The sequence below is a fragment of the Jatropha curcas genome, chromosome 5, assembly GCF_041381405.1.
Source record: "Jatropha curcas cultivar XTBG-Jc1 chromosome 5, XTBG_Jcur_1.0, whole genome shotgun sequence".
NCBI lineage: Eukaryota > Viridiplantae > Streptophyta > Magnoliopsida > Malpighiales > Euphorbiaceae > Jatropha > Jatropha curcas.
Window position 1 is genome coordinate 25029040 of NC_143155.1, and position 53538 is coordinate 25082577.

A 53538-nucleotide genomic window follows, 5' to 3' on the forward strand; every position below is an offset into this window, starting at 1 on the left:
TTTTGAAAAGTATTTATATTAACCCTTGATTTGCTTTTTTTTTTTTTTTTTTTTTATTTTGACCTCTCAATGTACACTTAAAATTATAGTTTTGCTCTTTGCCAAAAAGAAGAAAAAATGTTAAAACATCGTACAAGCATGTCATTATGAATTTAAATGTAAAGTTGTATACATTTTTTTATTTTGATACACCAAAAATTTAGTTAGAATGATGAATTATTAATGCATGAATAAACATAATGAAATTGAAAGTAAGTCTGTAAGCAAGTACAAAAATACAAGAAAAGAGAAAAAAAAAAAAAGAAAGGAGATACTTGTAGAAAGGGCCCATTGCCGTGGGACCACGGCTTTCAACATAATAAACCGCGTGAAAGCGGGCCCAGCATTGGATTATTCTGACGTGAGAGTGCGCGGGAGTCGCGGACTAAATGGCGACCTAGTTTGAACTCAAATCTTAATTAAAATTTTCTTAATACAATTATAATCTCACCAACCATGATAACAATTTAATTTGTTTTTGACAAAAAAAGAAAATCGAGAAAGAAAATATTTTTTTTTTTGAGAGAAGAAAAAAAATATTTTTATCAATTTATCATTTACCATCTTTTAATTTGATGAATTTTAGTTAAAATAAAAAAGTAACCTTCTAAATTAGTGATATGAACTATCGTTTTGAATACTAATTATCATTTGAATAATTATATTTAACATTTGTCCTGTTTAGAATATTACGCTCTTTAAGAATATTATTAAATTTGTCCAAGTTACAATAAATTATTGAATAAATTGACTATATTACCTTTAATTTAATATTAATTTTATAATAAACCATTAAATTCAAATAATAATTATTGATCATATATAAAGGGTAAATATGAAAAAAATGAATTTATTACTTATTGAAACCATAAATGTGAGAAATATTTTGGAACAAACTATTTTCTCAAATGTGACAAATATTATGCAACGGAGGTAGTACAAGGTTAATGAAATTTATTACTACCAATAATGTTCCCACCATAAATCATACATTAAAAATTTAAAAGTATATAATTCATTTTTTTGGTAATAATAATGGGGAGAGAAAACGAGAAAATAAAATTGTCAATGGAAACGGGCTGGTCCAAGTCCAGGTGGCCTTCAGGAGCCTGCTGCAGTAATCGAACCATTTGTCGTAATAAATAAGCCATTTATGGGCCCATAAATAAGTGAAGCCTTGGGCTACTTAGAAACGTCCCTGAATTACCCTAACGACCATATTACCAGTTATAACTCAGCCACGAGCGTGTGAGTCGAGCGAGTCAAGCACTCAGTAACTAAGTAGTAACGTTAACAACACATCAGGCTGACAAACAAAGAAGCACAGAAAATCGCCATGGACAGGGAGGAGAGTATACAATTGCAAGTGCAGAGATTCGAAGAGCTTCCTTCTCCTGCAGTCTTCGCTTCTCAAATTGAATCCAAAAACATTCCCGCAGTAAGGCTCTTAACATTCACTTCCATCCAATTTTATGGTCTTTTGCCTCTTAACATTTACTGGTCTACCTTTTGTTCCTTTCTTTAAAAGGTGTTCCATGGATGCATTAAGGAATGGGAAGCCTTCACCAAGTGGAATCCGGCTAACGGCGGCCTTGACTATTTGCAGGTATTCTCTTATTCAAATACTACTCCTTCTAGTGATAAATTACTTTGAACGATTATCTGATTCGAGTATTTTCCGTTCATGAACTGAGCTATGGAAATTTAGGAACGGGCAGGATCATCTAAAGTTGAAGCTATGCTGTCCAGAACTGCACCTGTCTTTTATGGTGATCTTAGAAGCCATGAGAGGGTAATTCCGTGACGTTTTGTTGCGTCTAGAGCCAAGTGATATCTGTCTTATATTGTATTCTTTATTGTTTTAGGTTCCATTACCGTTCTCTACCTTCATCAATTTTTGTAAGCAGCGTTTGGTGAACACAGAAAGGCACCAGCCTGCTGTTTCTGAAGCAGAAGAACAGGATCCTTTGCTTTCTGGTGATGCTCCTGAACAAATTTATTTGGCCCAGGTTTGAACTTGGTGGCTGCTTGATGTTTGGTCTGTTTTCTTTGATTAATATGTGTTCGATTGAGTGCACGGTGTGATAGGTAATAGTGGGCATTGCTTGTATTTTAGGTGCCAATTATGAATATTGATGATCAAGAGAAAGTTCAACTGAGAACTCTTAGAGAAGACATTCAAATGGTTTGCACTTTTCTTTCTTCAACTTTGGTGTTCCTTAATCCATTGTCATGCTCTCCATTGAAGAACCACTTTTTTATGGTTGTTTACTTTGTGTAGCCTACTATTTTGGAGACAAAGGAACTAGCGTCTATTAATTTGTGGATGAATAATGCTTATGCTAGATCAAGTACTCACTATGATCCACATCATAACATTTTATGCATAGTTGCTGGCTACAAACAAGGTATGCTTGCTTTCTTTTTTCACTGTCCATTTTACTATTTTAGCAGATTTTTATATTAATATGCAACTTATTTCTATATGGTTCTGCTGGTATTCACTTTCTGCATTTTATTATTTTTGAAGAAACTTGAAAACTTTTCACCTCGTTGTTGCTAATGCTTCCATCATATATACTTACATCTTTTCTCTTGCCTTTACTTTAAGGATTGATGGTTGAAGGTACTTTGTGTCGAAGAGTTGCATTTTCGTTTTCTTTACTAATAGTTTTTATTCTCAGCTTTTGGAATCATTTTTTTCGCTATCTTATTTAGGAGTTAGAAAATGCTTTAATTGTCAAAAGAAAGACAAAAATGGAAGACAAAAAAGTTTAGTCTGGTATCTAACTTTGACTTTATTTGTTTTTTTATTATGATGTTATTGTTAAGCTCATAACCATGCAGAATAACTAGCTTGTTTCTCTTTCTTTTCATTCAATACCATTTTTTTTCTTGCAGTTGTCTTATGGCCTCCGTCTGCAACTCCTTTTTTATACCCAATGCCTATATATGGGGAAGCCTCAAACCACAGGTATGCCACTTTCATATTGTAATACTGAATCGGTTACTATCTTATCTTCACTCTGCAAGAGTAGAAAAGAAAAACTTAATTTTATTAGCTATTGGAACCGCATTGTTTTTGACAATAATCTTTATGCATGCTGTTTGTTGTTTAATTCCGCTTTTCCCTTTTAATTTTTCTTTTCTCTGTCAGTTCTGTTGCTTTAGAAAACCCTGATTTCTCATTCTATCCAAGAGCAGAATGCTCCATGAAGTACTCTCAGAAGGTTATTCTTCATGCAGGTGATGCACTTTTCATACCTGAAGGATGGTAAGGTTTAAATGATTGTGCTTTTGAAGAAATTGCCTTAGTTTCCTTTTTATGTCTTTTTTTTCTGATTTTTATCTACATCTATCTATATCTCTATGTATATATTTATTTATCTATTATTATTATTATGTTGGCCATCAAATACCCATTCCTTCACCCTTATTGCCTGGATTTCAACTGAGGATCCCATGTATCAGTTGCATTCTGCAAGGCGAGATGTTGCTATACAGTCAAGAGTCAACTTTGGGGGCTCTTTTTTGTTTGTATTTTAATTGTGCCTTCTTCAGGGATTCTAATAGCTACTTGTCCGCCAAAAGCTTGATATTATACTCATTTTTATTCAAGTTTGTCATGGAACTTTCTTCCTTTTTTAAAAAAATTAAAGAGAAATCCAATAGGTGATATGTGCCTTTTCTTTTCATGCTTTTGTTCTTTGTTTTATTAGGATAATTATAAAGTATCATCATTTACTTGTTGATTCAGAACAAGATATGAAGATAGTAGGCCTAGATAGAGACCAATATTTAGTGTCTTCAGGGTCTATATGTTTGTGGATGAGGAATTAGGTTCATGGTTGAACAGATAACTGAATATGAAGAAAAGAGAAGACAGAAGGATGAAACATCCCAGATAATCACACTTAGGACAAGAAGGTGAAAATTCTGGTGAAATATGATCTATTAGCCCTTGACATCAGTGATCTGATCTATCTTTCAGCTTGTCCTTCCAACAGACTAGTTAAATCTTCAAACTACTTGGGGACAAAAATGAATCCAAGTACAACATTTTCGAATTCATAAACAAAAGCAATCAATTCAATAGCAAATATGCTTGCTTCTTGTTTTAATTCCCATTTCATTGAAGCATAATGCCCCGGAATATGCTTTTGTTTAATTAATATATTAGCCAATAGACATTGCAAATATAAACTATATGAAATCACTTAAATATTTCAATTATTGCCAGAAAATTGTCTTACTGATTTTTTTCTCTACCTTCAGTGCTTAATATTTATTTCCAGTTCTGGCTATTTGACCTTTCACCAGTTGTTACTGGTCAGAAACTTAATAAATTGGCTGAATGATTCTATATGTTTAGTTGATTGCCTTATTTTCTTCTTGATTCAACTTACTTATAGCATATAGCACAAGGTTAGATGATTGTTATTTGTGTTGCTACAGGTTCCACCAAGTAGATAGTGGTGATTTGACAATTGCTGTTAACTTTTGGTGGCGTTCCAACATAATGGCTAGCATGCTAAACCACATGGATGCTTATTATTTACGGAGAATGTTAAGAAGGTTCTCTCTATTTTCATCATCTATTGGAATGTTTCCTTTTTGTTTTTTTTTACTTCTGGCTTCTCCCTTGCTTTTTCTTGTGAAACTGTTTAATAATCATTTTTAAGTTTAAGCTTTATAGCTGTCCAGCAAGCTAACTTGATTATATGATTTTGTTTCTTTGGCATGCTTTGCTACTTAATGCTGTGAAACCAAGATTGACAGATAAAGAAATGGTATGTCTGTAAACTTGATAATTCAATTACAGAAAATACTGTTACTAATTTTAGGTTGTAACTTTGTATTTCTGATCAATTCCTTTAATTTGAGTTCGCAGTCATACTTCTCCAGTCAATCTGAAAGAAAAGTTTTTCCAAAATGGTTACTGGCTGATATCTTAGCAAATATGGTCAATTCTAACCTAACAATTATAAATTTGTACTAAATGCTGTCTCAAGATTGAGGATAGACTGAAAAGAGTCTGGCAATTTCAGGATTAAGATCCTTGTGGACTCCTTAGATTTATGACCAATGAGCATTCGTTGGAAATTTTATAATTTTGTTTTATTCATGGACTTTGGGGACTCAATTATATTGCATTTCGTGTTTTGCTTATGACTCGTCTTTCCTATTAGAAGTTTATTTTCAAAACACCATAGCACATAAACTATACCTGAAATTAGGACAGGATGATGCACTCCAGAAGACTTCTTCTTCTCTTGGCATAGAGAAACAAAAGATACTCAAGTTCAACTTGCTCAGAAATGGAGAGGAAGGTCAGTTTTATCATAATGTCACTAGGTCCTATTTAGTTCTACAACCTTTTCCTTTATGCAAAGGAATTTCCAGCTTACGTTTTTTCTGAGCAGATTTCTAGTGACTGATCTTAGTCTTTTGTGACCAGATCATAATCACAGCGATTTGGTCCAGGCATGTGAAAAAAAGAATCTACAAGGGAAAGACCAACAGCAGAGAGTTAATCTGCATGTGTCAGAACCATTTGCTCGTCACGCTCTTCATGAACTTATTTCTTTGGTTCATGACCGTGTTAACATAACTGGCCAAAATCAATCTGTACAGTCAACTTCAGTAGATGATTCTGCAGTTAGCATGAAAGGTCAGCATCTTAAGATTGCTGATTTATTTATCCTGGAGGATGATCCAGTTGCCAAAATCTTTTGGACTCTTGATCCATACACTCTTCAGAATGTCCTCCTTGCTATGGTGGTGAGTTTGGACCCATGTCCCCTTCTACTTTCAAAATAAGCTCCATGTAAATTAGTCTGATAATTTAGCACTTGGTGTCAATACACCTTTTGTTTCTTGAACATTGTTCATGTTACATCACTCTTTTTTCCAGCATAATTTCCCAAGAACCTTGGAGGCTCTGATACTACACTTGCTTTCGCCAGTGGGAGCAGAAGTACTCACACGGAAATTTGATGAGATGGATCAACAAAACACTGAAGAAGAACGGTATTTGTCGACAAACCAACTATACAGTAATATTTAATTTGTGAAAAGAAAGAACTAGCCACTTCAAGTTTGCTCTAATCATTAATCATTTACAATTTCAGGAACCAATTCTACCAAGTTTTCTATGCCACATTTGATTATCAATTTGCTGCAATGGATGCCATTTTGAACAAGAAAGAATCATTTGCTCTTCAGGTAAATTTGGTTTAATTTTCAGAAGGTCTTTTGGAAGTTGATATATTATATAGTTTCTTGATACCTAATGAATTCTACATACATTTTTCTTTTCAAGATATGTGTATGTCAGTCTTTATTTGGCATGTAATTCATATTGCATTGCACTTGGTTGAAGAAATAAGAGTAGGTGCATATGTTTGAGAATTCAAACCAGAAGTTTAAGTTAGTCATTAGAGAGGCCTGTGCAATTCAAGACTTTCACAAGCTTATTATTTAATTGATATAGGATCATTAAGTGCTCTTTTCACTTGCAAATCCAACTTGAACCACATGAGAAAACACAATGCTTCCTAGATTCTGATTGAAAAATGAACAAACTCTTTTATTTTGAAATGTTGAGTCTTTGCCCATTTCTTCAAAGAATCTAGCTTTCCCCTTCTCTCTAGTATGCTTTTCAGTTAATATAAGTAAAATATACTAGCCTTGCCTCAGTCAAAGCAAAGCTATTTAATGATTTGTCTTTTTTCTGACAGTCGATGTCTAGAACATTCCTCCATGATACATTCAAAATGTATAAACCAATGGTTTGTTGACAGACCTAGAATCTGGATAAATAACATTGGAGTTATCCAAAAAAAAAAAAAAAAAAAGAAATAGTAGGTGAAAATACACATACAATATACAGATGCTATCTCTAGATAACAAGTACGTAATTGATATGGGATTACTCAACCCAAACCATTTGATTGTTTTGTCACATGATGTTCAATTTGGTCATGTTCATTGGCATTATGAAGACAAACTAGAAAAGTTTAATTATGCCTACATTATTTTTCTAACAAATTAAACACCTTTTTAGTTCTTTTAGAATTGCAAATTTCCCAAGGTTATTGGTATTTTTCTGATTTTCCAGTGTATCTCATATTGTGAAGTACCTTGCTATCTGAACTTTAGTTTCCTCCAACTGACAAAGGTGTTCCGTCATTGGAATTTGTTGAGGCAGACATAGTGCTAAAGATTTGCAAGTTTGAATGCACATGATTTCTTTTCCTGCTTGGCCAGGATAAAAGATTCTGGTTTTATACTTTAAAGGACTGGCAGCAAAGAAGCTCTGGAAACCATTTCTCATGTTCACTAGTATAAGTAATAAAGGAATTCATTATCTGAGCTCTATTAGACAAATAGTGGATTCTTCTCAGTAAAAGTTTTCATGGTAAGCTAGTGCTGTGTCATTGTTTATGTTGCTATGCAGAATCATAACGTTCATAGTCCCACTTACAAGATATTTTTGGATATAATTTTCTTTCCTTGAATTAAAAGTTATATTGTTTGAACCCTCTCAATTTTCCATCCTGCTCTCATTATAGTTTTCTGAGCCAGTTCAGCTTTGACCACATCGATTTTTCCCCAAATGAACAGTCTTTATAAAGTTGTTCATAGCCTTTGTTATTTTTGGTTCTTTGTATTTTTATATCTTCACAGCATCTTCATTTGAGGGAACTTGAGGTCCATTATTTAACCAGCATCTGCATCTTTATCTTTGAATTGATGCAGGCAGACAATAAGAATCTTCTAAGTGTGCCCATAGATAAATACTTTCTAGACATTGGAATCTAGCTGAAATGAAACTGATGATTATCAAAAGATGATGAGATTATAGACAGGACTTTCATTAGAGTGTCATCATTGGCATCTTAATTATTACATCATCATCACCATCATCATTATTTTGGTTTTCTTTTATCACTTGGTTCACCTGTATTATTATCTGTTTCTCTCTCTAATAGCTCCTTCCTTTATCAAAGAGGTAAGAAAGAAGGAACGAAAGAAAAGAGAAGAAAAAGAGGAAAAAGATGAATAATATCTTGCGCAACTTTGATGCATGAGATTTAAATACAACAGAAAAATAAGTTCGAATTTTTGATTTATTTAATTTTATTGCAGGCATTCAAGAATGTGCTGGACAAATACTTGGGAGTAAAGATTGATCTGCAAAAACCATAAGTTGGATAAGACGTTTAGCGATGCAACTTCATGAGAGAGTTGGTCCCACTGATGATATCAAAAGACTGGATCAGCGCATTGCCATGGAAGAAGCTTTCTGTCTTAATCGGTACTTTTATGCGTGAGTGATCCCAATTTTGTAGAAATATAAATCATTGCTAACTTTGAATGATGATGTACATCTCACCTGTCAACTTGCCATACAATCCAAGTTTTTTGACTTTAATGTTACTTGCTCAAATAATAGTTTAGAATTTTGTACAGTCTAAATTATGAAAGTCACGTTTATGTTCCCTAATTTGGCACATCCAAAATGGTCCATCGATATTGCATAAGTATGCTGCCACATTCATAGGATGGGTTCTTGTATCTTGTTTCATCAATAGCAATTTTCCCCCTAAAAGTTTCTTGCAAGTTCAAATTTGGGTAAAGCATAATTATCTTTGCTTACCATTTGAGTAGTCAAGCCAACAAGAATGCCTAGAAAACAGTGTCCCCACCAAGTTACCATAGCCACACACCCTAACCACAAGTAGGGCTGAAATTGTCCGCACATGATATTCTGAGCTTATCTTGACTAGTGCATTGCAATGGCTATTAACTGATATATTGACACTTGTGAAACCATTATAGTCATTTTGATTTCTTCACTTGTCCTTTCTTTGCTAGAAATCTTGCTACCATCTTTTTCTAATTTGCAAAGATGAGTAACAAAAATGTCAATGAAGATGTTATTTATTTTGTGTTTGTGTGTGTGTGTGTGTGTGTGTATTTCTTTATTCTAAATTGAATGGTGATACTCAAGAGGGTTGTGGAAAAGAGTGTGGTTACTTGCATGGGGATTTGCAGAAGGGGGGGAAAAAGAAAGAAAAGCATAGAAAAGAAGCTTTGGTAATAATTAGGACTGGAAGGAAGCAAAAGAGGGAAAAGGAAAGTTTGTTAGGATGAGATTCCCTTGTGGAAGATGACATATGCAAACGAACATGTTGAGAGGAGAAGGGGGGAAGAGAGAGAGAGAGAGTATTAATGGTAGAGAAACTTTTGGTTTGTCTGGTTGTGTAGCAGAAGGAAATAAAAAAAGATGCAGTCTTTTTTACTAGGCAAAATGGTATGTATTGTACCTTAACCCTGCAACTAACACACCAACTTTCTAAAAGCTTCGATATACCAAAACCCACATACCCAACCCTTCCTTTCATTGATCCCTAGGTCTCTTCTCTCTCTTCCTATGGTGAATATACAAAGTAGTATTGAGTATATAAAAGCTCTCTTTGCTTGCAAACTGTTATAAACGTCTTTAGCAATTAACAAAATAATGCATTCAATTGGCAAATTTGCTTCTAACACCATAATACTGCATCATGGTGGGCTCTAAGCTCCCAGCAAAGTACCCTTCCTAACCGGTATTTTCACATTTATGGGAATTGAGGTCGTTTACCACTTTAACCTACTGTATTCTTTCTTTTGTGGCAATATCATATTATATCATATCAAGAAGATAAAATTAAAAAAAAAAAAAAGAAAGAAAGAAATACTGGAATGATCAAACGTTTGGGATTAACATTATTGTAATACCAAATCAATCCTCATTGCTGATCACAAAAAAGGAAAAGAAAATGAAGGAAGACAAATTGGTGGGTCATGCAATGCAGAGCAAAGCAAGGAAGAAATGATTTGAATGTAAAATTGTAGGTTAAGCTGCCAAGCAAAGGCTGTGAGAAATGGGGACAAAGCACAGAAATTGATAAAGAGGTTATCAAGTAAAAGAAGGACTGAAAATTGTAATTCAAACTTTCAAAGTTGCATCCAGCATCTCTTTCATAACCGTTGACATTTTTCTCTTCTTTTCTTTTCTTTTTCTAATTTTGTTTTTTTCCTTTTGGTTTAGTACCACTATATATGAATCGGACCACCACCACACTTGCACAAATACACATAACAACATCAACTTAGTAACCTTTTTACTCACGCTTATTGCAGGTTTTACACCCATCTATACCTCTCTTTAGAAAAGGCTACATTTTCTTTGAAATTATCATTTTCTTTTTTTTTTTTTTTTTATTATCATAAAGTGACTGAAGAAAAGAAATTCTTGGAAACTGCTAATTATATACTTACTCATTCTTCAATACTGAAGAGAAGATAACAAAATAAAAAAAAAAAAAGGCTAATTGCTTAATTGTTAATTTCAGGAATATACTTTCTTGATAAACAAATAAGAAATGATAATGACAATTGGATTTAGAACAAAAATTTGAGTTGCCTCTTTTGTGGGTTATGATATTTTTAGGATCCTATATTGTTTGGTAAAAAGCATGAGTGATTCTCTTCTTTTATATAGATTTTTCAGTGTGAATGTGTTGACATTCTTCATTTTAGGAACTCTGAAAGCTTATTATTGATTGGTCAGTTGAGGAATGAGGATATTGAAGGAGGAAAAGGGCTCTTTGACTATAATTTTTTCCGTTAGTGACAAGCAAAAGATCAAAGGTGGGGGTAACCCCTAAGGTCTTTTAGCTGTTGAATTTGAACTTAAATTTTTATTAATTGTGTCTTTTCAGCTTAATCAAAATAGACTTTTTCAATCTAGACAGCTGCAAGTTTATGTTTATCATTTGGGTGTACTTGGAATCATAGGCCTAAGTAGGGAATAATTTTTTTTTGCTTCTCTTAATACATACTCTTAAGATGATAACTTAAATATTGTTAGCGAAGCTTTGCTCGGATGACTGAAGGTCACATATTTAATCCCATCCGCCCCCTATTAAAAATATAATTTTTGCCTTTTAATAAGTTTAAGTTTAATCTGTTTTTGTAATTTCCACTTTTCATACCTATTATACCATAATCGTGTGAAATAGATTGAGTTGGAGGGCACAATCGTCAATTCAAAGAGTACTAGGTATGGCCCCTCCACCGACATGTGTACCTCGTTTGGTACTTACTTATCTTTGCTTAGTGCAAGTATTTCAACTCAGAATATTATTATTTTCTTTATTACAATAATAATCTTCTTCTTTATGTTATAATAATTATAATTATAATAATCTCTTTGGTCATTTCTTTGTTTATGGAGGGTTTAATCGTAAATACGTTGCATGCATGTACATATTCCCTTTCTTGATACGACTAAACCTATCATACACGGCAAGTATCCGGCCATTTGCATTATCAAAATTTTCGTATTAGTACAATTCACATGCCAATGATGAGACCGAGGAATTAAAATTAAGTGTAGCTCATCAATAATTCTTGTGGGTATGTACATATCGCACGCAATTAAATAAATTTAAAATAAAAAATACATTTAATAAACTAAATCATTTATAAATAAAAATGAGAGATATAAATTATCTACGGTTTTCATATAAAAAACATAATAAAGAGGAGCTCCATTGCGATGATTTTTATAAAGTTGTGAATTCGACTTATGAAAAATGCACGCATAAAAAGCAATGACTATAAAACTGTAATGAGATTAATTTTTATTATCGAAAGAAAATATGAGATTCTCGTGGGAAAATTCCCAAATTTCATTAATTTTTTTTTTTTTTTTTACAAATAGAGTGATGGAAATGAAGAAAAAACAAGAAAATAACAATTGGAAAATTGTTAAACTTATAAAGAAATAGAGATTCAGCCAATAATGCATTGATGAAGGCTTTACTGGAGACAGTTATGAATATGTTGTGAAATTAATTAATATATGTATGGATTAAAGTTATGATGGGCATAAAGAGAATTGAACCCAAAAAAGATTTTTACTTTTGAAGATTAGAAGATGATAATAGTTTAGGATTAGGTCCATGAGGTCCATTACTAGCTGTCTTTTGAGTCACTTTGGCATTACTCATCGAACAAGACAAAAAAGTGATGACCAACGAAAAAGAAGAATAATTTCTCGGTTCAAAACTCCATATATATTAAATTTTTATTTGCATTTTGCAATTTGCAATATAGTCCTGTGAACCATAGCTGTCGAGATAAAGATGGGACATCACCGAAAGATAATTAAGTTTATCAAAATTACAATAAATTCAAATTGCTAGCAACGTACACATCTTTTATATATATATATATATCTATAAAATTTCTGCATGTGAAAATTAAAATTTATTTTCTTCCTCACCTAACAAGCTATATCTATCTAACATTCTTCAAAATTGGGGAAAAGAAAGAAGAATGTTCTAATTATAAACAGAACATTCTTTGTTTCTTTTTTTATCATTAAGGTCTCTCATAAATGTATATGGTGAAATACATAAATTAGTATGGTAAAAACTGCGATGATTTGCTGTATTATGTCAATGCCTCACGTGTACTTCTTTTATATATATATATAAAGATGCATGCAGAAGCATAGATTAAGTTCTAATTAACATAAAATTTCACGATACTGAAGATAATTCTAATATTATTGAGCTAAAACTCGTTAATTATTATTTAAATAAAAAATTAAAAGCAACAAAATCCATACTAAGAGAAACTAATAAAGCATTAATTTAGAGATTTAAGAGTCAAAATCTTTAAAAGAAGGGAAGGGAAAAAAAAAGAAGATGTTGTAATGAAGCATAAATAAAAAGACGAAAGGTGACATAACAAGAAGAAGGTCCTTAATTCTTTAACCCTACTACTACTACTCATTTTGGTTGTACAGAGCCAGAAGAGTAGATTTGGAGGGGTGAGGGTATTTGTGTCGTTTCAGACATGGGGAAGAACTGGATTACTGTTTTACCCTTTTTCCCTTAGCAGTCGCCCCACGTTTCAGAGGCAGGAGGCTGAGCGAATCCAAAACCGTGGGATTTCAACAGCGTGTGGTCTCTCTCTATAGCGTATTGCTGCAAACCTACTCCCCCTGTATACGTTAGCATTTCCCTCACATTCACGCTAACGTTAACAGCGGCACCACCACCACTCCCATTCGCTACATTGCCATTAGCATCACCAGTCAGACCCAGAAAGTCTCTTGTCAAACGATCATTCTTATGCCACGTGGCAAGATTTCCCAAGAAAGATGATCCATGCTGCTGAGCCACCGAGTCAGCCGACCCCAACTCAGTCATGTCAAGCTGGGTCATCTGACTATGACCCACCGTTGTCTGAGTTGCACCCACAGTAGCAGCCTTTTGAAGGAGTGCAGTGGCTGACAGGTGGTGCGATGCAGTCGCTACTGAGGTGGCAGGATTTGATAGGGTCTGGAAGGGAGATGGTTCTTGGAAGAGAAGTGACGATGGTAGCTGGAAATGGTGAGTCTCAGGCTTGATTTGAACAGTCGGGTTTTGAGGAGGGTTACTGCTAGGGTTTTGATGACGATGATGATGAAGTGGATCCCAAGGGTTGAGTGAAATCTGATGATGGAGAGGGAAGAGAGAAGGTTGTGGGTTTTGTAGAAGAAGACTACTTTGGTGCGTTGGATTGGCAGAAACTAATTGGTGGGCTGAAAGTCTTGCACTTTCTTCAGCTAATGCATCACAAAATGCTCGATGGGTTATGAAGCTATCCTTCCTGCATCAATTAATTAATGAACTCCATTAATACAAAGATAATAACAAGATAATTACTTTTCCTAGAATCAATGAAGTATAATGGCTATATTTCAAATACCTATTTGCTATCTAATAAAAAAGAAAAGAAACATCTATCAAAGGGCAGAGATGAATTATGAGTGTGAATTGACCACTAAGAAATAATGGTTAAGCAAAATGAATAAGATTAGACTGTAATTCCATTCCTTTTCTCTTGTTTAATTGATGTCATTGTAGCTAATGGAAAGGAAAAGTGAGGAACAATAGAGGGGTCATGCATGCGGAATGGATACACACACGATTGTCAAAAAAGCTAGAAAACACAAAAGTAGAACAACTATCTTTTTTGGTCAAAACTAAAGTGCAGAGAGAGAGAGAGAGAGAGATAGACAAATATGCAAGGCAATCGATTGATTTGCATACAACTGTGCATGGAGAAACTAGAAATTATGGAAATAGATAGTCACACATATGAATGCTGAGGTTCAAAATTTCAAGAAATAAGAAATGGCTTTTGAAACTTGTGCTCATGCATTTAACAAAGATATGCAATTAATACCCCCTATATATCTTGTTATGGATATCAAAGAAAATGAAAGCAAATCAGAATATCAGATATTTTTGCAGATTTTATCAGTTCTCATATAATCATGATCATGGTCAGATCCTTTCAGTCTTGTTCTGCAACTAAAATTATGGCATGCTTCATACAAAAAAAAAAAAAAAATTATCACGGGTTTTCTTTTTCCAGCCACTGAACTACCGAAAAGTAATTAATTAACAACTTTAGTTTTATTTTTTGCTTGCTCACTTTTTTCTTGGACAGGCAGAGATATTCATTATTGATTTTGAGACTGTAGTATCACTCCATTACAAAGTACAAAAAGGGGTAAAAGTAAGAACCATAAACAGTTCAAGAGAAAAACCAAAGACCTCCACTGCAATGAACCTTTTTTTTTTTTTTGTTTTTTTGAAAGGAAGATTTCATGCATTCAATGCAAAGGAGGACATGTGTATGGATTAAAGACAAAGAATGTATAAAAACAAAAGATTATGTAGTTGATTATTCTTTTCCTTTTAAATATTTTTTGGCTTTCTCTTCAAATTCTTTTCCTTTTAAATATTTTTTGGCTTTCTCTTCCAAATGTGAACTTATTGGCAGGTGCAGATTTTCAGAGATATAGGTTTCAGTTACTCTTATAAAAATGTCATCAGTAACAGACACTCGTATTAATAGTGTCAACTTGTGTAAATATGAAACCTGCCAATACACACATTAAGCTTCAGATATATTCCATGCACAGCTTTGTACAAAAACAAAACAAAACAGATTGAAAACAAAATACAAAGACTATTCTTTAAGACATGAAACTTCCCACTTTAAACAAAAGACCAATATTTGCAGTGTATTCCAATATAAGTCCAAATTGATGAATAACTGTGCAACATCACAACAGCTCTTAATTAAAGAAAGAGAACATTGGGAATTTCGGACAAAAAAACCAAAAAAACATTTAATTTTCTATATAGTATATTCTTTTTTTGAAGAAATAAAAGAATAAAAATAGTAAAAGAAAGATTGAATATACCTGGAGAAAAGGGTTCCACAGTCACATCTATACTCTCTAGTTCCACAAGTTTTAGAATGAGCTTTCCAATCAGATTGAACAGCGTAGATCTTTGAACATTTTTCACATTTCCATTTCTTTTCTCCATGTTTTCTACAGTAGTGTTTCTTGATACCTGTAAGGTCACCAAGAGCTCTAGAAGGATGATGATGAACACAAGATGGTTCAGGACAAACATATGCTCTCTTTTTTATTTCTTTGCTGTTTCTTTGCTTCAGTTTCCATGGAAGGTTATGTCCTCTTCTGTGAAGTTGAAGATTCTGATCTCTTTGAAAACCTTTGTTACAGATCTCACATACGAATCTATTTGTAGCTAATAAAGTCTTTGGAGATAATGCTATCACTTCTGCATCTGGGTCTGTTATTAATTAAAAACCATCATAAACCATATTAAAACTTTTAAAGAAACTTAAATCTAAACAGAAATTAATTAATCAGTAATCGACTGGCTTTGACTCAGTACTGATTCATCTTCAAGGTGCTGAATTCGGGAGTCGAAGCTAAATTAAACCAAAATGAATAAATAAAATATTACCTGGGTTTCCTGGAAGGCTTCTTTTCTTCTTGACCTTCTGTCCTTGTTGTTGCTGGTTAACCACTGGATTTATGCCACAAAAATCTTGAACTACTCTGTTACCAGAAGAGACACTAGCTTCTTCAGACAAAGAAGTTGAATTAGACATGGCTGCAGGGAACATGCTTAAGCTTATTCTCGTGAACAAGAAAACTCCAAGAAAATAAAAACAAAGGAACAGTTTCTTTCTTTCTTTTTTTGTTTGTTTGATATTATCTTTTTCTTTAAACCCTTCTCTCCAAATGCCCACTTTGCAACTTTGAAGAAACAACAAGAAAGAAAGAGTACTAATAAGTTTTTTTTTTTTTTGACGGTAACTAATAAGTTAAATAGAAAGAAATATATAGAGAATCCCAGCCTTGGACACAACCAGTAAACCAAACACAGCTTTGTATAAATGAACAGGTGGCAGTGAATTACAGACACAGAAAGGCATCATTCATTGGGTAGCAAAAGCAAAATCTCGTGAAGAGATGATGATGATGATGGGTTATTCTCCAAGTCGCTATCTTGCCATGGATTGCTTCTCTGCTCAATACTGCAACCCAATTTAGATATATCTCTTTCCTATCTCTATCTTTCTCACTTAGACCGTATCTAAGAGCTTACCATGCAATAATCAAGAAATAAAGAACATGTATAAAAAAAATAGACACAATTGCAATAAGATGGTTAGTATTTTTTCTTTTCTTTTTTCTCTCTCCTTTTTTCTTCTAAATCCTCTTCAATAACCCTTACCTTAGCTTCCTTTCTCTCTTTATATATCACTGTGTAGGTTTTTGAAAAGAAAATTACATATCCGTAGATGGGTCTTCGAGATATTAGTGTACAGGAAGTGATGATTATAGTGGCAGACCAAAGAAGAGGGGGTGGCAAATTAGTGAAATTAAAAAATAAATGAATATGGGAAGAAAAGAAAAGAAGATAGAGAAAAAGCTAGCAATTAAGCCCAAAAATGATAACAAATACAGAAAGAAAGAAAAAAGAGATAGAAATAATTTTTTTTAAAGAAAAAAATTTCAACTCTCTTTATTGTTTCTTTAATTCAATTTTTTATTTCTTTTGGTGTGTGACGTTGGTACTTTCTGTCTTTTCCTTTGTTCCTGTTATAAAACACCCAAACCCTAAAAGGACCTTGATTTGAGTAGAATCATAATATTAAAGAAGAACGCTTAGGAGAAGAATGAGAAGCTCAAAAAGCTCTGAGGATGCCAAAGCTAAAGAACTTGAGTCTCAACCTTTTCTCTATTACCCCACAACTAACATGATTGATCTACTGATTGTCTTTCTCAGCTTAATTATACATAAATCAAAACTTAATTATCTATTAAATGCACTTATATATACTATCATCTTCTTTTTTTTTCTATCATTTATCAGATTTGATTCATGAGTTAGATTATAAATGAGAAATTTTGTTACTTTACATCTTCTTTAAGTTTGATTATAAATAATTTATTTTTTTTAAATATGAGACTAATTTCGTTTTGAATTCATTACTGCGTGTCTTAATAAATGATTTATGGCGTGTAAAATTTTTTATTTTACCGAGTTTATTTGTAGGACTGAATTGTAGTTTAGCAATTGAGTCACTTTTAGGTAAATTATTCCTAAATATTATTCTATTATTATTGGTGTATGGAATCTAAATACAATTCTTGTTTTCCATTATTTTGCTGAGGATTTTTCTTTCCTTTGTGTCTCTCTTTCTTTTGTAATTATTCTCTCACATCCTAGTGTATGGTGAAAGTGCTGAACCAAACCCCACCAAGTAAGAGAATTTGGAAGGTCTCTTCTTTTTTTCTACCTCTCTTTTTTTTTTTTAACTTTTTAATTTATTCCAAACCCAAATCTAAAGCCATGAAGGGATATCCTGAAATGACCTTTTTATCCCTCAATTCCTTGAACAAATATAATAAAAATATTGTATACTTACAGTGGCTACAATCGTCATCTCGAGCAAAACATTACTCTTTCTTCATACAAGGGCATGCGTGGACTCATCACGGCGGCTTAAAGACACAAACCATGCAAAAAAAAACAAGGACCCATCTCCATATACATTAGAGCTTTAGAAGAATATATACATATATGTATAATATAGAGTTATGATTTGTGGTTGCAGATTCTTTGGAATCCAATGTGTTATCTTTTGATCCAATAACATAATCTTTTGAATCAGTTTAGCTTTCGGGGAGAGATTCATATTGCTTTTCTTTTGGGATAAGATGAGATTAAATTGTGCTTTCAGCGATTCATTCCTGCACCTTTAAACCAGAAAAGCTAGCTATCAGCTACAAGGTGATGATGCAAACAGAATTTTCTTACATCTTTTAGTTAATCATATATTCTAATGTTTAATTATCATCTAATTTTCAATTTATGAAAATCCTATTAATTTTTTTTTTTCAAATAAACCCATTAAATTCATGACGTCAGTAATTAAATTGAGCAAACCTTCTGCATATATCATTTTCTAGTTTTTCCTTAAAAACAAGGAATCAAGACCAACACCATTTAATAAATAAGAATATATATTAGAAAATTGCGGTCAATAATCTTATTGATGTGACATCTGTCTAACCCTCATGATAACAAATTTAATCACAGATTTTTGTGTTATTAATTAGAAATTTCTGTAATAGACAGTAGACCAACTAACTGCAATTAGCTCTCATAATTTAAGTAAAAGGTTAGGGTTTTTTTTTATCATTAAATTAAATCCCATTTATTACTAAAAATAAAAAGCATATATGAAATGAATGCATCCCAGAAAGTTATCTAATAATTAATATGCATATGAAATTAAAGATATATGTATATATATGGATATATACTTTCTTTTCAAATCTTTTTATTAATTTATTATTAAGAAAAGAAAAGGAAAAATATGATAATACTACATATATAGAAAATATAAATATATTTTTCTTATCTGCTGTGCATGCAGAGAGGCATATTGATGAGTGGGAAGGAAAGAATAGGGCTTTAGTGGGCCATATATTGTCTTCTTCACGGGTTCTTCTATTACCAGATTCTCTCATGCAGTTTTTGGCTCTCTTATTACCTCCGAAGGCCACAACAAAACACATAATTGCAGTGTTGCACCCATTTGTTACTTGTTATTATCCTTTGTCCCCTTGTTGTCGTCTACTTTGTGATTTCTGACTCTGTTTTATACATTACCATTAGATACCCATTTGAATTTTCTTCTATGGAATTGGAAACAAAAGGTGAAACTTCCTAATACCTATACCCATTTGTTTTCTTGTTCACATTTGCATAAACTCAACCAAACCAACTTTAATTTCAAGACTCATCTTCAAAGACACTAGATTTCAGAACCTTTCTTGATGTAGAGTAAAAAGAATTTGTATTATACTGAAATCCTAAGATTAATTTGCATATTCATATAATTTATCTAAGTAAGAAAATATAATTTTTGACATGGTAACTTCTAGTTTAAATTTCACCATACCTAGACCCTAAGAAGTCCTATACGTGACTCAAATAGGCATAATTAATTAAATTCTTGAAAAGCAGACCTTGCTTATTTAAGGTCATTCAACAACTGCCCTGCCCTATGAACTCATTGTATATATTGAAGGTCATCTTATTCCCATTCAAACCCATATTATTATATTTTTATAAACATCATGAACTCTACTGGCCTATCTCCTCTCCATTTATCATGGGACTCAACAAACGTTGAATCTTGTAGTTTCACCAAAAAGGTTCTTCTCTTCAAACTTTCATCATCAATGATTCCCATTATTAACCTAAATATAGAATTTTACTATACAGACCAAAATCTATTCCTTATTTCTTTTTTTTTTTTTCTTAATAGTCTTTATTGGGCCTGACCTCTCACCAAAACTTTTTGAGGGCAAGGTAGATCAATGATTCCCTATACATGCAATGCAACAGTTGAAGTCCTTGTCAGTACTTGTGGGCTTTATGAAGAAGAGGGGGGCTAATTACAGAGCTGAGAGATCTCCATAATCTAATTAACTGGTCTTTGTCAACTGTCAGTTGACTTACTCTGTAATCAATATTTTGAAAAAGAAAACAAATAAAATCAAAATCAGTATTTTAAAAAAGGAAAATAAATAAAATGGTTGGCTAGGTGTTTGGATTCTCGAGGCTTTTTGGTGATCAAATCAGAAGGCCCAGAAACCCATAGAGTAAGGCCCATGTTAAGAGGTTAAGTCAAGAGGATGATTGTGTGGCAGCTGCAAGAGGACCCCACCTTAAGGACTATATCATGACCTCACGAGAAAGGTAAGAAATCAAGTTGTCCTTTTTAATATTCTTTTCTTTTTCTTTTTTGTTTTTTTTTAGAAAGAGAGGGTATCCTCTCCTCTCCTGATGCGATCACGAGTGCTTACTTGGACCCAACCTCGACCTCGGTACACGTGTCAGACTCACGTGCTTCCAAGACAGACTTCGAAATAGTCCATTTAAAGCACTCCAGCCAGGACACCAGCCGTGCGTTTTTGAGCATTTCTGCCTTCTAATCTGTTTTTCATATCCCGCACGCCTATACCTTGCGCGTGTCGGACAACTCTCTCCGTTCGCATCTTTAGGGTTTTATTTAAAACTCTTTTGAACAGAAAGCTGTGCAAGTGACCCAATGTAAAGGAAATTGTTTGGATAGCATAGGTAAAAATACCTTAAAAAAAAATTGAATTATTATTTTATTTTTCAATTATCCTCAAATACACTACTCAACAATTATTTAATTTGTCTCCATTACATACTATTCAATTCTAAGACTATTCAAATATCAACCAAAGGACCCGACCCGATTGTAGCTAAATTCCAATTTCACCCAATATTTTTAGGCTCTTCAGAAATAGTTCTGATTTTCCTGTTGGCTTTGCCAATGAAATGGGTTCCTAGTCCTAGAGGACCATGCACAGGCTATGAACCTTGTGAGCAGGAGGACAGGATCATTATTTTTCTTTTTCCCGTTCCAAACATTTGGTCAATCCATTATTTTTAAATTTTTTTTTTTTTTTTTTTGTGAGAAAAGACACATTTTGACGTGTTCCGTTTTGTAGTCACGGATGAGAAGAGAAAAGGACCACGAATTCAGAGGACGTAATATTATTATCCATAATGATGATATGATTAACAAATTTTTGGCTCCTTTTGGGTCTACTATTTGGACCTCTCTTTCCTGGCTGCCCCTATATTACTGTTAAGTCCGCCACGACTCGATCAATATTCAAAGTTCCTGAAATTTCCAATTCGTGCAGCTTCATAGAAATTGTATTGGATCATTTTTTTATCTCACCAAGTTAAGAAAAATGTGAGACCCTTTGACTCTTCCAAGTTTATTTCACTCGGTCAATGTATAAGTATAAAATTTGAGAATCTGAAATTGGAAAAGTCATAGCTTGGACTAAGTAGATTGACTGAAAAATGTCAAATAAACACGCAGAAATAAGGGAAAGAAAGAGGTACGAAGTTAAACTTTTTTCCCATCAAACAGGAACACAAACAAGACTACCAGCTTTTCATCATTCCCTTAGCACGTGAAACTGCATTACACTCTGTACAGAGGCATATGCTTCCAACCTTTTAAGCCTAACAATTTGAATATACGGACGTTTTCATAATAACCAAATAAGGAACTTCAACTTCAATCGTTATGTTCTACAAAACATTGTGGAAATTATAAGTCTTTGAAGGGTAAAGAAAAGACAAACTTGAAATTGTTTTTGAGTACTAAAAGTCTCTCTACTGACAAACCAATTTTACCAGAATTTAGAAGATTGAAAGAGCTGGACTTTTTGCAGTAGTTTTATATTCCAGCAATTGCTAGAACCCAATTTTCCTAGCAGAAACAGAATTCTTGACAAAGGGAGAGAAGAAAAAAGAAAAAAAATCTGTTCTACCTTAACGAGTGTCTTCCTTTCAGGTATATGCTCAAATCAGGCCCAAAGAATAAAGCTAGAGCGTTGGCCATTTCCTTTCAGGCATATGCTCAAGTCAGGCCCAAAGTTGTCGCTCCAAAATTCTGGGTGTTCAACATACAAAGACAAAACCAATATCAGCCAATTCAGTCACATGGACTAATGAGAATTTTAAAATTATTTAACTATAAGCTTTAAGTTATGCACAGCCCACAAACAAGGCACTAGAAAATTGTCAGCATTTTCTATCATATCATGATGCTCAAGTAGGGATAAATAATAAGTTAACAACTGTAAATTTAGATTCTTTCCATTGCATATTTGGACATTTCTGCATTTTCTGTTAAACCCGTGAGGACAACAGTTACCACCATTTACTTCCGGCGAACAACCGCTTCCTAAGAGAGACCCTCTTAAAGTTCAGAATTGTGTTGACTAGATTCAGCAATTACTGCAGCAACCTAAGAGAAGATATGGCAACGATTAAAGAATTAGCTTTTCATTTCCTTTAAAACAACAAAAATGATATCATTCAACCACCACTATTTTGGCAAATGCATGCTTAAAATGGAAATTGTGGATCCATAAGTACAGATCATCATAAGCACCTAAACTGTAATGCTTTTAATTTCTTAACATATAAACAAGAAATATTTACGTGGTTGTTTGTTTTTGGTTCAGATGAAATTTAAAGTGGCATATCTAATTACTACCATTTTAGAGTATACTTTCATGAATTAGAATTTTGGCATGATGTCTCATAAGATATTAACTTGCCCTGAAGAATTCTGGGTTTGGGCATTCAGTTACATCCATCTTTCTGGCCTAGCAAACTCCATGAAAGATGTCAGAAAATGCTGCACGTTACTAACAACTTGAAAAGTGAAAAAAAAGTCTCTTTAAGTAGCCCAAGTTCTGATACAATCACACATAAAACTACTTGATCACAGTAACTTGAAAAATCATCTTAGCTTAGCAGAAGCTAAATGTTGATGATTAAACATTTCTCGATAGAGAGAGGAATACTTATTCGCGTTTGCACCATTCGCCTCCACCCTAAACTCCCAGTAACACCAATTCTGAAATTGATTCATTTAGAATCACACACATGTCGATCAAATACAATCATTGCACAAACTCCACCAAATAAAAAATGAAAGGTAATACACTAAATGAAACGGAGAAAACTAGTGAATAACACCGAACACAACCAATTCAACAGTAATCACTTAGCAAAAGCAGAATGAAAAATTCAAAACGCAATGATATATTATCGTCCACGACTTAACTATTTTTGTCATCAAATCAAATAGGATTTAATACATACAATAGATTACGATTTCATAATATAAAAAAAAGAAACGCCAGGACACTTTGAAACGAGTTTGATTGCATTTTTACTACCGGAATTAATTAAAGCTGACCATCGAAAAGAAAGTAGGAAATCGAAGTATTGATTAAGTTCAGATTAAATGAAGTAAGAATAATTAGCATTACCGACTACTCGTATCGCGAAAACTTTGCTGGTTAAATTCCGTCATTTTTGCTGCCCTGCGAGGCGGGACTGAACGGGGAATGTGATAGAATACTACGCCTAGGATTCTAGAAACAAAACCAGACGACGTTCGTTTTTTTTTTTTTTTTTTTTTTTTTTTTTTTGCGTGTAAACGACTGAAATTAAATATTAACAATCAGTAAATAAATAAAAAAAAGAAACCTATAAATTTAATCCTGAATTTGACAAATTTTTCTTGTAAATAAAATATAAAAGTGCAAACAAGATCATCGACTCCGGAACAGTTGTTTCATTTTGACAAATGTGAAAAAACATTATATCCTGGAAAATTCAGGTAGTGATAAGATTAATTGCTGAAAATTCATGATTAAATTCATACATTAAACTGTAAATAAAAATATAAGGTTGAACCTGTTTTTCATATTAGCATATTTTATACGCTATAAATAAAAATACAAGGTTCAACCTGCTTTTCATATTAGCATTTCATAATCATAGACTTATGATATCTGCAAATTGATAAAAAAAAAATAATAAATTGAAAAACTATACTATTTAATATTGAATAAATTTCATTTTTTCCCCTTGCATTATATGCTTTTTTTTTTCTCTCCATAATATATTTTTGAACTTAATTCAATATAATTTAATTTATTTTCTCACCTATAGGATGGAGAATAAATCTAAAATTTAAATTTTCTCAACCATAGAGATTTTCACAAATTCGGAGGTCCCAAGACAAAGCTAATTACCTTATATAATTGATAATATTAACCTTCCCAATGAATATATAAAAGAATATACATCCTTCTTTAAAAAAAATAATAAAATAATAAATAAGTACATATATATATATACATCCTCTAAAATTTACAAAATAATTTTATGTAGGTATAGTCATTAGATATCTTTCTCCTACATATTCCTTTTACCTGAAAGAAATGTTAAAATTTAAATTAGTCATATACCAACAAAGGGTATAAATCAGACCATCTCCTGTTATTCATGATTGCAAAGTTCTCATGTTATATTTCTAAATGAAACCATTTCATTTGTCCCATAATTGACAGAATACAGCACCCATAATGCAATTTTTGGGAGATTTCACATCATACTTGAATAGTAATGAAATCTGAATTTGAGGCTGACAGATCAATCTGAAAATGCCTAACGAACGTCACATAACCACAAATTCTTAATATTTCCTTTTTATACAGTTATATTATTACATCGTAATCATATAAAGGTTGAAGGACGAGAAGCACCTTTCAATATGGCTTTTTGGTACTGTAATAAGGACATCAACGAAGACGTAGTGCGCACACATTTGTTGGTTATGGTTACTGGGAAAATGACTGATAATAACTTGACCCGGAAAATATCTTTATGGTTGAAAGATGCAACATCAAGAAACCGTTCGTTCACCGACCAGAAAACTTTTTTTGCTGAGATGAAAAGTAAAAAATTGAAACCGACGTTGTGATAAATAACTACCAGATGTTTACTTGATTCTAATTGTGTGGTTCTTGAAACTTTTGCAGCAACCACTGATTGATACCTTGTCCATTTCTACAGAGCTTCAACACAATCTACAATATTCATTTGAGGCCAAAAATGAAGACAGTTAACCAATGAATTGAATGTAGAAAAGGTTGGCTGTAAAGATTTAAAGATAAACAACCTCTTATATGATAGAGGCAACCAGATTCTGTTCCAAGCACACCTTCAAACCTAATCAAGATTAGAGAAATATTAAATTTGTAGTAGACAAAAATGGACAAGAAGATTGAAACTACAAAGGGTTAGAAACACCGAAACAAAGATTCGTTTTTTTCTTTGCATGAGTACACTTCTCGGTTATTCCCCTATTTCTCCTGCCAATACCAAGAAATCAAGGTATAAAATTATGGCCTTATGGCATTTTTAATTAACTGAACTATAAGTATTGAGTACTTGTTTAAAAAAACGACTGTGGAGTGTAAGGTCTTATCATTTAGGCAATGATCGGTGATTGTGATGGTGGTGGTGAGGATGAGCAGCCAATCTGCATAAGGGCTTGATTTCTTTACTGATGACTTGAACCTAAATAACCTAATCTTTCTGCTAATACATCAACACCTTCTTCCTCTTCGCCTTCACCATTACCTTCACTGAGCAACTCATCCCAAAATCCGTCATCAAGTTCTCTGTCTCCGCTTTCTGGTGGCTCTGCTTCTTCTTCACCTTCTTCTTCTTCTCCTCTCCTTGCCCTACTATATCCTTGCATTTCCAATGCAAGTGCTTCCAGCTCCGAAACTCCAATTCCATAATCTGCAGACTCCTGAGGTTCAGTTTTAATTGTATTAATATTACATTGACTCCCATCACCATGGCTTGAATCACCATTACTTCTTTGACCTAGCTCAATAGGCCTTCTTCTCTTCTTTGTTATTGCTTCTTCAAGTTCCTTCCTTTTATCTTTCTGCTGTGTTAGTTGCTGCAAAAAAGCTGGATTCCGTACTGCTCTAGCCAAGAATTGCATCATTTGCTGCTGTTTTATTTCTGTTCCCTGTAGTCTTTGCTCCATGGCTTGAATATAAGCTCTAGTGTTCTGTTGTTGATGCCTTAGCCTCACTAATTCCATCATTAGATGTTGCCTGTCGCGCTTTAATTGATCAATTTCTCTGTCCAATCCAAATCTTCCAACTTCAACACAAGCGCCTAAAGCTTGCTGTTGAGTTAGAGGCGGAGCAGTTGTCTTTCTTCTTTTGATGGTTTTTAAGAGTTGCTTATGGCCCCTTAAAAACCCTTCATTGGCAAATTCCCATCTATCTGGATCTATCTTTTTAAATCCCTGTGGAATTCAATTCCACATTCTGAATCAATCATCAAGTTCTACAAAAACAGAATTAATTTACAAAGTTCCAAATTCTGAATCAATCATGAAGTTCTGCAAAAACACAATTAATTTACAAAATTACATCTGAAAGCAGAGCAAAACAGGAAAAATATCAGTTTAACACTAATTCTATCATGCTAAATACTTTTTTTCACAGTCAAAATCCAAATACATAAGGTCCCACATGCCCGCATATCCAGAAACTGGCCAACTGGGGAAAATAAAACAAAATTAAAGATTCAAACAAGATTATAAAAAATAATGCAAGAAATAGTTCAAATGAACATTCTAGGCAAGGAGAAAATGAGAATTCCTATCTATGTCTCACTTGGATGAACATTCCAGAACCTCTTAGTCTTAGAACCATCTCCTTGACGGTAGGACCGCTGTCCACTATCACTCTTGTTTAAGCATAAACAATATTTTAATTATACAGAACGGAACCCACCAATCATTTTTGACAAGCCAAATTTCAGGCTAATAAGAAAACATTGGAAAAAAAGGGGACGTTTTTAAGAATTCCAAAACAAGACTAAAATTGAAGAAGAAGAAGAAGAAGAAAGGTAATTGAAGAAGTATCGTACAGAGTACTTACATAGGTGTTCAGTTGCCTGACAAAACTGGAGAAATTATTGTGCTTGAAGTATCTAGGAAGAAGACTAGTTGAGAAGGAGTGAGGATCCCATACTACAAAGCTAGTGCCTTCAGCACTCCATGAAACTACGTAATTGGTATTTGGGTCATCCACCATCTCGAAAGTCTTAGTCAGGAATGGTGGTGGTCCTGTATCATGCAGCCCTTCCATTGGCTGTGGTGGTAGAGCCATTGGCACTCGCTCATCGCCGGATTGCGACGAGCTCGCTCCTAGATACTCTTCTTTTACCACGAAATATGGATTCATAGTTCCAATTCCAGTTGAAGTTAGTGAATTGTGCTGATGCTAGTTTTTTCAATTTAAAAGTTACAAAAACAGAGTCTTGAGTCTTGACTAGGAGACAAAGTAGACAAAATTGAAAACGAGAGAAGAAAGAATGGAATAGAAGTCAAGACAGAATGATGCACTGCAAAAAGTGGAAAGACAAAAAAAAAAAATGGAACTGATATGTGAAGTAATTCAGGTGCGGAAGAAAAGAGGAGACTTGCAGGAAGTTCAAAGCTGAATTCTGGAGACAAACAGTTCGTACAATTTAGTTAGTAGAAAGAATATAAAAAGGTGAGTGATTTGGATGAAAAGAAGAAAATAAAGCTAGTATGGATTTTTTTTTCATTTTCTTTTTGGTTTTTGCAGTAGAATTTTTTTTTTTTTTTTTGGCTCTGTTTTCTTATTCAGGGAAAGGTCAACTGTAACATTACGAAGTTGGTAGGCTCTAATGACCTAAAGCAAGGGAGGGAAGGAGATGTCGTCAAACCTTTTAAATATAGCTAAATGAGGTTTATTAAAATCAATAGAAAGTTCTAGAGTTCTTGGGTGTGGATTTTTTTATTACATATTTCGTAATACAATTTTTTAATTTTTTTAGTTTTTAGCACCTTTCTTCATTTGGCCAAGTATGGGAGAGAAGGAGAGTGTGTGTGAGTGGCCCTTTTGGAAACTTCTCGAACTTACAAGGGTAAGAATGGCATGGTGGATTGAGGCATGGTGTAGCGTAGGACCAATTTTTTGTCGATGGAATAAAAATAATAATAAAAAATACTTGTTTTATTTTTATTTTGGGATTGATTTGTTTAAATTTTATTTACAACTCATTTATGATCAAACAAATACAATTAAAGTATTTATTAATTTTAACCATTCTAAAAAATAAAATGAAAAAAAATTTTTAAAATTTTTATTTTCATTAATTACGTGTAAATCCATAAATGAATAAACGAGATTAATCTTATAATTTTCTATCTCTCCAAGTTATACATCATTCTCTTTTTTAAATTTAATTGGTTGAAAGTGGTGATTGATATATCCCACTTGATGTGGAAATCTAATTAAAAATCATTATTGTGAGCCACAAAAGCAAAGATATTGGACGTCAAACTATATGTACGCCATCTACTTACAAGTTTTTTTTTTTCTACACCGTATATATGTAATTATATGTGATCTAATGATAGATCTACAGTCGAATCCTCTTCACCAATGCTCAAAATTCTTTTTAAATTTAGTTATAATTTTATCTACTTATTTGATAAATATATTAATAGTGAAAATATATTACTTTTTTTATGAACTCTTATGAATTAAAAAAAAAAAAAAGATTTTTTTAAGCAGACGCTAATCACTGCGTCATGGCTATATAATATTTAATTGTATATACTAACTGCAGTTAAATTAACATATTTAACATTACAATAATCCCAACGGGGTCAAAAGGATACAATATCTTATTTGTTTTCAAATTATAAAATAATTTACTCCCACAAGATCTAGACAGAAAGGACAACTTCGATCCACTAAATTATTAAGAAAATAAGATACTTATCCATACAAAAACCTTCTACATTCTTCTTGAATGTACTAGATCTTGCGGTGGAGTTTCCATTATTTTTATATTACTAACAACAAATTGGAAATAATAAGAAAATATGAATGTACTCTTTCAGTTGTTGTCGTATTATGAATTGATTCATAATATCATTATAATAAAAATAACATTTAATTGCTACAGTTTTTTTATTACAAAAATTCCATGATTATAAAGTTCAAATTTATTTTAGTTTTTAAGTTATTTAAAATTGTTTGTAATCATATTTGAGTTTATAGTTATCATTAGTTTTTATGTAAGATATTGTATTTTGTTAATTAAAAAAACCTCAGGAATATATTTAATTGTTTGACTTGATTAAAAAAGTGAACTTAAGACTAATAATAACTGTCCATAAATATGCTTGTCATCCAATGACGTGTCCACAACTGTTGCACATAGTTCGTAGTGTAGGCAATCTTTCAAAACACCTGACAATCTCTCCTGTACGAGGTGTGAAGGGAATGTAATGATTTTTTTTTTTTTTATGGACTAATTAAGGACTAATCTTTGATTCTTGAATACTTCTATTCTCTCGACTTGTGGTCAAGAATTAGTTAGGCATAAGCCATAAACGTGCACGTTTCCTTTTTATGGAAAGAAAGAAACAAAATGCAACAAGTACAAGGCGGATTTTTAAAGCACTTAAAGGCGATAAATTTCTTTAATTTACATGCACACGTTGTAATTAGGTCTATCGTATGGTGGTTCATTAATTAAGTTAAACTTTTTGGTTGGTTATTACGTCATTTGCTCCCTTGCGATCACATTATCAACTTCAATCTTAGAAGTGATCTTATTTTGTTTTGTTATAACAAAATCATTATGTTCATTGAAATCAAAATCATTTATATTTTGAGATAAAATAATAATTTAAAATGATTAATATTTAAAAAATATTAATTAAAAATAATAATGCTCTCATTTTATTTTATTATATTCAATGCTCGTATTAACTGAAATAACAATTAATAATTCTTCTGTTATAAATATTTTTTTTTATTACGAGAAGAGAAAAACATTAAAAATTGGAAAGAAACTTCTGGAAGTTAAGAAAAATGCAATTGTTGTATGCAGTTTTGGGGAGAAAGTTCTATCATCTATGGATATCGTTCAATTGTTGTCATGTTGTGGTCATAGATAGCATTAGCGACAGTTAAGGTGAAAAAGTACAATATGGGCACAAAAACAATCGTCTCAAAAAATGTAATATGTAGGAACCATGACACAGCTTACAATATTATATAAATATTTTATTTTATCTTCTAAATAAGATAATATTCTTTATTCCCAGGCACACTCTCAGAGACTGACCATATCCATTACATAAATAATAAATTATTAACAATGAGATGCATCCATCCCACTTGGTACCTTCTACACACTTCTTGAAAGTACTAGACTCCTTGGGGTCTCATAGTGGGTTAAACCTATATATACATGGGTCCGATTAATTAGATTCAAACCAAATTTTGCTCTATTTGACATTTCATTTTAAACTTGATATTTAAATGTTTCATTGAAAAATAACTTATTAAAAGAAAAGTGCAATTCTCCTTTTTATACCTACAATCACATACGATACAGAATAACTTGTTGATTAACAGAATAATCTGGTACGTGCATGTAAGGATCAGTTATCTTTGGAAAGACAGGTGAGGGTGGTTAAGGTGTATATGTAGAGAGGCCAGTGGGTGGTTGACTTGTTGGCTAACGAAGCTCATGCAGGCCCGATGGGACTGCGAGTCTTGGATTCTCCCTCCGCTGAAGCAAGACGTCTTATTGATGCTGATAGAGCTGGTGCGGTCTGGCCACGAGTAATGTCGTAATTGAGTTTAATATTCTCTAATGTATTTATTTAAAAAAAAAAAAAAATTTCAAATTCAAAAGAAGTGTGGACCTGAAAGTGGCTCGTTGCCTGCAATTCTCTTGATTAATAGGAAAAGCCCAATACAAACTTATTAATGGCAAGCCCAGTCCGCGGTCAATCTATTACAAGTTACGACAGGTTCTCTCGACTTAAATGAACGCAATGGTACCGTTTCCTTACTTTCCAAGTCGTTTTGACGAACGACAGCATGATTGCTACGGCTCCGTTACTAGTGTCGTTGACGCTTATACGAGTTCTGTCCTTGGACGTTTGTTTATTCAAAGCTGAGGGATTTGTTATTAGTTGTCGTAGAACAAAGATAAAAAAAAAAAAAAAGCGCGCGAATCATTTTTTTTTTTTTTTTTCCATTTCCTGATTTCTCTTCTTTCTCGGATTCATGTTTACGATATCAAACTTCAGTGAGTATCGAGAAATTGATTCAACGGACAATTATGTTTACGTTTAATTTGAAGCTATTAGTTTTAGGGTTTGTTATCACCGTATATGCGACAAGACGCTGTGGCGGAGAAACGTCGACGTGTTTGATGGTGTACACTCAAGGCGGTGCTCCGGCAGTATTTCAATCCCCAAAATGCCCTCGCTGGAATCTCCCGGAGTACGATTCTCGATCACGCACCACCACTGCTTCCGGAGGCCGACGTTGTCAATGGGCGATGCTTCAGGGTCGTAGGAAGTCTCAGGAGGACCGCGTACTTTGTGCTCTGGACGTTCGCATTCCCTTTCCTGGTCTCTCTTTCTATCTCCCTCTCTCATGTTTAAATCGTATATGTTTGTGTATGCAAATGCATATGAACCTGGAATTTTAGTGTTGTCTATTAACATCTTCACAAACTTGTGCCTTATGATTTCACATTCTCTGATCACAGATTCACAGTTTTTGTACTTTAAATAGTAAGGTTTTGTCTCACATATAACCTTTAATTTTGGAGCAGGTAAAACAGGGGTTAAGGAAGTTGTGGTTGGAATCGTTGCAGTGTTTGATGGTCACAATGGTGCTGAGGCTAGTGAGATGGCTTCAAAGTTGTTGCTGGAGTATTTTGCTTTGCATACATATTTTCTATTGGATGCCACGTATTCTTTTGCGTTGAAGAAATCTACTGGAAAATTACCTTGCAGGGGAGAAAAGGATGCTGTTTTTCAGGTGTTAAATTGGGATGATGAGCTTGGTTGGCATGAGCTGAACTTTGACAGGTGCTTTTCAAAATGCATTTTTATAGTCAATTCATAAATATGAATTTGGAAATTTTGTTTGAAGCAATATTTGTTTGAATGTCAGTTATTGGGATTGGTAGTTGATTTTATGTTTAAGATCTAATCCTATCCTTCATCATGGTAGCAATTGATGTTAGTTTTTCTACCTTGTTATCATGGCCAATTATGTATTAGTCTCACTTGTCATGCCAAATTGGCAAATGACTATAATCATGCGAAACAAAAAATTGCAGACCTTTTTTTTTGTTTTTTAACTGATAAAACTTACATCAGAATTGTGTTCAGCACAAATTGACAATATCTTGTTCATGTTAGCAAAGTATAGAAAACCAGAAGCCATGAATTCACAAGACACGGGCATAAAACAGAACCTTTTGGAATCTGAAATAGTATTTTTGACTTGCAGGTTTATGTTAGTATCATTATTGCATAAGTTGATGTCTAAATCATGAATCTTGAATGCTGCAATTTTTTAAATTTGCAGTCTAAAATGTTTTTGCAGGTTTAATTTTCCATTGCCAGAAATTTTTGATGATTCTTTTCATTTGGAAATTTTGAAGGAAGCATTGTTGAGAGCTATCCGTGATATTGATGCAACATTTTCTAAGGCAGGTTCACTTTGATTTGACTTTACTTGCCCCTTACTCATGGCATTCCCTTTGTTTTACTTATGTTGATGGTTGGCATTCATTCATTGGGTTGTGAAGGAAGCATCCAGGAAAAATTTTAATTCAGGTTCTACTGCCACCATTGTTCTGATAGTGGATGGCCAAATTTTAGTGGCGAACATTGGAGATTCAAAGGCTCTTTTGTGCTCTGAAAAATTCCAGTCTCCTGCAGAGGCAAAAGGTCAGAAACATCTTGACCCAGTACAATTTGTTCAAAGTTCAGACACAAAATCTCTTACCTGCACGATTGTGCTCTTGGTCAATGGTTCATGGTCCATCTATTGTGTAATGTTTTTGCGTGTCTGAAAATGGACTGTAATATTTTTGACAAAGGAGAACATGGTCAAGTTAATTTATTTGATGGTCTTTGTATTTTCAGCCACTTTATTAAGGTTATACGGAGAGCAGAGACGCAATGGTGTCTTTTCACCTGCAAGATATCGGGACAGAATACAATCAGTTGCATCCAATGGGCTGGCATATTTTATCGTTGAGGAATTGACCAGAGATCATCACCCAGATAGAGATGATGAAAAGCTTCGAGTAGAAAATGCTGGTGGATATGTTAATGAGTGGGGTGGTGTGTCTCGCGTAAATGGCCAGTTGGCTGTTTCCCGAGCTATTGGAGATGTGTATTTTAAGAGGTAGGATTTGTGATCACTAAAATTAAATAATTTGCCATATCCTTCATGTCTAATTTGATCCTATTGCGACCTAAACATTAAAGCGTGCTAACTTTCATTCTGCCTCTTCGTTAACCAACAGCCTTAGCTGGATTGCAATTTCCTTATAATGTGAAGAAATTATATGTGCTTTTCTCATTCAATGTTTCTGAATTATCTCCAGTTATGGTGTTATATCTGCACCTGAAGTGACCGATTGGCAACCTCTCTCCACAAATGATACATATCTAGTGGTTGCATCTGATGGCATGTTTGAGAAGTTGAGTTTGCAGGATGTTTGTGATATACTTTGGGAGGTGCACAGTCATGGTGGTGAGAGATCAGAACTTTCTCCATGTTCACGCTCATTAGCTGAATGCTTAGTAAACATGGCCTTTGAAAAGGGCAGTTTGGACAATGTGGCAACTGTTGTTGTTCCATTAGAATATATTGAAATTCCTCAAAAACCGCCAAGGGAGAGGTGTGTTGGAGACGGAGACATACATTGCTCATCTCTTGGACTAAAGAAGTTCATGCATGAGCAATCAGGTAAGTTTCTCTTCTCTAAACTTTCTGAAGATGTTTGTGTTGACTCAATATGGGCACTAGAATCATTTTTTTGTGGCAGCATCATTGTCGGTAATACTAGGGAATTGTGACTTAATAATTTATTTTCCTTAGCATTATCCATTATGTTGTTGTAATATTTAAGAAAATAAAATAGTTAGGGTATCTTGAGAAGTTTATGTGCATAAATTAAGGTGGTCTCAGCATCATTATTTTGGCTCTCTAGTAGAATGGTTGGGACAAGGCGGGCATTATGTCAGGTTGGTATCATTCTGGAACCCTATGGTTGCAAAAGTATATAAAAGGTTAAAATCGCTGGAAGGTTTGCTTTTCTCTTGTTGGTGTTGCTCTTATCCATGGTTGCATATCGAGTGCTCCTGATTTTCAATTTTGTTTGGAATTTCCACAGGACTTGCTACTACACTTCAGAATTTGATGAGAGGTGTTCTTTGATCTTGTATTCTGAATTGCGTGAGGGATGGTTAGTTGGGTGGTAATTCACAAACCAAAATCTTGCCATGGTCTTAGACTGTTCGTTTTAGCATCTAAGGATAGAGCAAGATGGAAATAGTAATGACTAATTCTTGCAGTTAGTTCAACTTTGGCATAAGATGATGAGGACTAAGGTGGTTCATACTAGAATGGATGGAGGCCATGGCAAAACCTGATGTCACTCGTGTACTGTTGTTTTCATTGTAATTATTTCTTTTGAAATGAGTAATTTACAACAAAAAGAATTATATTTTCTCTAACAAAAGATAAAATTGTTGTGCATTAGTATTCTAGTATTTGCTTTATTTCCTAGATGGAAAGAATCTGGAGTCTGATCATGCATTGGATTCTTATGTGCTTGAGAGCAACCTAAACCTGTCAGCTTATCCTTGCTTTCTAATTTTTTGAGACCATCAATTGTGAACAACTGACTGATTGGCCATGTGTGATGCTAATCTATTCTTGTTTTGTGAAGTTCAAGCCTATTAGGTGCAGATGTACATTCTTTGTTGTGTCGATAACAATTCTGTGTGTTGCACTATTGCTTCTTGCTACATTCAGAGACGAACTGTAAATAGTGAATGCGGGTAATGTTGAATCATGACCCCATGTTGGAGATGATATATGAAGATTAAGAAAGTTATTTGGCATTTTATATAAAACTTCTTAGTTGTTAGAAGCATGTTTACAGCTTCTTATTCTTCCTTCTTCCCCTCCCTTTTCTCTTCAGTACTGGCTTGTATGCAGCCTGTTACTTGTCTCAAAAAAGCTTATTCTCTTATGTCACTGTTTGGCAGCTAATGACATCACTTCTGATCTAGTACAAATGACACATGGACATCCACTTATTGCAAAGTTTGATAGGTTATTGGTAAGGCATTAAAAGCTTATGCTGTTAATATTTGCTTATCTATGATGTTAGATCTTCATTTTCTGAATTGAGTGAGTTTAACTCATGTAGGTTATTGGTAAGGCATTAAAAGCTTATGCTGTTAATATTTGCTTATCTATGATGTTAGATCTTCATTTTCTGAATTGAGTGAGTTTAACTCATGTAGTTTCTGACAAGGGAGTGACTTTTCTGCCCTGTGGGAGAGTAAGATTAATGCATTTTAACTTGTAAACAACAACAATTACAACTAAGCCCTAATCTCAGACTAGTTGCGGTTGGTTATATTAATCCTCTGTTTCCATTTTAGTTCAAAGTAATGTCAAGTAGTAGTTGGTCAGATCACGGTTGCAGTATATATCTTTTATTTTTCTGTTGTGATTCATACGCTTGAATACATGAAAGTCTGATACTTACATTTGGAAGATTTGAAAACTTATTATATATTTAATGGAGAAAGAAAAGGATCTGAGACAGATTCTTGTATGCAAACAATGCTGTTTTTTTCTTCTTCCTCTAGGTTGAAGGAAGACGTGGGAATTTCGGATGTTATTATTTGTCTGAGAACTTAGACAATATGGATACACTGCAAGCTCAAAATAATGAAAAAGAAAATTATGTGTATGACCTACCTCGAGCTCTACCCGGAGCCTTCAGTCACCATTATGGTAAGTTAAGTTAATCTGAGTACCTTTTCTTTTCCATAGTGGATGGGTAGTCAATTTTTTCTTCCAAGTTCTCCATGGTGGCATTGTCTCATGGTCCTATTCTGCTTTTTTACAATGTTTATGGTATCTTAAAATTGCCAATAGACTCCTTTCACAAATGTGATTATTGTTATAGTATCGAGTTTGTATTGACTGGTTGGGTGTGTGTATAGATGGATAATATTTTTTGCATGGATTAACCAGTTCCAGGTTTTCAATTTTATTTTAGGTGGACCTTTGAATTTGTATAATGACCTGAATTTCTGCTTGCATTTTGGGATGAATGTTGATGGAGTTAAAGATCAATGCACTAATCCTGAAGTCTTTGCTAGCTTCCTTGGCTTGCTTGAATCTATTCCTTTCAATGATGTTGGTTCAAATTATGGTTCAACTGAGCATGCGACGCCTGACTTGAGGTACCTTTTCTTCCATTGATTTTTTCCATCCTTTTGTGACGATTGTGGAAATGGGACAATTCAAAATTGAAACTTCCCAGTGTTCAACATGGGAAGAGCAAAGTTCAATTCTATGACCAATCAGCTGAACTCTAGTTAATTCACTTAACATATACTATATAGAATGACTGTGCTTGGGATTTTAGCAAAGCAAGGTGTGCTGGATTGTAAGCCTTGTTATGCCACAAATTTAGAAACTAGAGACGGACAGGTGGGAATTTGGATGGAATTGGAGTGGTCATGTCTTGTTCTAGCATAAGCTGTGCTATGGTTCTGTGCTTGTGTGCTGCTGCTGCCCCATGTTTTTACTTAAGCAATCTCTTTATCAGTGCTTGTAATCATTGCCTTTATTGAGTTAGTGCTAACTCACTTTCAAACTTGATTCTATGCCTTCTTTTCTCTCTGATTAAATCACTAAGTTAATCTTGCTTTTTGGTTGTTAGGTATATATTAAAGAAACGGTTTGGTCGCGGATCATATGGGGAAGTATGGCTGGCATTCTATTGGAATTGCCATGAAGATAAAAATGCTTCAAGTTGGACCGGGAAGAATGAAAATATCTCATCTACGAATTGTTTTAATGCAAATAGAAGAAATTCAGATCATAGGACTACCCATGACTGCAGTGCTGGTTCTCCTGACGATGACTTGTTCATTTTGAAACGCATTATGGTAATTTTCAAAATTGAGTTATGTTCACTATGATCTGATTGTGTTGCTTCAGGCATATGCATGATTTATGCAGAAACTGTGTCTTAGACATTATATCTAATTCCTTACCTTGTTTAGTGATGACTTGCAGTTATTAAATTTTTTGCAGCATCTCTTCTGCCCTTTGATAATGACGAAAACATCTATGAAAAACTATGACCAAGATTCCTTGTTTGCCTCTGTTTGAAATCTTCTATGTTGGTATAAAAGAAAACATTGGGCAAAAAACAACACAAATCTTTTAGTCATATGGTTCATTTCTCACATACAATCTTAAGCTAGAATCCTTCTTTGAGCTTGTTCAAGTACTTTCACTGGGAATTTTGGAGTACTTATTATTCTCAATTATTACCTTGAATATATTTCCTCAATATAAATCTTGTTTCTTTTCTGGGCATTCATGACATTGATGATGTGGTCATTCGTTCGGGAAAAGGTTAGGCTCAACTGCCTGATGCTAGTGAAAAGTGAAGGAACCATGTTACACAAGATTTACTAAGTTAACTCCAGATAATTAATTTGATTCCATCTTAATGTTTGCTTTCACAGTTTGTGCTTCAATGCTCCTAAGCTAGGACAGACTAAAGGTGCATCTAGTTGCTTTGTTTGAGAACCTCTCTAAATTGATCAGTTACTTATTATTTTTCCTCATTTTAATTTTAGAAGCTGTTGATGGTTTAGGAGGTGTTAATGTTTCTCACTGTTTTCATGCACCTAGAAATTTTTGAAATTATTGTCTCTTACTTTTTTAGCATCTCATTATATTGGTCCCATTTTTGAGTGGTAACTTTTGAAGGTGAAATTTGTGAAAGAAGATTTGATAACTGTAAACAGGTAGAGAGAGGAGCTGCTGTTTATTTAAGTGGTCTACGGGAGAAATATTTTGGTGAAGTTTTTCTAAATGCTTCCAGATGTCTCGGAGGTCCAATATCGGATGGAATCACAAGCTCAGTACTGGAAGAGTTGCAATCTAGTTCTAATTACGTATTCGAACCAAATGAACCAAGTTATGGATTAGGGAATGGTTGGTCAAACGTGTCCTCCAACAAATTTAGAATCCAAAGACCTGCTTTTGAAGAAGGTTTGAACCATATAGCAAGATATGTAGAGTCTTTTGAATCTCAATCTAATGAAATCTGGCTTGTGTTTTGTCATGAGGGCATGTCCTTGTCAAGGCTTATGTATACTGTGGAGGAAGCAGAAAATAATACCACTAAAGAAAATATGGAGGAAGCAAAATATGTTCAGGTATTGCATCCATCAAAGTGGTGGCAGTGGTTGAAGACAACAGAAGCAGGAAAAGAGGAAATGCGCAACCTTATATGGCAATTGGTAAGTCTAAATGAATTCTTGATTCTCACATCCTGAAGTTTGTGGTAACTCAGTCTCACCCACCTTTCTCCTCTTTCTTTCATATATGGACATTGCATAAAGCGTTCGTTTGCTTAGTAGTATTCAGTGTTTTATACATAGACAGGGGATGATTCAACTTTGAAAGTGTGATTTTTCCAAATAAAAACAAGTTATTATTCCTTTGTTAGCTGAACTGATCATGATTAGGATATCACTAACATTAGGTGATTAAGTGTGTTCTTATTGTTCAAAACATAGTTACCTAATCCATCAAACTGGGTGGGAATTATATTCTGGATTGCAGTTCTTTTGCGATTTGGATCATGTTAATGTGAGCAATATGATTTTTGCATGGAATTCATCGAACTAGAAGAAGTTGAAAAACACTGATAGAAGTGAGATGACATGGGAAAGAGGAATGCTGATTGATTTTGCAAGTATCGCAGTATTTTTGTGAGCAATTTAATCTGAGTTTTCCTTAGTGAGGGAAAGAGGAAGAGAGATGACATGATAAAGGGATCTCTTTCTTAGTTGCATAGAATGATGGAAGTCCATGGTGGAGACTAGAAAGAGATGAGATAAGAATAGAATGGGACATTTCTTCAAATGGGTAGCTATGAAATAAGTAACAGATGGTAGGTGGGGCGTGGATGACTAAGAGACAGTAAAGTTCGAAGTAAAGTGGAAAGAAATATGTGTGGTTGGCCACTTAAACTTCAAATATTTGATTGAGTTTTGTAATTATGATATGTGATTAAATGGTTAAGAAAAAAAATTACATCATTTATCTTTATATTTTTGGAAAAAAAATATTAAGCGATCTGAAGAACACTTCAAAACCTACCCAGCCTGCACGAGTGAACCAACTGAGCCTACCCCCTCAACCTATCCTAAGTTAGTAGTGAACCTTGGTCTCGTACCTGCACCAGGATTCCAAATTTGCTGCATTCCAGGTAATTATGATTTAGAAATTCATTTCTGATGAAATATTGGTTTGGCGTCAAGTACAACAAAGTTTATTTTAATTGCATTGTCTATTGGCAAAAGGACACTGATTTGTGATTAGTTCTTTAATGGATTTCTAATTAATATGCTTCAAGTTTCTAGTAATAAGCTTTTGCTCATGTTGTTTCAATTGAAGAAAGCTTTTTGGAAATTTGTTTCTGTTTTGTTTCAAAGGTTTACTATTGGAATATACGATATCTGATACTGCTGTTTTTTCACGTTTGCAGTTGATGGCTCTCAAATCCTGCCATGACCGCAACATCACCCACAGGGATATCAAACCTGGTGAGAGGATTGAGGTCTTTTTCTATTAGGATCAATTTATGATTTTGAAAGTATATTAGAAGTATAAATTTATAAATAGTGCCTCGTGGAAAATCTGGTACCTGCAAATGCATTGATTAAAGGATCCAGGATAATGTTGATAACAATTGGCTGGCCTTTATTGTTCCATTTTTCTTGTTTAATCCCCCTGTTGAGCTATTCATGCATTCACTGTCATGTCATTGGGCAAAACTATTGGCAATAATTGTGCCTACTCAAAGGATACTTGCATTTTCTAAGACACGTTTTTTTCCCAATGTCAATATTCCTTTTTTGGGATTATGCTATACTCAAGATGGTTTCATGTTTCATATTGATAGAGAACATGGTAATATGCTTTGAAGATCAGGACACTGGTAGATGCTTGAAAGGAGGTCCCAGCTTAGAGAAGAAATATAGCACCAAAATGTATGATAGAGTAGTAGTCATTCTTTAACTTGAAAATCTCTTCTGTTATAAAATTTTTGCTACACATTAATTTTCAGTCATTGATTAGTGATCAAATGTGCATTTTGGAGAGGTTGCAATATGTGCTTTCTGATTATGTCGTGATTTATGAGCTGGTTATTGATCCCACTTTTATTGATCATTTAGGCGAATTATTGACTTTGGTAGTGCAATGGATGAGTTCACTCTCAAACATTTATATGGACCAACAGGACCTTCTAGGTATCTCATTTCTCTTCAGGAGGCTTTTCTGTTTTCCATGCCTGTGTTTTAGCATATCACCGTTATGATACATATCTATTTTGTGCTAATTAGGGCTGAACAAACTTATGAGTATGCTCCTCCGGAAGCGTTTCTTAATGCTAGTTGGTATCAGGGGCCAACAGGTTCAAATTTGAAGTATGTTGTCCTTCCACTTACTGGTGTAGAGTTTTAGCAATTCTATCTGTTTTGTACAGGACATTATCTTCCATGCTCTGAGTATTTATCTTTATTTCTTACAAGTGAAAGTCACCGTTTAAATATATTTGATTAAATTGTTGTCTATACTCTTTTTCTTTTTGGCAGGTACGATATGTGGAGTGTAGGTGTTGTGATTTTAGAGTTGATCTTGGGATCACCAAATGTTTTTCAAATAAGTTCTCTAACACGGGCCTTTCTAGATCCACATATTGAAGGTTGGAATGAAGACCTGAAGGAGCTTGCATACAAGTGAGTGCCGTCCCATGTGCTTTTATAATCATGAATTTCTCAGATTCTAAATGTATATGAAACGAGATTGCAGATGATTTTCTTTGACATGATCTGCTTTTGAGCATATTCTTTTCACATGCATGAGTTTTTAAAAGTTTACGAAGTTATTTGTAAGAGTGTCCAAGTTTTTTGAGGTGACTTGAGAATTAAGCTTCAACTTGTTTGCATTTGATAATCATGCTGAGGTGGTTGTCAGTGGAAATTCATACACTAGAGGCCCACTTGTCTTCAGCTTGTCCTTCAATTCAAAAGGAGGGTTGAGGGTGGGAAAGAGCTGTCAAATCCATTATTGTGTAACAAGCTTTAACCTGGAGTTCTGTTTCTGTGCCTTACTGATGGAACCAAGAAGTTTCATATGAAAACAGGATCAAAGATTGTAATGTTAACCTTAGTGTCAGAAGATGATTCTTTTTTTTCTCCTTCTATGAGTACAGACGAGTTATGTTTCTGCAGATATTACCAAATAAAGATTAGAAAACTAGATTGAGTTTTTAGAGAAGCTGCTCTAAGCCTCACTGATGATAAGGCTTCCAAGCTTTTGCTTCCAACCACTCCTATTGATCCCTGTTAAATTTAGATTCAAATGAGGGGTTACGGTCTCTGTGTGTGTGAACCTCCTCTGGATGTGACTTCTGTACATCTTGTTCCACCAGTTTCAAATTATATGTATTAGATTCTTATTCAAGGAAAAACTTGAATTTAATATTTTTATGATGTTTTGACAATGTATTTGAATTTGTGGTGATTGGAAGTCACTAGAATGTCTTTAATGGTTGTGAGCTGCTTAACTGTTAATGAATTCTTTTAATTGCAAACAGCTAGTCTGGAAATTTACCAAATATTTAAAGGTGAGATTTGATGTGAGTCATAAGACAAATTTTTGTGGTTAGAAAGAGAATCCTCGCTACATGATGGAGGGAGAATAAACCTGTTTCATCATTTAAGAATTAGAATAGCTTTGACATTGACAACTCTGGCTATTTTTGTGGCACCAGACTTAGATCATTCATGGAGTTATGTATCTTAATCCCTGGGAGTTCCTCTAAACATCATGGCACAATGGGCCAAGTAAGTTTACCATCTCAATTGCTTAATGCCCTTAATTTTCTCTGCATGACAACATATTTCATTGGTGTTATCTTAAGAGAATTCTGTTTCTTTGCAAAAAAACTGGTTGTTAAGATCGAGCACTGGCTAGTCTCCTGATGTACTTAATTACTAAAATGTAATTACTTCTCTGATTGCTGCTGCTAGGAAAAAGAACTAGGTCTTATAAGTATTTCTTTTGGTTGCCTATGACCTTATTGCTGGTCTAATCACTTACCTATCCAAAATATAAGCTGCTTGAACCATATGGACCTAGGCACCAATGGGAGAGAACAATTATGAGAAATGAAAGGTTGCCCAATTGTTTAGACCAATAAAAAAAAGAAAACAAAACCTATTGATGGTACAAATGGTTTCTTGGTCTGAAATATAATTCATGTCTTATACGCGAAAGGTAATTTCTCTTGTATGTCTATCCGCCCCCCTCCGCCCCCCCCCCCCAACACCAAAAAAAAAAAAAAGAAAAAAAAAAGGAAGAGATAATAGAGCTTTTTTTTTCATGCTATTCTGAGCAATACTGTGTTTTGCTATCTCTCATTAGATTTTAATCATGCTCTGTGCATGCTGAAAAATCTTATCTTTTGATAATCAGGCTGGAGCTTCACCTGCTTCTTGGAAATGCTCCGAAGAGTTCTTTTCCGAACAAATCAAAAGTAGAGATCCTCTGAAATTAGGGTAATATGCAATCTCATATACACTGTATTTGATTAAACTACAGCATGACTATGTACTATCCATTTTCTCTGTTTGCCAGCATTTTTCACATCTGGTATTTTCACTGTCTGCAGGTTTCCAAATGTTTGGGCTTTACGGTTAGTACGCCAACTATTACTCTGGAATCCCGTAAGTTCACAGAAATAATTTATGAGAATGTGCATTTAGAGCCATAGCTTGTGAATTTACCAATATTTTTTGCATATATAGATGCATAGTAGTCTAAGTCTGTTTGACATTTAAGCATCTTTTTAGATTGGGTTATGAGAATTTTTAAGACCACTTTTAAATATTGATAAAATCCAAGTTATGTAAGGAAAATTACACGTAAAATTTAAAATTGATAATTGTGGAAAGAAAATTTGTGTAGCCAGTTATCTGTATGCATACCTGTTTCATTTTTCAATTAATCATATTGCCACTTTTGAATGTATAAGCTGGGTCCTAATTTCTTGTGATTACAGGAGGATCGATTGAGTGTTGATGATGCTTTGCGGCATCCTTATTTCCAAACTCATAAAAATTGAGTTCGCAAGAAGTTTACAAGTTTTTCCATTTGATGCACCAGATAATCAATATTCCCAAAAGGTAATTTTCCCAATCATGAGATGACTGAACCGGAAAGCACGTCCCATATTCTTTTTCATTCTAATGTTAAAATTTCAATCTTGTCACTCTAAAGGAAAATTCAAAAGAATCACAAATGAGAGGCTTTTCAGTGGAAGATTTTGAAGATTGAAATACCGATAGAAATAAGATGAAGTGATGCCCTAATCTCTTAATTGGGTTGGCTCCTTACAATGCCATGCTGTTCATCAGCTCCAAAATTTCATCAAGACCTGACTATTTGGGGATTCTATTGCTCACAGGCATCACTGTTAATGCCAAACGCCAACAATCCTCTTGACCCACAGGATCAGAATGGAAGTATATGGTTTATCATGTTGCGATTCCGTTATCACCGATGTAAGCATTTCTTAATCTCTTTTACAACGTTCTACATTGCAATCTGAACCTTTGACAACCTATTCGTCCCATTCTTTCTTTTTATACGTTCATGTTTGTAAATTCTATTCTTTATTTATTGCAGATTTTCTTTATGTAACTTGAAGGAACAAAAATCAATAAGAAAAATAAATTATGTTTTGGAAATTCCTGCATTTATTGTTTATTCAATATTTGGCCAAGCTGATTTTGGTTGTACTTCTCTATGTGGGCAGTATTATCACCAGTTAAAAAGGCAAAGAAATAGCGTTGATGTGTCATCACAATACAGAAAAATCTACAAGGTCCTGCTTCAAATGGTAATTTTGCCTGCAAATTGACAGTAGCTCATCACTCAAATGCTAATGAAGAAGGGTCATGCATAGAAGCTGCGGATTGTTGTTATCAAAGTAGTAAAAAAGAAACTTAAATTTCTGATGTTCTTGGAATCACGCAAGGATAAAATAGTTTCAGAAACAAATATTTTTCAATTCACAGCTCTTGCCAAGAATTTTTAGGGGAAATTCCATTTCTAGAGCCAAACAATTAATTTACATGCTCGAAATCATTCAAGAAATTTGTCTTAAGGGTACTACAATAGCAGACAAATTATCATAGCTGCCTTTATCATATGCTGTATTTACTATACAATCTGCTATTGAGGTTGAAGACAGGCATGAATGCGACAATTTCGAGTCTTGACTTCCTTGGAGATGCGAATTACATTCAAAAATAAGATCACCGATATCCTGTTGCGTCAAGCTCTCAAATATACCATCAGATGCAACCACCAAATAAATGTCGTTTGCAGTTAAAAGTCGCCAACCTGTAAACTCAGGCTCAGGTATAACTCCATACCTAATGACAATACAGTTCCCTTAGAGCCTCTCTGGATTTCAAAAATCAACTTGCTATCTAATCCAAGTTGGAAAATCACCTTTTCAAATATACATCACCGATTGATCGAGACATGGCAAGCACCCCATTGACTCGAGGCACACCCCTCATGATGACAGAACCACCAGCAGCTTCAATTCGAGCTCTTTCATCTTCTCTGACTGGATGATGATCATCTGTTAGTGCTGTTGCGGAGATATGCACCGTGGAATCACCTATCATTTCATCAACATCTAATTCATTAGGTATCTTATCAAACTGATATGATAGACTTAACCTAAATTTATTCCGAAACAACTTTTTTCTGATTCGAACTCATAATGGAAGACAGAACAAAGAGTGAACAGAAAGATTCGGACCTCCAATTCCTGAATCAGTCTGAGTACTAATTTTGTCGGACAAGAGAAGAGCTTTTGAGTCACCAACATTGGCAACTAAAATCTGCCCATCAAACAAAAGAACAACAACAGCAGTAGAGCCAGAGAAAAAGTTGTTTGTAATAGCTTCCTGAAAGCATAGATTATAGAACAAGCCATAAAGAACGTTAATTTCCTTAAAGAGAAGCAGACACTAAAATCAAGGACAGAAATGAAATAAGCCACCCACTTGCCTGAGAAAAACTGAGATCAATGTCACTGATTGTCTTGGATAAAGCTTCTTTTAGAATTGCCAGCTGAAACGATCTGTAATCGCTTGATGATGACAATGCATTACGATGTTGTGCCATTTTCTTGTATGATTGAAATACAACATTTACGTGGAAGTAATCAAACAATAGATGTGAAGCCATTTTACTAGCTTCCTGACCACCATGTCCATCAAAAACTGCTATAATACCGACTGTATCCTCCTCAAGCCCATTTTTGCCTTCATATGAGCAGCTTTTCTTAGTAAAAATATTAAACAATAATTTATTCAGTCTTTCTCAAAGCAAGATGAAATTCTGGATTCTGATTATTATAAATAATTTTTACCTGGCAATAATAGTTTCAGGTAAAGATTACAAGCTATGGCATCCTCTTGATACTCTCTGCGTCCTTGAAGAATAGAGAACTGGCAATTTTGTAGACTTCGATTTTGAAGAGACGCGGTGGAGGAGAGAACCCATTGCTGACACTCTGGAGAGCTATAAACGGCAGGAGCACCGCCATTGTCGTACTCCATCATACACGATACTGATAATAATCCATCGGAAGATGGGATAATAGAAATCAGAAATAGTAGAAATAAGAGTAGTCCAATCTCAAATCCTTCTAATTTTATCATCGAGTTGGTTAATGAAAACGCAAATGAAATGCTATAGAAAGAAATGATCGGAATCAGGGGAAACTAACACTGTAACGCACTAAGCCAAGGAGGAGAGGGATCTTGTCATCTATAAACGGAGTCGTTTTCATAAAAGCCTAAGATTTTCTTTTTTCTTCTTGAGCTTAAATAATTATAAAATGAGTGACAAATTTTGAAATTTTTTTAATAATTTAAGAATTCTATAATTGTACAAAAAACATAAAATATAAAATATTATTTTATTCGTTGACTTATATGAGAATCAGAAAAGAATATGAAGTAATACACGAATAATATGATGAAAAAAAGAAATATTTGAATAAAAGAATTAATTAAATTATTAAATGTTGAAAATTTGTTGTATAAAGAGAAAAAAATAGTCAGAGATATAACTGGTATAAAAATAGATAAAGATAATTGCACCTTCAAAGACATTCTTTTGCATATTTTTGTGTTGGTAGCCAAATTCTTTCACATTAATTAAATTAAATTTTACAAAAATGGAAAAGCCATAAATTACAAAAAGTGAGGGAGGAAACGAATAGTGTACAGGGTGGGGCAGTATTTCTATGGCATGCCAATGAAGCCATATATAGTTTTCAAGGCTCATGGCTGTTTACACGGCTGTGAAGTTCCAACATTTCTTGATGGTTCGGATCGAAAGATAGAGCAGCTCGACAGTCGCGTTGGGCGGCCGAGACATCGCCAATATGCTCATAGAAAGCAGCCCTCAAATGCAGTAGGTGAAGGTCTGGTTTGAATACAATTGCTTTTGATAGTTCTGCAATGGCTTCCTTCTCCTTGTGGCTGTCCATCAATACTGCTCCCAACATGAAAAAGCTTCAATGTCAGTTTAATAGAAAGAAAAGAAGAAATTAAAAAAAAAAAAAAAAAAACCAATTCACTAATATATCCTCTCATATCATGTCCAGTCCAACAGTTGTAGTAGGATCCACTGTAAAATTATAGGTACACTTTTTGTGAAATAGAAAAAGAGAAAAAGGCCAAGATGGAGTTGTCAAAGGAAGAAAAGCTCATAGCAGAGTGGGGGAAGAGCACAGCTCATAAGACATGAAGCATGTGACATAACTAAAATTTCTAGACATTACGCAACCAACCAAACAACAGAGCTGCAATGTCAACAACAATTGTGATAACATCTCCTTGTAGTTATTGCTTTTGGTATTTTTTGTATAAGCAATCGGTTAAGTCTGACAACATTAGTTGGAGTATTACAGTTTTTTTTTTTCCATGCGAGAACTTTTTCGTTTGGTAATGCAGTCTGTATGGAAGGAAAATAATCTGACCTGCAGCTCGATATCTGTAAGGGTACACTCGGAGTGGATCTAATTTTGTGACCATCTCTAGGTCCGCTTTTGTGAGTTCACGATCACAGTACTCAGACCTCTTCTCATAAGCAGACGCATTGTTTCGAGCCTTCTCAATCAATTTGGTCATTTCCTCGTATGCAGCAATCCTATCATTTCTGAGAAAATAGACTCGAGCAAGGCCCTGATGTGCTCTAGTGTGCCTGATTTTAAGGGCATTTATGTAGCAATCAGCTGCCAAGTCTAATTTCCCACAGTCAACATAGACACTTCCAAGATTGTTAAGTGCCTGGCAAATAAAATTCCAAGAACTAAAATGTTAGACTGTGCATGCTTACGTCTCAGCATGTAACATTATACCGAAGACAATGCAACAGTAATGAAACTGATTCATCAATCTCGATCACAAGAGAGCGAGACTAGTTTATACCTAGGTAAATAAATAAACTATAGTTTAGAAGACAGGTGGAATTTAAATCATAAATCATTAAATTCCATTCAAAACTAATCTTTCAAATCTTAAGAATTTTTTCCGACATATGAACTTCTCTATGCAAAGATTATGGGAAAGTTTGCACATAAACAAAAACAAAGCAACCTACTTCATTCCACTGGAGCAGTTTTACCTTCCTCTGAGGAAATAAGTTCTCATTTTTTATGGTACCTTCAAGCAAAACATAGGACCTCTGTAACCTCACACTTGGAGGCTATTGCCAAACTACTTGACAATTACAGAAATTAACCATCTCCTAAGAAGTTCTCATAAGTAAATAGAGTTCATTCCAGCTTTTCAGTGCTTTCTTCCAATATCTAACGTTGCTAGCGCACCAAAATAAACATGATTTTGAGTTCATAATGGTCTCCCAATCAGCTGCTCTAAACCACAGAGCAAAGAAAAAGAAAGGAGTAAGAATCTGCAGTTATATGTCGTACATAGAGTTCGTTCCAGCTATTCAGTGCTTTCCCAACCTCTAATGTTGCTATCACACCATTATAACATGATGGTCCAAAGAGTAGCAAGAATCTGCAGTCCTATTACCGAGACTATCACTGTACAAATTCAGCCGAGCTACATACTAACATTATAGTTTTTGAGTTTTATATTATGTAAACAAGCCCTTTAAACAGAACCTTTACTTCTCAACCCAGAACAGAAAAACAAGAAAACATGATACCCAAATACTATTTAAAGAGGCCCTTTCAGGATTTCACCTTCTACAGTACCCTTAAATATCACTAAACTCTCTTAGCATTTGCAGTTATCCTAAATTCAGAATCAACTGCTGCATTATTTTTTAACCACTAAGAAATTTATTATCAGTCAGTTTTTGTAGATTCACAATGGCTCTCCCACTAATGATGATGTCCATCAATGTCCTTGAACCCAAAACCAAAGCCACCATGACAGTATTAAGATGTTGATACAACCAAAATTGGGTGGCAAATGAGAGCTGATGATGATCATTTTATATTCTTTCTGAACATGAGCCTATCTCCTATTTGATAGACAAGTACTAGCAATTCAAAATAACATTTTAAGGAAATATGTAGGTGGCTATAAAAACCATACCTGGCCTTTGCGCAGTCTATCTGAAGGACACTTCAAAGCATCTTCAAGTAGTGAAACAACAGTTACAGAACAAGAAGGATCCTGGCTAGAGTCAGCCAGTGCATAGGCTTTAAGAAAGAAGGCCTCAAAAGACCTATTAATTATGATAGACTCTTCAGCTTTTCGAAGCCCCTCCTCACAATGACCAGTATCATACAAGATCCATCCCTCATAAACTAGACGTTCGTGTTCAGTTGATGCATGTTGCCGAGCTAATTGTAAGCTTTGCATGGCAGCCTCAGGACAATTTAACCTAATAAAGTACAACCATGAGATTTTTTAACTTAAATATCATCAAGCTGTCCATGCCAACATCCCAAAACAGAAAGTACCACGAAAGAGAAGAACTTGGAAAAATATTTGACAGAAAACTTAAGAAAAAAACTCTTCTAGAAGAAAACTAATGCATGATAGAGAAAACTAATGATGTTCTCTGATTCTGATTCTAGTGAGGATACTTAAAAAATAATCGCAGGCTTCCGTGAGATCACAAATTTTGACTACATATTAGACACCTTCATCAAAAGGCACATGCTTTAATAAAAGTTAGCATTTGGTCATAGCAAAATAAATTAAGGAGATTATGCATCAATGCAATTCAAAGATTAAAACTCAAGAAACATACCTAAGAAGAAGGAGAGACTGTCTGAAATATAGAACGCCTTTTGGAGCATCAGATTCAAGCATTTGGTATATGACAGAGAGGGACCCTATATCATCAACAGAAGACCACCTCTCATACAATTGCATCCAACAATCAGCTGTTGTCCAATTCCCAACATGCTCACGCACAAGAGTTCGAAGTTGGTAGGCTGCCACCCGTCCCTCAAACATTCTATAATCTGGGGAGAGAGTGAGAATTGCCTGAACATCACAAAGGGCTGCTTGATAATCTTCAAGAGCTAAATAGAAACAAAATCGCAGTTCCAAGCATTCCAATGCTAGTTTGAACCCAAGAACCCTGTTGATCTCTGCTAGTGCAGCTTGTACATTCTGCCTCCTCATCAAAGAAGCCGCACGGTACATATAGGGATAAGTAAGAGTTGGGTCCAATTCAGTTGCTTTCTCAAGATCCTCGAATTTGTTATTGCCTTCACAACATAAGGACCTTTCCTGATACATCCATCCCAGCGGGGTAACAGAGGATATCATAGAGCTGAGTTTGTCATAAGCCCAAAGCCGATGACCCCTAATGTAACCCAGTCTAGCCAAACCTGATACAGAGTACTTGTGACCAGCATTAAAAGCTGCCTCAAAAAGACGTTCAGCTTCATCATCCTCTTTCCTCAAAAGTCTCACACAACCCAACTGATGAAAAGCCAACATTTTCTGCCGGTTACTTTCAGCTGACTCCACCAACCGTTCTAGGAAACTAGCCGTTTTATCGGATTGAGGATCAAGGTTCATTGCAACTTCACTTAATAAACAGTATAGTGAAAATGAGGCTGCCCCAACCATAACTGTTCTCTCTTGCTTATCAGCATGGCTAAATATTTTCACCACCCGATCATCATTCAAGCAATCAGGCAGTTCAAGCAAGAAAACTTGCAAACATGATGCAGCAAGGACGGGCGAGCTCTCTTGAAGAGCACATTCCATGAGTTCTACGGCGTCTTCTCTACAGGAAACCAAAGATGCAAGCTTCCTATCACAGGCATCTTTTAGCTTTTCGCAACAAAACTTATTTGCAAAAATCAATATTTCTAATAAAACATCTGGAGAAACTTCATTTAAACTGCCAGTTACACTGAAGTCGGTGATTGCCTTAAAACCCATAGGAGATATGTTATTCTCCGAGAAATCTATGTTTTCACAAAAAGATTCCGAGAAACATCCATTAAGCATAGCATGGAATGGAGCTGAAAGGCCTGCAATTTTCTTCCTATCACAAACAATTTTCTCATCTCCAATTCTAAAAATGACATTTCTCAAATTACATTCTGCATTCATCAAAACAGTCTCATGGGAACTTGAACTGATATCAGCATGAAGCTGGTATACAATATCAATTGGTCCAAACTCTTGTGCACATTTACCACAAGTGGCAAGCAAGTCAGCAATAAGCTCCTCTCCCTGCTTTTCATACTTCAACCAAGCCCCAAATACAAGCTTCTCATGCACAGTGCTGGACTTCTGCCATGCTGAGCAGAGGCTTCTCCGCATCAATTTGACTTCGCCAAGGCCCCTAAAGACCTGAAATTGTAATAAATAGAGATTTGACCTCTCTTGTGGAGGACATGATTCAAGTTCTTCATGAATCTGAGCTAAAACTTCTACATAATCAACAGGTTTAAAGAATGGCAAGACTGGAGGTTCAGGGACCTTGATAAGTGATTCTCTACAATAAAGAAGCCAAAAAGAACAACAAAAGAAATTCAATCTATTGGGAAAAGAGAAGTTACAGAAACAATAAGAGATGAAAACAATGGCTTACATGGATGAAGAAGAGCAAGAAGTAACTTTAGAGAGTTTCCCTCTTTCAACTTGAAGCCATGACTGTGGATTTAAAGCATTGATTTGTGACTCTTTACATGACTCGGATGGGAAGAAAGTCCTCATTGGGCATAAGAGATGAAACAAATCCCAGATCTCCACAGTAGCCAGATGCGTTTTTTCTTCACTTGCTTTCCCTCTCTCCCCCTCACCCTTCCTCCCCAGAATTCAAAACACAACAAAATTTGGGAGTCAAAAATGGAAATAAAAAGAGCAATAAGTTGCTTGTGTTCACAAATGACTACCCTCGGCCAAAAGAGATATCTCAAACCCACAAAAACAAAAACTCTAACGTAAATTTTTTCTAAAGAATCAGAAAAATACACCTAAAAAAACAATACAAACAGCTAATGGATACAATATCACTCCGTAAGTTCCACACAAATCAAATTGAACCCCCTTTACAGGTAATTATTACTCATAATTAAAAAAGCTGATTTCTTTTCTGTGGCAATCACCACTGGCCTTGCAGATGTCTTGATTTAGTTCTAATTCACACAAATGAATATCCAGAAGTGATATTTTCTAACATAATAAAATACATCATCAGTCTCCTTCCACAAAACATATAGCAAATACAACCAGAAAAAACCAAACACCCAGTACGTAAGATCTCTACTAAAAGGGCAATCAAATCCACATTATAACCCACCCAATCGACTCATAACAAAACCCCAAAGGCACCATAAACAATCAATAGATAAAGATTATAGACTGACAGAGACAAAGACGAGAGACCCAGTAGAGTTGTGACTTCGAATTTGAAGATGGAAATCAGTAAATCACAGATTACGGGCTGGAGCTTGCAGAAGCACGCGAAATCAAAGCGACGGAATCCAAAGAATAAAATTGAATTCTAACTTTTGTTAACTTTCTTTTGTTTGGTAAAAGGGAAAGTTTTTTTCTTTTTTCTTTTTTCTTTCTTGCTTTTGTCTTTCTCTCTCCCCCACTTTTCTCCCGTTGGAGAAGAAGGAAAGATTTGGAGGCAGTGTTTGTTTGCACAATGAAGAGATGAACAAAATTAAGGAAATGATGGAAATAATGAGGAATTAAGAGATTAAAATTTTTTGATAATTTGGATGTGATGGAAGACAGAGTGATGTCGTTTGGCCACAGAAGTGATTATGTGGTGTCGTGTTGTTAAGATTGTCCAGTTTACATCAATAATTGTCTCACTAAAGTGGGGCCTTTAAATTTATCTAACGTTTGAATTTATGGTAAGCACTAAGCAGATATTAGGAAAATGGAAGGTGAAAAGTATTGTGTGTGGAATGCACAACTCACTCTTGGTTTAGATCACCTGCTGATTAAATCAACTATTAGGATTAATCTCATATTTTTTGAATTCTTAAACTCTCCATATTTTTAAATAATTAAACTCGACCTCGTGGAAAACGCAATGATTTAAATAATTTGCACTTTAAATTTATTCGTAATATAATATAAAATTTAAACTGAATTGAGTTTTTAAATAGATTTAAAACTGATTTAACGCATTATTTGACTGATTAAAGACCATTAGATAAAATAATAAAAAAATATATAACATGATTTTCTTTTAACTTAAATAGGTTATCTATTTTTATTTAATGACTTGATCAATATATTTATTCCATTTAACAAAATTGGTCCTTCAGTTTAAATTTTTATTAAAATTTACCCAAAAGAGTTTAATTTTCAATAAATTGTTAGGTTCAAATTGAACAATTACTGCTTAAAGAGGTGATAATTGAAACCCATATTTGGTTTTGTTTTGGTTAATTTTGAATAGCTGAATAGTAAAACCCACATTCTATTTTTTTTTTTTTTTAAATTATAGTTTGTCACCATCAGCCGCACATGCTCATGTATCATACTCGTACACAACACAATCATCCACCGTTGGCTACTAGCGATGTTTTCGCCTCCGAAGTTGAAATACTCGACAAAATGTCTAAAGTGAATGACTAAAATGACCCTCACTTTGTGCCCTTTTTTTTTTTTTCCTTCTCCATTTGTATCCGACCGTTGAGTTGGAGTTCTAACTTCTAACTGCCCAACTCCCATGTCGCTGTTGCTCTGCCTTGCAGGAACAGTTGACCGTTGACGGTTGACCGAACAGTTTATGTTACTTCTATTAGTCTATTAATATGCGTTTCTGTCTCTCCTTGATACTTGGGTCATGTAAACTAGCTT

At 34.2% G+C, this 53538-nt stretch overlaps 6 protein-coding genes across 21 annotated transcripts; 2 read left to right on the plus strand and 4 right to left on the minus strand.

The window, feature by feature from the left end:
* The first annotated feature begins 1271 nt into the window (after nt 1–1271).
* On the plus strand, nt 1272–8520 carry LOC105649930 (2-oxoglutarate (2OG) and Fe(II)-dependent oxygenase superfamily protein). Of its 3 annotated transcripts, none has more exons than XM_089721774.1 (16): nt 1272–1477; nt 1568–1645; nt 1748–1831; nt 1905–2048; nt 2156–2224; nt 2321–2447; nt 2941–3013; nt 3197–3313; nt 4495–4614; nt 4811–4829; nt 5282–5369; nt 5498–5820; nt 5954–6069; nt 6171–6264; nt 7160–7459; nt 8191–8520. In XM_089721774.1, exons 1-15 carry the CDS (start codon nt 1376–1378, stop codon nt 7253–7255), a joined length of 1650 nt encoding a protein of 549 aa, XP_089577900.1. In that variant the 5' UTR covers nt 1272–1375; the 3' UTR covers nt 7256–7459; nt 8191–8520. The 3 variants fall into 3 exon arrangements, with proteins under 3 accessions (XP_089577900.1, XP_089577901.1, XP_089577902.1); XM_089721776.1 differs by having other exon boundaries at nt 1423–1477; nt 1734–1831; XM_089721775.1 differs by lacking the exon at nt 3197–3313.
* Nucleotides 8521–12727: 4207 nt separating this feature from the next.
* On the minus strand, nt 12728–16902 carry IDD12 (indeterminate(ID)-domain 12). 4 transcript variants are annotated; one of them, XM_020685616.3, is made up of 4 exons: nt 16716–16902; nt 15939–16088; nt 15365–15761; nt 12728–13755 (listed from the first exon to the last, which is right to left on the minus strand). In XM_020685616.3, the coding sequence occupies exons 2-4, from the start codon at nt 16084–16086 to the stop codon at nt 12996–12998; spliced, it is 1305 nt and encodes a 434-aa protein (XP_020541275.1). In that variant the 5' UTR covers nt 16087–16088; nt 16716–16902; the 3' UTR covers nt 12728–12995. The 4 variants fall into 4 exon arrangements, with proteins under 4 accessions (XP_020541275.1, XP_037495519.1, XP_012092159.1 ...); XM_037639591.2 differs by lacking the exon at nt 16716–16902 and adding an exon at nt 16398–16709 and having other exon boundaries at nt 15939–16033; XM_012236769.4 differs by lacking the exon at nt 16716–16902 and adding an exon at nt 16398–16709.
* Nucleotides 16903–25146: 8244 nt separating this feature from the next.
* On the minus strand, nt 25147–27679 carry LOC105649932 (heat stress transcription factor A-7a). 2 transcript variants are annotated; one of them, XR_016321015.1, is made up of 3 exons: nt 26888–27679; nt 25368–26247; nt 25147–25288 (listed from the first exon to the last, which is right to left on the minus strand). XR_016321015.1 is itself a non-coding variant. In XM_012236770.4 (2 exons), the coding sequence occupies exons 1-2, from the start codon at nt 27191–27193 to the stop codon at nt 25480–25482; spliced, it is 1074 nt and encodes a 357-aa protein (XP_012092160.1). In that variant the 5' UTR covers nt 27194–27679; the 3' UTR covers nt 25147–25479. The 2 variants fall into 2 exon arrangements, 1 of the variants encoding a protein (XP_012092160.1); XM_012236770.4 differs by having other exon boundaries at nt 25147–26247.
* A 3299-nt stretch (nt 27680–30978) lies between these two features.
* On the plus strand, nt 30979–44244 carry LOC105649936 (kinase superfamily protein). Of its 8 annotated transcripts, XM_089721374.1 has the most exons (23): nt 30980–31425; nt 31632–31890; nt 32396–32523; nt 32623–32760; nt 32959–33223; nt 33426–33790; nt 35098–35171; nt 35710–35857; nt 36126–36312; nt 36795–37023; nt 37897–38394; nt 39648–39705; nt 40065–40152; nt 40339–40413; nt 40507–40590; nt 40759–40902; nt 41940–42012; nt 42644–42726; nt 42840–42894; nt 43230–43353; nt 43448–43527; nt 43635–43731; nt 43986–44244. In XM_089721374.1, the coding sequence occupies exons 1-20, from the start codon at nt 31131–31133 to the stop codon at nt 43290–43292; spliced, it is 3309 nt and encodes a 1102-aa protein (XP_089577500.1). In that variant the 5' UTR covers nt 30980–31130; the 3' UTR covers nt 43293–43353; nt 43448–43527; nt 43635–43731; nt 43986–44244. The 8 variants fall into 8 exon arrangements, with proteins under 8 accessions (XP_089577503.1, XP_089577504.1, XP_089577505.1 ...); XM_089721377.1 differs by having other exon boundaries at nt 30979–31425; nt 42840–42863; nt 43448–43731; XM_089721378.1 differs by lacking the exon at nt 43448–43527 and having other exon boundaries at nt 30979–31425; nt 42840–42863.
* Nucleotides 44245–44250: 6 nt separating this feature from the next.
* Nucleotides 44251–46023, minus strand: LOC105649935 (putative protein phosphatase 2C 51). 2 transcript variants are annotated; one of them, XM_089721381.1, is made up of 5 exons: nt 45621–46023; nt 45253–45513; nt 45006–45149; nt 44687–44861; nt 44251–44607 (listed from the first exon to the last, which is right to left on the minus strand). In XM_089721381.1, the coding sequence occupies exons 1-5, from the start codon at nt 45910–45912 to the stop codon at nt 44319–44321; spliced, it is 1161 nt and encodes a 386-aa protein (XP_089577507.1). In that variant the 5' UTR covers nt 45913–46023; the 3' UTR covers nt 44251–44318. The 2 variants fall into 2 exon arrangements, with proteins under 2 accessions (XP_089577507.1, XP_012092163.1); XM_012236773.4 differs by having other exon boundaries at nt 45006–45153; nt 45257–45513; nt 45621–46021.
* A 327-nt stretch (nt 46024–46350) lies between these two features.
* Nucleotides 46351–52385, minus strand: EOL1 (ETO1-like 1). Of its 2 annotated transcripts, XM_012236775.3 has the most exons (5): nt 51305–52383; nt 49496–51208; nt 48832–49123; nt 47241–47550; nt 46351–46753 (listed from the first exon to the last, which is right to left on the minus strand). In XM_012236775.3, exons 1-5 carry the CDS (start codon nt 51427–51429, stop codon nt 46533–46535), a joined length of 2661 nt encoding a protein of 886 aa, XP_012092165.1. In that variant the 5' UTR covers nt 51430–52383; the 3' UTR covers nt 46351–46532. The 2 variants fall into 2 exon arrangements, with proteins under 2 accessions (XP_012092165.1, XP_020541108.1); XM_020685449.3 differs by lacking the exon at nt 47241–47550 and having other exon boundaries at nt 46609–46753; nt 51305–52385.
* Between the last annotated feature and the right edge of the window lie 1153 nt (nt 52386–53538).

Coding starts and splice junctions, on each gene's coding strand:
- LOC105649936 (XM_089721373.1), top strand. CDS start 31,131: ATGTTTACGTTTAATTTGAAGCTATTAGTTTTAGGGTTTGTTATCACC. Junction 32,761..32,958: donor GTCTCCTGCAGAGGCAAAAG/GTCAGAAACATC, acceptor TTGTATTTTCAG/CCACTTTATTAAGGTTATAC. Junction 42,727..42,839: donor AGAGATCCTCTGAAATTAGG/GTAATATGCAAT, acceptor CACTGTCTGCAG/GTTTCCAAATGTTTGGGCTT.
- IDD12 (XM_012236769.4), bottom strand. Junction 15,762..15,938: donor AAGCCTTCCAGGAAACCCAG/GTAATATTTTAT, acceptor AATTAATAACAG/ACCCAGATGCAGAAGTGATA. Junction 13,756..15,364: donor TGTGGAACCCTTTTCTCCAG/GTATATTCAATC, acceptor TAATTGATGCAG/GAAGGATAGCTTCATAACCC.
- EOL1 (XM_012236775.3), bottom strand. CDS start 51,429: ATGAGGACTTTCTTCCCATCCGAGTCATGTAAAGAGTCACAAATCAAT. Junction 49,124..49,495: donor CAGTCTCTCCTTCTTCTTAG/GTATGTTTCTTG, acceptor GTACTTTATTAG/GTTAAATTGTCCTGAGGCTG. Junction 47,551..48,831: donor ATAGACTGCGCAAAGGCCAG/GTATGGTTTTTA, acceptor TTTATTTGCCAG/GCACTTAACAATCTTGGAAG.
- LOC105649935 (XM_089721381.1), bottom strand. CDS start 45,912: ATGATAAAATTAGAAGGATTTGAGATTGGACTACTCTTATTTCTACTA. Junction 45,514..45,620: donor CCTGAAACTATTATTGCCAG/GTAAAAATTATT, acceptor GCTCATATGAAG/GCAAAAATGGGCTTGAGGAG. Junction 45,150..45,252: donor TCTCAGTTTTTCTCAGGCAA/GTGGGTGGCTTA, acceptor GCTTTCAGGAAG/CTATTACAAACAACTTTTTC.
- LOC105649930 (XM_089721774.1), top strand. CDS start 1,376: ATGGACAGGGAGGAGAGTATACAATTGCAAGTGCAGAGATTCGAAGAG. Junction 1,832..1,904: donor ATCTTAGAAGCCATGAGAGG/GTAATTCCGTGA, acceptor TTATTGTTTTAG/GTTCCATTACCGTTCTCTAC. Junction 6,265..7,159: donor AAGAATCATTTGCTCTTCAG/GTAAATTTGGTT, acceptor CTGATTTTCCAG/TGTATCTCATATTGTGAAGT.
- LOC105649932 (XM_012236770.4), bottom strand. CDS start 27,193: ATGAATCCATATTTCGTGGTAAAAGAAGAGTATCTAGGAGCGAGCTCG. Junction 26,248..26,887: donor TCAGGCAACTGAACACCTAT/GTAAGTACTCTG, acceptor TGAATTCCACAG/GGATTTAAAAAGATAGATCC.